The sequence below is a fragment of the Arachis stenosperma genome, chromosome 8 (genome assembly GCF_014773155.1).
Source record: "Arachis stenosperma cultivar V10309 chromosome 8, arast.V10309.gnm1.PFL2, whole genome shotgun sequence".
Taxonomy (NCBI): Eukaryota; Viridiplantae; Streptophyta; class Magnoliopsida; order Fabales; family Fabaceae; genus Arachis; species Arachis stenosperma.
The window spans coordinates 15,886,078-15,958,166 of NC_080384.1; the positions used below are offsets into that span (position 1 = coordinate 15,886,078).

A 72,089-nucleotide genomic window follows, 5' to 3' on the forward strand; every position below is an offset into this window, starting at 1 on the left:
TACTTTTACACATTTGTTCCATAGGATTAAAAATCAGTTTTCTAACCTCTTTTTAACCCTTTTACACGTGAATTTCATGATCATTTAGTGGCTGAATTTTTGGGGGTGTAACTTTTTATTTTTATCCACTTTTAGTAACTTTTAAGGCTTGAAACTTAAACCCTAAATATTCCAAATAATTTTAGTAGTTTCATACAATTTTCAGCAAAGGTAAATAAGCCTCATATATTACTTAAATAACAGTCCAAAAATATAGAAGCATGACTGAATTTTCAGAATTAAGAATCAATCACAAAATCACCACAAAGTGGCTCATATGAACACAAAAAATAAGCACAACCATACTCTAACTAATCCTAACCCTTACCTCTTATATAATTCAGTTATTAAACCTTTCACACACTGCAAAATGTGCACACAAAGGCAGAAGCACAATTGATGATGGTGCAACTTCGCTTTTGGCCAAAAGTGTCGCAAAAACGTCGAAATTCAACCACTTTGAACTCGAATCTCTCTAATTTCTTAGGCGTGCTCCATGGGTACTTCAAGATGAGTTCTCTATAGATGGAGGAGAGTTAGAATTCATCATAGCTACTGTTTAAAATAGAAAAGGAAAAGAGGAAGAACAAGGATTTACCTAGCCAAAATTTTGGTATAAACGCAAGGATTAGAGAAAACAGACAACAGTTTATGCTTGTATGGTTTGAGTCCTTGAAGAACACATGAAGAACAATGGAAGAAGAGTTGAAATAGTAGCTGGGGTGCAGAAAACAAGTTTAAGAATTTTTTATCTTTCTCTCTCAAGAATTTGGTCAAAAGAGTGTAAAAATGTGTAAAGTGTTTTGTGAATTTTGTGGCAAATGCTTCCTTAAATAAAAAATCAAAGTCTTAGTAAATTTATGATGGTAAAAAGAGCTGGAATTTTCGTGGTCATGGGCTGGGCTTCAATGAATAAAGAGCGTGAAAACGAGGAAGCTTAGTCAGCGCTTGCATGTCGAACTTATCCGTAATTAACCGCAGTTAGTTACTCGAGGTTAAATGCACAACAAAGAGGGGATAAAAGGCTGAGATAGTCTCGACTTAGAGGTTGAGAAGGAGATACAAGTTACCTGGATACCAAGTAAGAAGATTTGGGGTTTTTTAGGAGTCATTTGCAGAATACTAGTCAAAAATTCGGTTCGTGTAACTTTTATCGTGCGCTAAAATAATTAATGGCTAATATTTATTTTTAAAAGAGAAAATCATGGATGGATGACTAATATAAATCTTGAGGCACATTTAGTTGGGTAGAAATTATTTTGACCACTGATTTCGAGGGTTTCTGTTACTAGAGTTTTTCTCGACGCACGCAAAACCATAATTAAAAGTGAATTCCCGACTCAAAAAGTTTCTAGTGAGAAAAATAAACTAATGGTAAGCTAATATTTATTATTTACTAGTCAAACTTGACTTAAGGAAATTAATTACTATATTAATGGCCTTTTTCTTTTTAATTTTTAATTTTTTCTTTCTTTCTTTTTTTAATTTTCGTTTTTTTACCATTGGGTCAGCCTCACTATTTCTTATTGGGTGTGATTCGAGATTTTGTGAAATAAATTTTAAAATAGTCAAAAAAATCTGTTTACCGAAAATCGGATTCTTACAATGGTTCTAAGAAAAGCTTCTCTGGAATAGAATAAAATTTCAATATTAGAAGAGTGAAGTAAACATAGTGCTTCATGATCTCATTAAACCTGAAAAACACATTATTTAATTTCTAGATCATCCTATATATATATGTTAATTTATTTAATATTAATTTTAATTAGTGTTAGTGTTGACTGTATTAGTTAATATTATTTAGAGATTGTTAATGTATTATAATTTGTTAGTGTAGTTTAAAAATTTAATTTAGTTAAAATATTGGTAAAATAATCAGTGCTCTAATTTTTAAATGTTAGAATATATAAAGTAAATTATTTTAAAAAATATTTTGAGTTAATATAAAATTGATATAATTAGTTAAAATTTTAGATTCTGTACTTAAATGTATTTTGTAATATATTTAGGTATAACTAACAAAAATAATACGTGATTAATAAGAGTGGAATATCAAAAAGTTGTAATTAATATTAAAAAAAAAGAATACTAACGATAATAATATGTGTAGAATGAACATATTAAAAGCTATTATTAATATTTTTTTTAAAAGTAAGTTTAAAAGCGTTTGCTAGTATATTTACTAATATTCGTTAAAATATGTTTATTAAAAAGTTATAATTCTATTATAAATGATAATAATACTAAAAGATAGATGGTATGATTTTTATTGTTATGTTGCCTTGTTAAATTTTAATAACAAGCATCAATGTTTTTTTTATTATCTTAATATTTTAATATATTTTATTACGTTAGTATATTTGTATAGGAACACTGTCATTTTAAAAAGGAAACAAATTGTTATTGAGAAAAAAAACGATAATTAAAATAGAAAATTTTTTATAAGGTTAGTTTTTTAATAAGTTTAATTACATGAATTATTAAATTTATTTAGGAATAGTATTTTTTACCTATGTAGTTACTGTATTTAAATATTAACAAACACAAATCATTCAAAGTCCAAAGGTGAGAGTTATAATTCGTTTGTTTTAAATTATATTTCTATTCCAATTATGAAAAAAATTAAGATATATACTTTAAATTTAGTTCTTATCATATTTTTTTTTTATTTGTTGATCAGGGTTCAAGATTATTGAAACTCAAATATTTGAATGTGCTAGAATCATGTGATCCAATTGCTACTGAATTTTTAAACGAGACTGAGTTTGAACACATATTTCGTATTAGAAGAGTACAATAGTACTCGACAATGTTGACAGCATTGGTTAAAAGATGGTATCCAGATACACATACTTTTCACCTTTTGATTGGTGAATGTACGATAATTTTGAAAAATGTAGTAATGATTCTTGGCCTTGGAAGCAATGGCATGTCAGTTTCAGGGTTAACTAAGTAGTCACAGCCTCCTAGTGGATGAGTGCATGGATCAGTTTGGAAATGTACCCATAGGGAAGAATTATCGCGGAAGTTTCATTAAGTTGACCTGGCTTAGGCGATATAAAAATAATGTAGACTTGACTGATATTGTTGCTATATAAAAGTATGTAAAAGCTCACATTATGATGTTATTTAGTACAACCTTGTTTTGTGATAATTCTGGCACCGGAGTCCATTGAAAATTTTTACTATTGCTCCATGAATTTCACCGGATAAGGGAATTTAGTTTCTCCTCCAGTTATGGGCTTAGGAGCGGATGCCTTTACTACCTCCAATTCCTCAAACTCCACGGTTTTCACTAGCTTGCCGGTACGTGTTACTTTGTATAATGTGCATGGTTTCTAAATTCATGCTTTTCCTTTGACTTAACTGTGTTTCGACAGGTGGGTTGATTGGACATCTCCGTCGAATGATTATAGAAATTGGACAACATGACGGTTTAGGGAGTTATTGGACACGATGGATGATGCTGTTAGGGTATAGATTCATATCTTAACTTAGTTGTCATTTAATGTTCATTTATAATGCTTAGCATCTGTTTTCGATAAAATGTGATTTTTTTCCATGTTGATGCAGTTTATGTGAGATTTATACAATCAAAACAGGCTTTCTCTCCACCTAGAGCCGGTAGATATCTGTCATGATAGATTATGTTGGGATGCGATGGTCCCTTTGATCTCATTTGAGTGCGTGGAGTGGCATTCAATGAATAGGATGACGAGATAGTTCGGTATGCAACAAGGCATTCCGGGAGCCACCGCAAGGGATCTTGGCGGTGCGCATAACAATGTGTTGACTGGACCAAAAAATTGAATTGGATTGTAGCGTAAAATAACTGGATATCAATATGGCAGGACCGATTTGATCGCCGACTTACTAATCTTAATCCGGTCATTACTTATGACGCGGATGAGTTTTATATGAGTTGGTACAGATGTCAATTTTCAAATCACTTGTTGTTGGCCACAGTCAATAATCTTGGTGAACAATCAGTACCACCACATCCATAGTCACAAACACATCCACAACAAGAAGTTTGATAGGGTCCTGAGATGTTGTCTTTTAACCAAGGTTGTGAGAATCGGACCGGTCATCGAACCGGTCAAGTAACTGGTTCAATAGTTCAATGGTTCAACTGTAGTTAAACTGTGGTTGAACCGATTTAATTAAATATAGAGTGAAATTATAAAAAATTGAATACATAATTTTAAAAAGTTAAATTCAATAATTTTAAACTAATAAGATTCAAAATTTAACAATTTCACAAAATGAACAATACATAATTTATCATTAAAAGGCCATAAACAACTTCAAATGACAATATTCAAAATGCACATAAATGACAAATGACAAACACAATGTTTTGCAACCAAAAGAAACAATGTTCAACAAACAATACTTCAACTAAACAAAGACACTACTCATCAGAAGTCATAATCATCATTAAGTGTTTCGATGTCTCTATCATAAACAGGTAATCCAAAACCAGCATCTTCAGAAATACCACCAAAAGAAGTATTTGAGGATTCAATTACAACATCAAGCATATCCACTTCAATTTCCATGTCTCCACCATCTAATAAAATAGAAAGAAAACTCAATAAGAAATCAATGTTAATGACATGTATCTTTATGGAAGGAAACAAAATTTGCTATGTCACTCACCATTAGGATACGAAGGCATAGCATTATCAGTGTATATTAAACTTTCAATGCCTTCAACATCTCCATTAGTAAATTCAGGATCATCCTCATCTGCCATTACCCAAAAATCTACTGTGTCAATGCTTTGAATGTCAATTGGGTCATAATTCCTCTTCTTTCGATGCAACCTAGATTGAAGGCGTAGGTTATAGGTGACATAAACAATGTCGCTTAACCTTTGATGCTCTAATCGGTTCCTCCTCTTTGAATGGATTTGTTCAAAAAGGCTCCAGTTCCTCTCACATCCAGATGAAGAAGAGGTTTGATGAAGAAGACGAACTGCCATTTTTTGCAAATTAGGAGCACTCCCACCGTGTAGCCTCCACCATTCACCTACGTAGATATAAAAATCAAATACTTTTTAATGTTTTCCAATTATCACCCAACATAATAAACTTTGAAACTAAACTGAACTTGGATATGAAATAAGTCAAATAACTTACCAGGTTCGAGTCTTGATGCCGCTCTCTTAGCACTTTCCCTCCCAAAACTTTCTTTACAATCTCGATACAGCTGTATCTCTTGCATTGCAGCAACTGAGTCATCACAAAGTGTTTCAACATCAAGCAAATCAAGTAAAGATCTCAAAACATTTGCCTTCTCAACAAAACCCTCACTGTAGAAAATGCCCAGATTTAAAAAATACACTGCCGCATGGAGATCACGCTTCAAATGCTTATCCCAACTCATTTTCAAGATACTCGTGTATGGCGTATAAGCAGCTTTCCGATTTCTGAACATGGTCTTGATAGCCTTTTTTGCTCTTTGCATGCCTTCATACATGATTCCCAAAGAGGTTTTTTCATCAGCATCAACAAGCCTCAACAACTTAATAAGAGGACCAACAATTTTTACAGTGGTAAGACAGTCTTGCCAAAACTTACTGTTCAAGACAATTGAGCTAACCATCTTTCCATTAGCACTTTTGGATAACTTATGAGAAGTAAAATATTGGTCTACCATCAATGTCTGCAAATCTACCTTGTGATCATATATACTTTTCAAAGTAATGAAAACAGTGGTAAAACGTGTGACTCCTGGTCGAACAATTTCTGTCCAACTTTTTCTTTTTCTAAGCCAAGACAATAAGATCATATGATTGTAGACAAACACAATCACTTTTGAAGCACGGGAAGCAAGGTCAAATATATGAGGAATACTTGCAATATCTTTCAATATAAAGATTAATACAATGGGCAACACAGGGAGACCAAAATATATTTGGGTATTTTTCATGAATAAGTTTTCCAGCAGATACATAATTAGCAGCATTATCAGTGACCACATGCACAATGTTACTAGGCCCAACCCACTCAATAACATTAGCAAACAAATTAAACAATGCATTGGCAGTTTTTATCACATCAGAAGCATCAACAGTCTTAACAAACGACATACCAGCAGGACAATAAACTAGAAAGTTAATTAAAGTTCGTTGCCTTTGATCAGTCCACCCATCTGCCATCAGTGTACAACCCGTGCTTTTCCATGAGCTCCTATACTTTTCAACCAGCAACTGACACTCTCTCTTAAGATCATCCAGCAAATGAACTCTCATTTCATCATATGACGGTCCCTTAAAAGCAGGTCCAATTGCAGCAACACCATCCAATGCAGGTTGAAAGTAAGGTGATTGAATTGCATTGAAAAGAATACGTGCATCAATAATCCATTTGGCAAGTCCCAACTTAGCCTTGTGCACAATTTCTTTGCTAGCCAAAACACTTCTCAAAGTCGGTTGAGATCCTGGAGTAGTTCTTTCTTTAAAGTAACTTCCAATTTGTGTAGCTACTACAGCTCTTCTCTTTCCTTTGTCTCCCGTTGTTGTAGGAACAACAGCTTGTATAGGGTTAGGCGATTCAGCCTCTTGTGCATGTGCTTCCCCACCATAAGCCTCCTCCTCAAATTTTCTTTTCTCCATCTTATTTTTCTTGTTTTCCATCAGAATCCTTTTGAATTGAAGTTTAACTTCTTCAGTTACTTTGCTACATACATTGATTTGTCCAGGAATTTTCGCAAGATGATATTTCATCCTATATATCCCCCCTCCATTATAAGTGTTCAAACAAAAAATACATGTATATTGTGCCTTATTATTTTTATCATATTTCACAGTGAAATATTCCCAAGTCGGGTCAGATTTTCCTCGAGAGGAAGCTGCCGAGATTCTTGTCCAGCATTATGTTATTGTTGTTGATCATTTTGTGACTGTTCCATCTAAATTCAGAATGCCAGCAACCCAGAATCCAGACCAATATATCAATTTATAGTTCATAGTTCATACAATTTATAATTTTATATGCATTCAATAGAGCAGAATTGATAAAATAAAAAACGAAACAAAGCAGACTTGAAAAGATTAAAAAAAATTGAAGAACAGAGCAGAACATAATTTTCAATTTCAACATGCATCAATTTTATTCTCAAATCCAACATACAAGTATACAACAAATCCATTCCACATTTGATTAATCATATAAAAAAATAGAAGAACAGAAGCCAAAAAAAAATTGAAACAGTATAAACTGAACAGACGCCAGAAACCCAGATCTTACCTCAAGAGAAGAACGAAGAAAAGCCAGAAAACAACACAGCACGAACAGAAGCCACAAATCTAGAAACCCAGAAACCAAAAAGCCAGAAACGGAGAAACCCAGAAACCTAGAAACCCAGAAGCCAGAAACGGAAAAACCCAGAAACCCAGGTGCGCGACGGTGCGCGAGCATGGGCGACGGTGCGCGAACGTCGGCGACGGTGTGCGAACGTGGGCGACGGTGCGCGAACATGGCCGAACATCAAGTGTTCTTCACGACGTCCTATGATCCGTTGTATGCAGAAGCTGCTTCAATTTTGGAGAGGGGAGAATAGATTGGGAGTGGAGCTGATGGTTGGGAGTGGCAGTGGAGGTTTCTTCAGTCTTCAGTCTTCAGTCTTCACTTCTTCGAATATTTTGGAGAATAGAGATTAGGGATTTTGGATTGTCAATTTTGGGAGTGGCAGTCTGCAAGTCACGCGTTCTTCATCTTTTTTTTAACAAACGACGCCGTTTTACTAGCAGCGGGAAAAACCGGCACCTATAAAAACCGGGCCAGTTCGCCGGTTAACCACCGGTTCAACTGGTTTTTTCACCGATTTTTTGCAGGGTAGTTTTAGAGGTGGACCGGACTGGTTAGGTGACCGGTTTCTGGTTAACCAGGTTGAACCGGCCAATCCGGTCCGATTTTCAAATCATTGCTTTTAACCAAGTGGACCAACTATAGTTGTTTATCTTTGAAGAGGATCAAGCCACCATGAATCAAATTTGGAGGTTTCTTAATGACACAGATCAATCACATTGGGGCAATTATCCAGATGAAAGTCAAGTCTTCCAACCTCAAGACAATAGGCCATTTGAAATGGTGCCTGGCCATATGTCTTTAGATTCTAGACTTCACATGCCGTCGATGTCCGGGCATTCTGGGGATCCATCTACTAAGGCATTTACACACAATGAAAAAGATTCAAAATTCTATAATTTTATTTACCTATGTTGACAATAAGATTTTGCAAGTACGGTGCCTTGAACTTTCTCAAAAAGTTCGCTGTTATGTGCCTAATACAATGCATGTGGATAGCTCTCGGAGGATCCCATGCTCCATTGCTACGTGCTATGGCTGAAGTAATGGACTCATGACAATCAGAAATAAGACTCACACCATCCCGAGTCACGACATATCTTCTCAAATTAGAAAGGAAAAAGTACAATGCATCAGCAGTCTCCCATTCGACAATGGCAAATGCAATAGGCACAATATTTTTGTTGCCATCCTGTGATACTGCAACCATCAAAACTCCCTTGTATTTTTCATATAAGTGTATGCCATCTACCTGCACAACTGGTTTGCAATGTCTGAATGCTCTAATACAAGGGTAAAAACTCCAGAACACACGCTGTAATACCTATGTATCCTGAGCCAACTCATCTCCTCGATAATCAAGCAATGTTTCAAACTGCACAGCTGCTTATGGTTCTTTATTACACATAGCTTCAAACCATGTTGGAAGAGCCTCATATAAGGCCTCCCAACCGCCAAAAATCTTCTCCACTACTTTTTGTTTTTCCAACCATGCTTTGCGATAGCTCACGATGTAATTGAACTTTGCTTGCACATCTACAATCTCATATCAAACTTTTAGAGATGGGTCAGCTTTAATTAATGGCTTTATCGCTTCTGCGATTATCAAGGTTGCGAGAATCGGACCGGTCATTGAACCGATCAAGTGACAGGTTTAGTAGTTTAATGGTCCAACTGGAGTCAAACCGTGGTTAAACCGGTATAATTAAATATACATTAAAATTAATTAAATTATATAAAAATTTAATATATAATTTTAAATATACGAAATTGCTCCCCCTAGCTCTATTCCTCCAAAGGCTTCCTTTTTACTAAATTAATTGATTAGGCTACATGCATAACTAATGTTTTTTTTATTTTAATTAAAGTTTCAAAACCAGATCAACAAATACTATAGGAAAAAGAAAACTGCATATCTAATTGAAACAAAGTTCTCACATTTCTACAGTGACTTGAAATCCAAAAAGAACTAGAATATATAACTAATAATACCTCGGATCCAAATCTGACATGCTTAATCAGAACTAGTTAAAATATCAACACTATAACAGCATGAGTTTGAGAAGTTTGAAAAAGTTGCTAACTAAACTAATATAGCAGCCTCATTTATGATGTTTAAGTACTATGTTAATTTTTCAAAGTCTAATTCTAAACCTTGGCAAGCTTGCTTATCTCCTCAGGGTAATCAATGTAGTACTGCAAATGCTCCTGCAATTTCAGCTTGCACCATCCAAACAAAACAAAACAACACAATTTACACAAATTTAAACAAATCACCCTCCATAATCAATTAGTCTCAATTCTCACAACAGTACACAACACAAAATTACCCAAACTTAGAAAATAATAAACATATATTAACAAAATTGATCACTAGACAAAATCAAAATGCATAAAAATAACAAACATAATGTTCTACAAAAAAATCCAACATTAACATATATTTGTATTGTATGAAATGATTTTCTGTAAAATCATTTTGTAATTGCATCTTTCAAATCAGAAAATCAGAAACTAACAAAATTAACCATAAACAAAATTAACTCAAACAAGCAGCAGTAATTCAGGATATTAATCCCAGCAATCACAAAATCAGTATTATTCTAACTCAATAACTCAAAATAGTAAACCTAACCACTCAGAATCACAGAATCAGTATTATTAAAAAATTGAAAACAAGCGAAAATAAATTGAAGTACCAGCAGCAAGGGAGAAAGGAAGTGATGGCGACGACGGAATCGAAAGTGACAGCGACAAGAAGGGAAGTGAGCTCAAACAGAGAGAGCTAGAGGGAGAGCTCGAATAAGGAAGTGAGCTCAGACAAAGAGACAGTGAGCTCCGAAAAACAATGACCGACGGACCTTGCAATCCTTCGCGACGTCGACGCCAAGAGAGGAGGAACGTCGAGAAGATGGCCGAGCAGACTTTTCCACCAGTGACGATGGCACCCACAGCGAGGAGAAGGGTTAGGCGACGAGTGTGAGTGATGGGTTCCAAATGGTGGGTAGTGGGTGGTGGGCTGGTGGCTGTTGAAACTTTGAAGAGAATAGAGGGAGTGAGGGTTGAGGGGATCAGGGGACAAATTAGGGTTTTTTGAGTGAGAGAATGAAGAAACGGAAGAGGAGGGTTTTGGGTTTCACGTTTCAGCTTCAGGCCTTCAGCCATTTAATTTTTTTTAAAGCATTAAAGCAATGTCGTTTTGGTGGATTTTGAAAACCGATACTTTCAAAAACCCGGCCGATTCGGACGGTTCAGTCGTTAACTGTCAGTTTGATCGATTTTTTTACCGGTTTTTTGCAGCACGATTTTAGAGGTGGACCGGACCGACCAGATGACCAGTTTCAGCTAACCCAGTTGAAATGGCCGGTCCGATTTTCAGAACCTTGGCGATTATGTCTGAGTTCAACTTGTAGTGGTCTTGAGAAATGGTAGATCTGGTACAAGTGTGGCTACCGTTATAACGTCTTATTTCCCAACAATATTTCTTTCGGATCAAACTTACCCTGATAAGCCAATCACAATTGTTGCCATATTGTACATATTTGGCATAAAATGTCATTGGTTCAGACGTGTATACCCGGTAGTCAACTTCTCTACAAAATGTATAGTCTTTGATAGCTGCAACCACAACTTCTCTAGAACTGAATTCCATCCCAATAACAAATTTGTCGTCTGCAACAATAGGTGGTTTCTGCAACAATACCACAAAAAGCAATTAAACAATATGATTTACCAACCACGGTAGAATCATCATCTTATAGTACAGAAAATATATCTATTCTCTTAATATCATATTCACATACCAGCAGTCACATACTTAAGAAACTCTGGTGCATTCAACGCTGCAAGGTCCAAAGGGCGCATAAAAGACAGCTCCCCAAATGGATGTTGGCTTGCTAGGACATTTGCCACTTTTTTTACATCTGGCTCATTAATGCAATTAACACCGTCTCCATCTATGTTTAGATCATCTATTTCATAGTTGCCTTCAAATTCATCTTCGCTTTCACTATTGTAGTCTTCCCAATCCATGTCTCCATCGTCTTCTTCAACACCATAAGTCAAGTGTTCGAACTCAACGTATTGCTCGATGACAAAGTCTTGTGGTCGACTTTCGTGATATATTGAAAACATTTCTTGTATCGTTGCTTCATCAATGACATACTTCATCTCGAACTGTATGAATCCTCCAAATACTATTACAGGATATTTGTACACAATACTAATCACTCTTTTCAATATCTGAGGATCTATCCTTTCACAAATTATACATTTTAGTTCTTCAAATAATATGGTGAAAGGAACAACAATATCACATGGATTCTCACATATAAATTTTACACCTTCAGATGAATGAAAAAAAACAGAGACGTAGAGTAGGAAGAAGAAGAACAAGACGAGGAAGATGAATGTGAAGCCTGGCTGAGACCTTATTTGTAGCCACTGCAATTCTTTTTTTTTTTTGGACAAATCACTCCTTCATACGTCAAGTCACCCCACTATCTATCAATTCGCCCCCTCCATTTTGTTTTATTAAAAAAAAAACTCTCTACAACTGTGCAGTAATCGCTCCTTTCATTTTCTAGCTTTTCTTTGTTATTTTTCATTCCTCCACAAATTACTAACAGCGATTTCTGCCTCTAACCAATATTCAAGTAAAATACGAATTCACATCATAACGAGGAATAACACTAAAGGGACTCCAATATTAAAAAAAATGAGCCTCCTTATATCCATTTGTTTTGGAAGATTTTCAATTTGATATGTTTTGTTGTGCAAGTGTGGATCACCCATTTATTTCTAGTGAAATAAAATAAATACCTATCTTTATCTAAAAAAGTAAATAAATAATTGTACAAGTAAAGTTGTCAAATAAACCTGTAAATAGTGAATTCAATCCAACTTGTCATAAGCGACGAAGCAAATTAGCCTACTTTATGAGCCAAAAAATGATTGAGCTAACGAATTAAACAAATACTAACTCATATTTTATTTATTTATTTATTAAAAATATTAAAAAAAAACTAGTTTCTTAAGTGGAAAAAGAATTTAAACAACTTTGTCTAGACATTTATACAAATTTTTATTACACATTCATATATTTTCATATGAACTTTAAAAGTAAAATTGTTATATTTATATTATTTTCTTAAAATAAAATATAAAAAAACTAAAAACGATCTATTAAAACTCCGAGACTCAAATTCGCATAATTCGCGAGTTATTTAAAACAAGCTAAATTGATTTGCTTCAAAAAGAGCCATATTTTTAAGAACTTAATTCGCCTTTTTAGGATTCCCCGCAGCCAACTTGCAAATTTCAATTATTTTTGCTTAAGATAAATATACTCCACAAAACTTGAAAAGTATTACCCGCACAAGCCTCCAATAATTATAACCGTCGCATTCTTGTTTCATAATCGCCCAATCTTATTAGATATATATGCAATGCAATATGCAATTATGCATGCGTCCGTGGTGACGTCAGCTTTTAACTAATTGCTACCAATTGGCCAATTGGATTCGTTGAAGCTTACGAGTTAGTCACTCACTACTGCATCTATGACACACTTACACACTTCAAAGAACAATAGTGGATGTTATTTGTTAGAAACAAGATATTAAACTGAAGAAATAATTTGTGTGTATTTAAATTATTCATTTATGTTGTCTGGAATGATATAATATAAAAGAGTATTTATAGGTACTAAGAGAATTGTAACTCCTATAATAAATATTCAGGTATATTAAATAATACTAATTGATTCGAATTGATCCTAATTATATTCTAACATTATTAATTTAATTAAGGTTGTTAATTAGCGATTAAAACAATAATAATGGCAACGATGACTAGCTAGAGAGTGGTGAATTGACGATAGTTGTAGCCGCCGGCGACTCAACTACACTGACGGTGGCACGGTGAAGAGTCAATAAGCTCAGTTAACTTTAATTTGCTTATTGTGACTTTCTTGGTCGTATTCACTGCAGCAGTGTCACACACACACACATCAACTAATGTGAACATAAATTGTTGGTTAGTTGAACATCAATTCTATCGTCACTTAGTTCCCAAATTATTGCTACTATAATAATGTCTCATTTAAGATTAATTAATCGTTTGGGCTTTGAATGATGAACTATTCAAAACAAAAATCCGTTTTTAATGTTACGTTAAGACTTTAATAATAATAATAATAATAATATCATCTATTAGTGAGTTATGTAATACACTAAGCTAGTAAAATATTATGCATATGGTGTAGTGATGTAGTCCCTAACACAAACTCATGATCTGTTTTAGAGACGCTCAAACGTAAAATTGTGAAAGTGTCATACACCAGTCACAAGTTCTTGGTTTATGAATTAACAAGAGATTTTTTTTTTTTTTTGACGTTTGTTATTATCAACAAACAACAAATGAAGCATTGAATCTACCTTATCTTGTAATAAGGATTAAGGTTGTCTCGTGCAAATCAATACTTCTTTATCTCTATACCGTATTGAAGTGGCCATCACCTGCTGATGATATTCACACCGCCCACAGCCCCACCTTTGTGTCGTGTCCTTGGATTGTACGTCTAATAATCTCTTATTCATTTTTTTTTCGTCAACCTTTACCTCTCTTGATGACCTAAATGGCTAATCACATAATTATACACTCTTCAATTAGGAGGAAAGGAAGGCGACAGTGGGGGAAATGACATAGAAGAGGGTTATGTTTGGGATAGATTAAGGTTTGAAAAGGCGGGGCTTAGAATAAATTAAGGTTTGGAAAAGAGAGGATTTGGATAAAATTGGATTAAACTTAATTAACTGAGTCCCAATTCATTTAAACTTACTTCAAATTCTTACTAACTTAAGTATCAGAATCCCTTGTAGATATCATTCACTACTGACTTATTAATACCAATGAACAAGTCAGAATTTATACTCAAAAGAATCTGAATTTTACATTTAGGCCTATATCACCTTGATTTTAAGTATTGTCTCGAAACATTGGCGTCATTGTTGGAGATTCGGAGATTAACTTTCAACCATAGTAGATGCACATCTTAAATATGGACGTACTGCATTTGACTCAGGATCACAAAGTAGAGATCATCGTAATAATGATCGAGCACTCTCTGTATTTTAGCATTCTGAAAGAAACAAAGGAGAGTAAAGAGGACGAAGAATGAGCTCCCAAGTTCACATCCCAGAAGGATCAGGAACTAGAAACGCAACAAATATTATGGGCTCGTCCATGGTCACCAAGGACGACTCGAACAACTAAAAATTGAGTTGGAAAAACAAAGAGAGTCTGAGCAACCGTTGCGGAGAAAATTATACAACCGCAAAGAGTTGGAAGACAAATTGAAGAAGTTGGAGACTGACTTCAAGAACAGAAAAAATTGAGAAGAAAAGGACACAACTCCTTCAGGAAGTGATTCCTACTCGGAAGATATTATGCGAGCTAAAGTTTTCAAAAATTTTAAGAGTCTAAAGATAGATATCTATGATGGTACCACCGACCCATGACATCACTTTAGCAACTTCAAGAGTCATATGTATCTAGCAGATGCTTTCGATGTGATTCGACATAAAGCATTTTCAACCACACTTACTAAAGTAGCAATAAAGTGGTTTGACAACCTACCCCAAGGTCGATGACATGTTTTGATGATTTGGAAAAGAATGTTCTCATCCATTTTTTCATCTAAAAGGACAAGAATAAGGAGAGTTTCTTAGAGTATATAGGAAAAGATTCAATAAAGCCTGCTTAAAAATTCAAATCCTACCAATAGAGGCGACCATAAGGGGAGTAGTGAATGACCTCAAATTACAGATCATTCTCACATCAATTTCAAAGAGACACCTGAGCTCTCTCTATGAGGTCCAGAAAAAACCAAAAAAAAAATACATAAGCATGGAAAAATCTGCGCAACTCAAAAAGTCTCACCAAAGCAAAGAAGTCGGATAGAATAGCAAAAAGGAGGAACAAAGAAAGAATGAAGACTATATTGGTCTAACAAAGAGGTATCACTCCTAGAGTCCCTTAAGAGTATTCCTAGTTGAAGTTTTTAGAGGTATTTGTCAAGTTGAAAAGTTACCACTTCCACAACCTATCTAAAGCAAGAAAGGAGAAAACAGGTCATCTATGGCCACCCCACCAATGATTGCTACGACCTCAAAAATATTATTTAAAAGCTTGCACGAGAAGGCAAGCTCGATAAATATCTGGAGATCGACAAGTCGGATAGGAAATACAGGGCATCCAGAGAAGACCACAAGAGGAAAGAAAGAGAGGGGACTAATGAACCTAAGAGAACTCCAGAGTGTCATATCCATATGATCGCAGGAGGATTCGCAGGGAGAATTTCAAAAATCTCCCAAAAAGGCACCTAAAAGAGGTATATCAGGTGGGAGCCGAAAAACAAGACATTCATCTACCCAAGATCACCTTTACAAAAGAGAATGCTCGAAATGTGTTACCAGACATGATAACCCAGTAGTAATCACGACGATTTTAGCAAATACTAACTTGCACAGAACTTTAGTTGACCAAGAAAGCTCAACCAATATTCTTTTCAAGGAGACATTCGACAAGCTCAGACTAGACGCAAAATATCTAAGGGCATACCCGAATACTTTGTTTAGGTTAGGAAAACATCCATCCACCCTCTCGGTTTCATCAATTTATATATGACCTTTGGAAAGAGTCTAAGAAGTAGCACCATAAAGATCGACTGCATAATAGTCATATCCCTTCAGCTTATATTGCACTCATTAAAAGAGGTACATTGAAGCGGTTAGCAGCGATGGTCTCTACACCATATTTATGCATGAAGTTCCCAACAAAGGAAGGAATTACAACAGTTCACAGAGACCAAGCCCTTGGAAGACGATGCTACAACAAAAGTTTAAGCCTCAAAGGGACAAAAGCAGGAGAACTTATTTCTGTGCTAAAAATCAGTAGTCCAAGGGAACGGAATTCTCTTCGACCTCATCTGGAAGGAAAGTTAGAAGAAGTTTAAATTGGAAAGAGATCTTAGCAGACTTTAAGTGTAGGATTAGAACTCCGTCAAAAACTCAAGCAGGAGTTGATTCAACTCTTGCAAGAGAACTCATATTTGTTTGCATGAAAAGCGTCTGACATGCTAGGCATCTCACCCGAGTTAATGTCACATAAGCTGTTGATATATCCTGGCTCAAGGCCAATTCAACAAAAAAAAAAAAAGTTCAGTGAGGAGAGAGCCCGTGTAATAGAAGAACAAGTGGATGCACTCTTGGAAGCCGGGTTCATTAGGGAAGTGGAATACCCGCTTTGGTTGGCTAATTTACTCTTGGTCAAGAAACAAAACGGAAAATAAAGTATGTGTGTTGATTACATCAACCTAAACAAAGCATGTCCCAAAGACCCCTATCTCTACCTAACATTGACGCTCTGGTAAATGTAACATCAGGATACAGATTTTTATCATTCATGGATGCTTACTTGGGGTACAACTAAATACCCATGCATGTCCAGACTAGAAAAAGACCTCATTCATCATCTCAAAGGTGAATTATTGCTATATAGTAATGCTATTTGGATTAAAAAATACAGGGACTACATACCAAATACTAATGAACAAAGTATTCCATGAACATCTCAAGTCCCTGATGGAAGTATATGTGGACGACATGCTTGTTAAAAGTAGGGAGGAGGCAACTTTAGTGCCCGACCTACAGAAGATATTTGGTATGATCAGAAAGCATAACATCAGGTTCAACCTTGCCAAATGTGCGTTTGCAATAGGAACAAAAAAGTTTCTAGGGTTTATGCTCACCCAAAGAGGGATAGAAGCTAACTTGAACAAATGTTCTGCCATCTTAAACATGTCGAGTCCGAATTGTCTCAAAGAGGTATAGTAATTGAATGGGAGATTGACGGGTCTTTTCCGATTTATTGCAGGAACAACTCTCAAGTCCTTGCTCTTGTTCTCCCTGTTAAAAAAAACGTCGACTTCAAATGGACCGACGAGTGCAAAAATACATTCTAATAATTCAAAGAATACCTAGCTCAACCTCTAAGTTTAACAAAGCCAAAACTCAGGGACGAGCTTATAAGCTACCTAGAAGTAGCTATGAAGGCTGTGGCAACAGCTCTTGTCCAATAAGAAAAATGAAAGCAACAACCTATATACTTTATAAGTAAAGCACTACAATGAGCTAAACTCAATTACTAGAAGATTGAAAAGGTAGTCTACGCATTTGTATTGACATCCAGAAGGTTGCAATCCTACTTTCAAGCCCATATGGTCAGAGTTCGAACCAACCAACCCTTGAAGAATAGCTTATAAAAAAACGACAAAGCGGGTCCAATGTTGCAATGGATAATGGAGTATTAGAAGAAATCCATGCAAGAATTTTTACACCACTGCTCAAGTGCATCCTGACATCCAAAGCTAAAGAAGTATTGGAAGAAGTCCATGTAGGAATCTGCAGAATTCATCTCAGAGCTCGGCCATTAGCCAAAAAAATAATCCGAGTTGGGTTATACTAGCCTACTTACAAAAAGATGCCACCAATTATGTTCAGCAATGTCCTACTTGTGTCCATGCCAACTTTCTTCTCAGCCTCCTACTTGGTCTTTTCTTTTTCAAACCCAACGACTTTAGTACGAAGCTCCTCCACCTAGACCTGGAGAGGGCCAAGGGGAGTTTGTCAAAGCTTTTTTATAATAGCAATACAAACCCTAGCAGTTCAGATTCCTCCCTTCACCAAAATCTCCAATTTCTTCTCCAGGTTTGCATCATTCAAGGATATTTGACTGTTCGACATGATGTAATATTCGCTAAAACCCATCGCGTCAAAACTAGGGTTGAACACACTGCCGTACCTATTGTAAAGGGTTTTGCGTTTGCGAGAAGCCCCAGATTCTGAGTCTTTTGAGGGCTCAACGAATTTAGGGATATGAGGAACTTGAGGAGAAATCTGCAGTTGAGATTGAGGATGAGATGGAAGAAGTGTCGCCGTCTAAGAAGAAATCGGACTCGAATTTGACGATAAAGTCGAGTTGCCTCCGATTTCACTGCCTTAAGCTTCTTGGCTTGACGTGCATCTATATTCTTCTTGGCTAATTTGAACTTCTTGTATGTGTCTAAGTTGTTCACCATCCCCTTTATGAAGGAAGAAATATATTAGCAAGAGACTTAGATACAGCCTTATATTATCTATTATAAGAAATAAATCCATCTACCTACTCAGTTTGAAATAACTCATCTTGGCTATAAGAAATTTCTCGATATTGAGATTAGGAGCTCAACCCTAGAATTCTTGAAAGAGAGTCGCGATCATTTGCTCCTCCTCGTGAAGATCCTCAAAATTATACTTTATAATTGTTGATTCTTCCTCCCAATACAAACAAAATATATACTTGAATTTCTCATTAAAGTAAAAAGGTCGATAACCCTCTCTAGCCTGAATCTTAAAGTAATAGTTTTCGAAGTCGTGAAAAGACTCTTCAAAAATAGAAAACACCATTCTATCCTAAATTGCTTGGAAAGAAGCTTACTTTTATTTTTAGAGCTTAAATATTTTGTCAAATGAAAGAAATAGAAAAAAATCCTAAGAAAAACGGGGAGATCAAGTGTATGATTAAAAAGATGATAAATCTTCATAAAATCCTAAGAATTCGGGTAAAATTGGGTAGGAGTAACTCAGCAAGTCAAAAAAATGTCTTGCCCGAAGTCAGTAAATAGAATTTTTACACCAAGTTTGAGAAAAATGCACTCATACATAAAAATAAAATATGGGTCCGATTTGCTAAGTTGAGAATAACAAATTCTCTCCTCAAAATCAAGGGCAACTGAAACATAATTTTCCTAAAGTTTTTCTATCTATCACAGAAACAACTCCTAACACAGTACTATCTACCCAGTCTAAATCCTTAAAAATTTTATAAGGCATTATATTTACTACAGAAGGAGACATAGAAATAAATATACCTATAAAAGAAAAATAACTACACGTGTGAAGTAAAAGAAGTCGGTCACAACATAAAACAAATCGGTATTATCTCCATCAAAAGAATCAAACAATCTTCACTATTTTTTTATGATAGCAGAGGCCAAGAAAGTAGTAAGAAACACAAAATTACTAGTGGCACTCTCATTAGAAGTAATAACACCAGCACTCAAAGGTAAGAAACATCCAAGGCACATAATAACCAAGATTCAAGCAAAAATACCATTCCTCAAAAATCAAATTATCAACAATAAATTTTCTTAGAAAACAACCCTCTCAAGAGCATCTCTCAGATATCGAAAACAAACCAAAAAAATAATCTTTCAAAGTAACAGTTTGCAACTATTATTAGCATGTAAGAAAATCATAAAACCAAGAACAAATAAATGTTCAGAAAAAGAAAAGAAAGAAGAAACAACCAACCTTAAAACAGAAATAGCAAAGAAACAATGAGTACGCCTGGAAAACTTCAGAAGCACCAATGAAGGTAACGAAAGAAGATATTTTGAGACGAAAATGACATGGTGTGATTGGCACAATGTGATGAAGAATAAGAGCTTTTTCTTTATTAGGAAGAAGAGAAGTTTTTCGTAACAAAGAAAAAGAAGTTGGAAAGAGAAAAGAAAAAGTCAAATATATATGTAAGCAAGGAAAAAAGGTAATTTTATCATGTTTTATTTGTAGTGAACAGTTATAAAAAAATGAAAAGGCGTGCGAATAGTTATAGAAAGACAAAGTGATAGTTTAAAAATCACATCGAGTTGACCGACTACATTCTCTTGAATGATATCGAAAGTACCGACCTCCTCAACATAAAAGAATTCTATTCTATGCATCTTCTCCAGAAAAGTGAAGGCTACAAGCTATAGCCTGGCAAAATCCTTTGCTCGAGGCCCAAGTTCACTAAACTTGGCCATGAGCATGATCATTGTTCATATAATAGCCCAATAATCTAAGCCATAACCCAAGAAGGCTGGCCCACCCTCAATGGGCCTCAAGGTTGTCTAGATCCAATTAGATCTGTCCCAAAACTATATGGGTTGAATCACCTGACCTACTTGGGGCACGAGTATCACGACTCGTGTTTGACTCAATTTGCATGGCAAGTATGGGCTTGCCATCCACTACCTCAAATTTCGTTAACAGTTTGACCATTATCTTAATGTAGGATAACTTCCGAAATACTAAGGAAGAAACCACCAATTATGGCTAGTGGAGAAACTTCAAAGTGATGGCCAAATCATCACCTCCTTCTATAAATACTCCATCAAATTTAGGTATTTCTCAATCTCAGTTCACTTAAACCTGTCTCAAACTCTTACTAACTTAAATATCAAAATCCCTTGCAGGTATCTCCCATCATCATTCTAACGAAGACGTCGGACCGATTTGTCACACCAGTAAACAAGTCAGAATTTACACTCAAAATAGTCTGGACCTTACGTCTAAGCCTATATCACCTTGATTTCAAGTATTGTCTCAGAATAGAACTCAAATTCGCAACGAACTAATCATGTACCTACTATATTAGAAATACCATGAAAGTGAAAAAAAAATTTTAGGAGCTTCAACTTCCATAGTCCAAATTCACATGATCTAAGTGATGATTTTAAATAAAGAGAAATGATATTTGAATCACACTTTGATCTTAGTAAATTTTTATTAATTAAAGATCTTTAAAAATTATTTTCGCTAGACATATTAATTATTTTATTGCTTTCAATAAAATTTTTTGTATGCGTGTTTGATAAACAAATTCTTAAAAATAATTATTATAAAACAATTAGGTTTTAAAATTTATTTTTATAAGATAAATTAATCTTTTTCGTAACGATGACATAATTAATGTCTGGTAAGAGTATTATTAAAAACTTATAAAAAATAAAAATTTATTAGAATCTAAAGTATTCAATTTAAAAATTGTTGAGAATTAATTTGATTATTAATTTTTTTGGTATTAATTTGGTTACTAATTTTAATTATTACATATTTGATTTAGAGAACTTTTATGATAACCAAAAAAAGGAAGAAAAAGAAATGAGGTCTTTCATAATAAGAAACAATTTAATGATCTCCCCAAACCAACAGCCCGCCTCCCCTAAAAAAACCAAAAAAAGAAAACCATCTAGTCGTGATTGTGATTGGCTAAATTATTGAGTGACAGAGCAACATGAAGGGGCCACACCTGAATCACAAGCTTCAGAGAGCATCACATGGCACAACCAGCTACACTAATATAGTAATATAAATACAAATACTTAGCAATTAGCAATTAGCAATTAGCATAATAGCATGCTACTAACCAGTAACTACTAAACTCATAACCGAACACGTCGTGTTGCTTGCGCGTACGTCTTTCATGGTCTCTTTCACAATCACAACAATTTCTACTAACCACACTCCAATTATATTCCACCATCATCGCCAACACACAACCTCAAAAACTTCAACCTACCCCAAGACTGTTTCACGTTCTTCCTCATAAAGCCACGACACAATTATTATCTTAATCTTCCTTCGAGGATTCAGAATCAATCCCCACTTCTGTGTGTTTCACTTACTCTGTAAACCTGGCGAAATTACGCTCCATCAGGTTTGCTCTTTTTACCAAAATGTCCCCCTCTTCATGCTTATAGTTTTGTTCTTTCTTGTCTTTCTCTTTTGACTCTTATAACTTATAACCATTGTGCCTGACGTTCTTCTTGTTTATTTATTTATTTTCTTCCCTCATGACTATGCAAGAGAATTTCAAAGCCTATTTGATCGTGCAATGTATGTGAATTATGTGAAGCTTTTAGAAATATCTAGATGTATATAAAATATAAAATTCCAAAAGAGAATTTATTCCTTCACCGCAAGTTTTGTTTCCTTTTGGTATTCGATGCTGGGTTGCGGAATTTTCTAAACCAATGTTTCGCATATATTTTATTTATCCAAGTGTTTGGTCTTTAACTGGGTAAGGTGTCTATTTCCAGGGACAAATATTCTTGGAGCTTTGGTTTTGAAGGGGCGAACCATATTCAACTCTGGCCAACTCTTCAGCTATATCATCGTCGCCAATCGTAGCAGGACTTGGCCCTTGGTTTTCTTGTTCTTGGTTTTGTTTCTGTTTCGACACACTTCTGTCTCTGCTCCTGCGTCTCCCCACTGATTATGGCTAATCACTGCTACAATCCTTCTTCTTCGATGTGATCTTACATAGAATTAAGCGTTCTCTATCATTGTTTAGCTTTTCAATAGGGCAGAGATGTGAGCTGCAATAGAATTTGTGTACGTGCAAAGGATTTTGAAGCGTAAAACAAGATCAAATAACAGCAATATTAACAAGCTTGAAGCTTCATCTAAATAATTAACATGGCCATGTGTAGGTGTGTCGATGTTGTTGATGTTTTGGTTGGGAAGAAGAAGAAGAAAGACAAGGTAAGAACTAGTTGCATAGTGTGTCTAGTTTTGCTTTTGCTAAGGTTCTTGTAAACCATGTGAATTTACCTTGCTTGTGTCTTTTTGTTTTGCTTGATTTTCAGGGTGCTGAACGGTCTTCAAAGAAAGGACACGTTAAAACTCTACTTGTTAAAGTAGAAGAGGCTAAGACGTCCTCGGGTTCACCAGCTTGCGATGTGAAGCCACTCACCGGAGACGTTGTAGTTCCTTGTGATATCCCGAAGAATTCAAGGTGCAACATGAGGGTCATGAATCTTGAGAGTCCTCTAAAGACTGAGACTGAGGAAGCTTATGAAGGGGAAGACGAGCGTGAAGATTCGCATTCCCTCAAAAGGGATCTATCTGATATTGATCTCCAAGCTCATGAAGCTGCTGTGTCAAGGGAAGTAAGGTCTGATCGAAGTCCAGCAACGGATAAAGAGACAAAATACAGCGAAAAGAGCGGCGAACTAGTGCAAAGTGGGCATGTCAGTGATCCTGGGATTATTGGGAGGGAAGACTTCTGGGATTCTCCCAAGCTCACTCGATCATGCTCAAACCTGGAAAGAAGGGATGTTCTTGGTAATACAATTCATCAATTCCCAGATTCAAAGTCGCAATCTTTCGAGAATTTACAGGAACTTACAGCAGGTAAAGTGGCTGCTAATCTTGAAAGCCCCAGGTCTGTGATGACTCACTGCAGTGCTGATAGAGTTATGTTGAGAAGGCATTCCTCAAGCCAAGTTCTTCCTTCTGGAAGTAAGAGACTCTGGTGGAAGATGTTCCTCTGGAGCCATAGGAACATACATAGACCTATTCCAAGCAAATCAACACAGGTGAATCCTGGTGTGGCTGCAACGCACAATCCATACGGGTACTCTTCCGACACCCTTGAACCGAAGCACAAGCAATCACCAAGAAATGTGGAATCACCCTCACCAAGGTCATCAAATGGTGAATACTTTCGCAAAAGCTATAGTGATAAAAACATTGATCACCAAAGGAGGAGCAGATTCCAGGAGGAGAGTTTCGGTTTTTGGCCACAGAATCAATGGGTAGCCTTCTCAGGAGGATCATCATCCTTCAATAGAGTGGAGGAGTGGGTGCATGATCTTGAAATTCAGCAGGTGCCTCCAGAGGATAATTTTGATAATGACAATGTGGGAAACATTGAGTTCCCACCTTCTCCTAATGCTGGTAGATCAATGTCAAGAACCGTATCTCAGTTAAGTCACCATACAGATGCAAATCTTTCAAAGGAGATTCTGCATGCCAATAGTTTGGTCCAATCCCTAAATCCAGCCTCAACTGTGGCTCATATATCTGGTGTTGGTATAAAAGCGATTCCTGGTATTTCACACTTCTCCAGCCTCCGCTCTGTCAATTTGTCCAACAATTTCATAGGTATACACTTAGATTGAAGAAAGTAGCCTCTACTATGAAACCATTTACTGATAACTATATAACTGGCTCCACTGATTGTCTCTTCTCTTCAATTTATTTGCAGTTCAAATTGTGCCTGGACTTCTCCCAAAGGGTATTCATACACTTAATTTGTCAAGAAATAAGATCAGCACCATTGAGGGGCTTAGAGATTTAACCCGGTTACGAGTACTTGACTTGAGTTACAATCGCATCTCAAGAATTGGACAAGGTTAGTTTTTGTATTAAGTTGATGCTCAATGGTGATTTTTCACATCTCAGATTTCATAGTCTTCGTCAAGTATTGTCTAAAATAAAACTCTGCAATGTGTCTTTGTCAGGTTTATCAAATTGCACACTTATCAAAGAGCTATATCTTGCTGGGAATAAGATAAGTGATGTTCAGGGACTACACAGATTACTGAAGCTAACAGTTCTGGATTTGAGCTTCAACAAGATCACAACAACAAAAGCATTAGGGGAACTTGTAGCTAACTACAACTCACTTCAGGCCTTGAATCTGCTTGGAAATCCAGTTCAAAACAACATCAGTGACGAGCAGTTGCGGAAATCAGTTTGCAGTCTTCTTCCGAAGCTTGGATACCTGAACAAGCAAGCCATCAAGCCTCAGAGGGCACGAGAAGTACTCACTGACAGTGTTGCCAAAGCTGCACTTGGTGACAGCAGCCGGAACTACAACCGAAAATCACCGAAGAGAGGCAACCATGGAGGTCCCAGTTCCTCAAATGCGCATAGAAGCAGTACTAGTGTTGTCCAGAAAAGTAAGAGCATGCCAAAGCTCCGAACAAGAAAGCATTAGTTGCCTTTAGAAGGAGCAACTCACGAGTCTCACTGTCTCAGTTTTCACGACTCAATAAAGTGGATATCAGTATTTCCAAATGCTTGTATTCTGTAATGGCCTGCTTCAACCTGTAATGGTTGTGTTTGCTTAAACATGTTATCATGAGTGTGTGATTCTCAGTTTCTACCATAAATGAGACTGTACTTGGTATCAACAGCCTCTCCATTTAGAAGCCTTGATATAATGCATTCTTCATTGTGTTTCACGTGCAACTAAACATCATCACTAGGGTCAGGTTTCATCTGTTATATGAACACTGAATACCAAGGCAAGTGATTAGTAATTAAAAGGAGACATTATCTAGCTTGGTCCATGATTAGTAGATAAAAATGGAATATAACACAATGTTTGTGGCATATATTTAAAGGTTAACATCAAACTCGATGCAAAAAGCAGCTATGCAAAGTCAGGAGCAGTTATAATTATTTTGTCGGATATTTAACTGAGCCTAAATTCACATAAAACTGTGTTGGAAAAGACAATTTAGATAAAGCATATGGTGATGGAAACTAGAAAGGATATTTGAAAATTAGTATTTACTCCCCAATCAGAGGAGAGCTTTGTAATGCCAATAATTATGAAAGTCTTGAAACAAATGAAACCATGATATTATATTACACGTTAGTAGACAGAATCTTATAGTGTGGTTAGATGAGAGGATGTGGTCGACAAACTAAAATGGTTGCCACCTATGTAATGTTCATGTGTGCAAGCCAAACCATCTAAGACAAGACATTATCAACTTTAATTTCTCCCCAACCTCTTCTTTCATCCTGGGAACTAGTGAATACATGTCAAGCCAATCACCAGAACAGAATGAATTATCCAAGGAAACATCGTGTTCATCTATAGTATCAGAAAGCCATTTCATTCTAATCTTTGAGCTTTCATCTTAGAGCACCCATCATTCCAACTTCCAAGCAGGAAGATCCTTTCTCAAGCGTGAGTTGAACTTGACTACCATTTATGCCCACATTTTGCCGAACCAATTTATATTTATTGAAGTTCCAATGCGATGCTGTTATACAAAATTACAATTTATAGTTAAATCACCTGCCAGTTGCAACTAGTTCCATAAACATTCACTCATAAATCCGCAAGCTCATTTTTCAGGTTCATTTCCAATCCCGGCAAATACAATAATAAACCCAACACGGACTCGCCATTCAGAAAACTCAAGTAAATCATTGCATTTCTATCTCAGCCTCAGAACCAGTTTCCATTTCTTGCATCTGAGCGTACTTAAACAACTTCTCATTGAACATCACCTGTGGATCCTTATCAACCAAATTACCACTCTCATCATAAGCATCCTTCAGGAACACAACCCAGTTCATCTCAGTCCCCGCCAAATAAAATGCCCTTGGCTGCTTCAACAGCATATGGTAAGTATGCTTTGTCAAACAAAACTCTTCCTTGAACTCCACAAGGTGGTGAATTGATGCCTTCTTCTCCAATGTCAAGCTCAAAAATTCATGAACCACACCAACCCTAAACTTCTCCGCTTCAATGGTCCACACATCCAACTTCGACCCATCCGAATAAGGCGAAACCAAAGGCAAAGTGTTCAACAAGTTCAGCTTCCTAGTATCCTCCAATTCCAAACCCAAATCCCTACCATACTTCACCGGAAACCTAAACTTCCTCTTAGCACCATCCTCATCAACCACGAATTCCCTCTCAATTGCACTCACCGCTAACAGAGGATCCCAATTAACCAACTCAAGGACCCTCTTTCCGCCACCACCATCCACGACCCGAAAGTAATTCGGGTATTTCTTCACCCGATCCCTGAAATCGTCAGGTATGCCGAACAAGGTTCTACAGTGGTGAATTTTGCTTAAAGGAACACGCTTTTGTGACGTCATCATGAGCAATTTTCGTACCTTTGCAACGCGGTCTTGCTCCATGGAATCCATGATTGCCTGCTCCTCCATGAGAAGGTTTTCCATGAGATCAGTGAACCCTAACCACATCTTGCCGTCGGTGTGGCGGTAGGTCTGGAGGAGGAGCGGGTGGCGGAGTATGAAGCGCGTAACATTGCGGCCGCGAGGGAACCCTAGCTCGCGATGGAGTTTCCCGGCGTCGTCGAGGCGTAGCACGTGCTCCGGTTGCGCGGAGAGGAATTGCTTGGTTTTGTTGATGAATCTGAAGAGCGCGTCGCGTTCGACAATGCGCTCAAGGTGAGGAATGAGGTTGGGTTGGGTCTGAACGAGCTTGGTTCTTGGACTGTCCTTTTTCTTGCGCTTCTTTCGGAGCTTCTTTGGGGTTTTGGTGACGAGGAAGGAGGTGGACAATTGCGAACTGAAAATGGAGAAAATAGGGTTTTGAAGGATTGGGATTAGGGCTTTGGAGGGTTTATTGATGGCGTTGGTACGGAGGAGGAAGAAAAAGCGCGAAGCCATTGAAGCTCTCACGGTTGATGATGAATGGACGGTTATCAGGCAATGTTCTGAAAATCGTACCGGACCGTACCGTCGAACCGGTTTAACCGGAAACCGATGTCTAGTCCGATTCGGTTTATAAACAAAATCGTCTAATGTTCAAACCGCCAAAAAAATGTAAAACAATCCGGAAATCAGTGACCGAACCGGAATCCGGAAGGTTTTGATCAAACGGCGTCATTTATGGCCAAAAAAGGGAAAAAGATGGTACCCAAAAGTCGTTTATGGCAGAGAAGAAAAAAACACTGAGAAACAGATCTGATAATCAAATGCAAGAGGAAGGAGGTAGGACAACAACATTGAGCGTGATGAAGAGAAGAGATAGAGCAAGTAAAAACAAAAGGCGAGGGAGCGAGGGAGTCAAGTTGCTGCTGGAGCAGAAGATAGGTTAAGGCTTTGAGGGAGTCACGTTGATGTTGTTGGCCTGCTTCGGCTGTTGTTCTATTTTCATGGGAAGAGAGAATCAAGAGATGCACTGCCACTAGGGTTACAACAATAGTTATACATGCAGTAAGCTAGTAATGCTCTTTTCTTTACTTTTTCTTTATTCATGAGTTGTTCTTTTTTTTCTTTTTCCTTTGTTAATATTTGTGTTGCTACTGAAGTTGAGACTTCTTTTCCTTTGTTAATATTTCTTTTTCTTTATATATATATATATAATCAAAGGATATAAAATATACCATTTTGTAAATTACTAATCTGCAGCAAGTTTTTGTCAATAAACTAATAACTAAAACAATTTGATTGTCGGTTCGGTTTATAGAAGAATCTTGCGGTTATGATTTATGAGGGTAGTAGTGCAAGGGTAAAAAGTGGAATTTCGAATTGGAAAAAAAGGAGGGGGAAAAATATCCGACCTGCCGGATTCGAACCAGCGACCTAAGGATGGCTGAAGTTATAATTCCCACTACAGTCCTCCGCTCTACCAACTGAGCTAAGGTCGGAATTGGAAATCAAGACACTATAATTTTAATTCATCATATAACATTCACATAAGTTTCAAAAGTTTTAGAATTAGCTGATTAGCTCCATTAACTATGTACCGGGGGAATAAAAGTGTGACTAGAAATATGATGAAGTCTCTCTACAGTGTTCGAGTTATAAATAATGACATCTCTCTTAAGAAAATCTTTTTAATACTTGATGAAATTTAAAAATGAAAATTTTAGTCTTTTAATAATCCTCTTATTTTTAATTAGTAAATAATGAAACACTTGACTAATTTTAAAAAATGGGTTGAATCTACTTTTTATATTACAATCTATAAATCATGAACACAATGAAATGTTGCCAGACTCATATATATAAGTTTTCCAGCAACTGAAAGAAGATAAAAGAAAAAAAAAGACCAAAATCACAAAAGACTAATTATGTAAGAACACCGAATCAGTATATGCTTGAACAAGCTTTACCAATTGATCTGGTTATAAACATACCATCTATATCAAATCTATGAAAATCACATGCAATTTCCTTGATAACTGACCTATGATTCTTACTAGACTAATATACATGTAATCCAAACCAACTTGGGTTGGTCGAGTGGTCAGCTCACTAACCCTTAAATAGATCTCAGATCCGCAGCGAATTAGTCATTTGACCTGTTGTGTTGGGGGATATTATGGGCAATATATATATATATACCTGTAATCCGTTTACCATTTGCAGATTTTCATTTTAGACCACCTCTTTTAAGGCTTAATTTCTTTAATTTACTTTCCTGTCAAATATCACGGATGTGCCTCTCTTCATTCACATGTAACTTGTTTCTGTTTAATCCAATCTACCATTGCTGACAAACCAACCAGGAGTTGGGGTAAATCTTGGACTAATGGAGAATATGATTTTATCATTACAAGAAGAAGAAGAAGAAAGAACCTATAGAATGAGAGTAGGAAAATAATAATTCTATAATAGTAATAACAGAGAATTAACCACTGAGCACTTTTATACACCAAAGCAGACAAAATAAACTTATTCTATGAATTAACTTTCCCAATCTTAATGAACAACATTCATGTGTCTATGTAACTGTGATAAGACATGGAATGAAAAATTAAAATCTACCAAGTATACTGCCTCATCTGCTCTTGCTCCTCTTTTTGGTAATTACATGGCCCTATGCATACACCTTGCGGCTACACAGGAGTTGTGGTTGTATCAGTATCACTGACAAGAATCCACTGTATTTTCCGTCTTCTACCGTCTTTTCCGGCTTCTTTCTGTCCAAAATTTTTCAATCCCCACTTCTGTATGTATGGCGGAGCATTATGAATATAAATGAACATTATGAAAATGAATTTATATGAATATTATGGGTCTGGTTTTTCCATCTCTTCAATGAATCAATTTGCTCGTCTCTTAAAGAACGGTTTCTGGCAGATCAGGAGTCTTTGATGGCTGTCGCTTTCGATTTCTACAACTCGTGCATCCCACTTCAACCGCGCTATTAGAGCTCTCGCCGAATCTACTATAGGAATTGTGTCGCGAATTATAACCCATCCCTGCATGCATGGACCATTGTCAATGCCATATCAAAAGGCTTGATCAAGTTTTTTAAAACAAGAAATTTGTCCTTCACCATTCAAAAAGGGTAACAAATAAGTCTTTCTATACAAAAAAATACAGGTAAAGGAATGGTGATGGACAAAGTTGTCTAGTAAAATATGAATTTGTAATTTTCAAATCCCTTAGAACTCTTTTGTCCCCTGTACTACTTTTATTAGGGATGACATTGGTGGATTCCTCTCATTTTATGGTAGTCATGACTCCTTGTTCTATATATTTATACCTCAACACCAAATAATTTGAATAGAAAATAAATAAATAACTTAATGAAGTGAAGGAAAAGGACCATTAAGAAGGAGTTAAGACCATAGAGTTAAGCTTACATACCTCAGGGCGAAGTATCCTGTCAATTTCAATAAACATATCAAGCATAGTGCATCTGCGCTGCTGAGAAGTCTCGAGGGATAGAAGTCCGTCTGCATGCACCAAATCGTAGGTTCTAGGGTACGTTGGAAAAGCCTCACACCTAGGAGCCACAAAAGATCATACATGTAAGAAAACAGTAACACTTATTCACAAAATCATAATAGTAGTTGATAATTTAATATATCCTTGCACCCAGCCTACCACCAATAATAATTAAGTAGAATTTCTGAATATAACAACTTCTATATGCTTATGCCTATATCCCCCAAGAATTCTTGACTTGCACAGCACCATTAACTATTAAGCTTTTACACCTTTATTAACATATATTTTTTTAACCAATGTCGTCGATCTCAATTATGTAAGTCTTTAAGAATACTTTAACCTTAGTGTGAATGTTATGGTGACCACAAAAAGAAAAAGGGGAAATTGAATAGGCATGTATATCAAAGCATCAATGCTTTTTTCACAGAAAAATCAGAAAATACATTGACATTAAAAAACAGAAGGAAAAAGCAGAGAAAAATACCAATCATGCAAGACACCAACATAACCCCTATCGTGAATCAACGGGAGATAGTTTGGCCCAGATATTGGTATGACATTCATGACCCACACAGATTTCCCAGCACGCAGCAATGCAGAATTAAAACCACCAAAATGGGCATTCATGTCTAGAATGTTTCTTAGCATGTTGTAAGGTGGTGGAGGGTCCTCTTCCCCAGGCCTCTTAGGATGATCAGAAAATATTAATGGAGACAAAAGAGACCAATAGTTCTGGACTGTTGTTCTCCAGCTTTCATTGTCCTCCATAATTTCATCGGATTGCAAACCTGAACACAAGTGAATAGGGGCAATAGTAAGATAACCTAGTGAGAAATTTCATTCAGTACATTGTGATAATTAAGAGTGCTATGCCACTATACACAAATGTTCAGGAATGTAACATTAACCATGGATTGCAAGCTCTTCTTTGTTCAAGTTATCCCGAGAAGGCCAGGTTGCCCTCTTATCAATAGAAATCCATCGGCTGCTGTGTGTTCCTGCTATGCAGTTTTTCAGGTCCCGATAATATGGAGATTCCACATCATAACCTCTACCACATAAAGGAGGGGGAGAACCATTCTTTCTGAAAATATGAACAAATTGGGAATGCTAGGAATCAGGAATACTTGTTAATCTTTTATGAAGTAAATTAAAAAGTAAAATACTTATGCATATATGCATGGCACAGCAGCATTACCTTGAGCTGTAGCAATTTCTTTTACTGGTTTTCTTCCATACAACAGTTTCATCTTGCTGTGAAAGCATTTCCCAGCAAAGATTTTCGGTAAAATCATGTATAACCTTCCACCTTTCTTGATTATCTTTGTTTCGGGCGTTTACAAGCGGTGATGTCCAGACAAAGTAACCATCCGGTTTTAACAGTCTATCAGCTTCAATCAAGAGAAGGCCATCTAAATGCAATATGAACATTCATAAGACCCATCAGAATCCAATAATTCATTGACCTTAAAGTGCCACAAAATTAGTGAACTAGAAAAACTCAAACTACAGTTTGAAGCTCAGAAAAAGTAAAAGAATCCAGATTCTACACGTTAAAAAAGGGGGATAGTAAAAGCAAATAAAGGAGGCTTGATGAATGAAATCCACAATTATGGGGGAGGAAGAATATGAGATGATAACTTCATTTTGTTGGATAATCACCGATTATGGAAATAAACATAATAAGATGTCTCTACATATGACCAGATGCTTAAACTATGTTTAGTTTCACATTGGCAGCAACATACTTAATAAGCTGATTGAACTAGGGTGGTCAAAGATGGAAAAAGATGAATATATTTAACTTTGGGTAACTCCCTGTGTATATTCTTTCTTCCTTAAAGCATATAGTGTTTCTTAATTTTGCATTTCAAAAGAAAAGTTACACCAACTTAAAAGTTCAATGCCTGAGAGCATATGAAAATACAAAGCCAAAGTTTTAAGAGACAGGATGATAGTTATTGTAATAATGGGTTTTATTTCTTGTTTTGTCATTTTTACTGTACTGCCAATGATATCTGTAATCTAACATCTTAATTTAGAAGGGCTTACAAATCCGGAAAATAAAAGCTTCATTCAAACAAATGCTTAAAACATAATTTACAAAACATAGCATAATGTTGGTTTTCAAAAAATACCTTTTTGGTCCCAATCAATGCCACATCTAGCACAATGCAACATATCAAACGAAAGAGATGGAAATGGCAATTGTTTTGAAGTGATAGAAGCAATCATAGCAGGCAGGCCTCTCTCAAGTGTGAGTTGAACTTGACTGCCTGAAGGCTCATAGTCAGCCACGCACATTGTTAAGAGCTGACTTTGAAAGAGGTGTGCTCCAAAACTACCATAGCCACAGCCAATGTCCAGAATGGTTCTAACCTGTAAATTACAGAATGTTATTAGGAAAGGGATATCTTTGTCAAACATTGAGAGCTAGTTTTTATTTACTACAACCATAATTAATCAGAAAATTCGATCACAAATTTGTCCAAATGCAAGGTACAATCCTACAATATGTTCAATAATCGAGTGTGATTCAATGGCACTTAAGAAAAATCTATTATAGAATAAGGTACATGCTTAGAACAGCCCATAGTATCGTATCTATAGTTATCAGGCATGCAGATGATTTTTTCGAGAACATACCCCCAAGACACTTAACAACCTACCATAGTTATATTTTCAATATTTAACATGTACCAACTAAGTGAAACAATAGATGACAGCCACTGCAAAATATAAGGATAGGCATACTCAATTACGCCATTTTCAATAGATAAAAAATAATTATTTACCCCAGCTTGAATGAAGTTAGATTCATTTCTGAGTCCAATCATCTCTGCAATTTGATGTGAGTAATCTTCAACACCATCAAACATAAGAGATGCTGAACGAAAGGAAATTTGCTCTTCATCGAGCATCATCATCCTGTAACCAAAGAAAATACATAATTTTTAACATCAAATGATAGCTGAAAGTATAACAGCTTCAAGGAGAGATGTATTTCGCTTACCTCTTGGTCAAGCTTCCAGAAGAAAGAACCTCCTGTGCAGTGATCTTAACATTAGCAACCCATATAACATCCCTTCCGGTAGGCCACCGAAGAGGAATTTTGTAATTTGTTGGTGAGAGAATCAAACAATTTTGCCTGAGCTCCGGGCCACATTGCCGATCAAGCTGATCACCATCAGAATTACCCAAACCCATATTATCACTAATATTATAGCAAGGAACATAGTTTTCAAGCTCCGGCGAGCAAAATTCCAACTCTTTCATCTTTGAGGGAGCACTAGATAGTTCCCCAATATCCAACAGGTCTGACACAAGTTTCTCTTGGAGTCTTCTATAACCATGGTAAATTTGACCTCTTGATGTGGTCGAAATAGACACCGTCCACAAAAACGAACCAGCAAGTGCAAGAATAACTAGAAATACTAAACTACACTTCAACAAATGCAGAACCAATTTATGCCGGCTTCTCGCAGTTCCAATGAGTGGATCGGATGAGTAACCATTCTCATTGGTGCCGAATTTAGAATGAGAATTATCTGAAAATAGCAACTTTAAGGGAGACTTCAGAGGTAAAGAGCTGTGATTTGAGGAACCCTTTTTATCCAAATCTTCCTTATCTAATTTATCTTTGTTATGAGACTCCCAAGAATCATGATTGTGTTCAGGTGTCCGAACCCCTGATACACCTCTATACAGAGGCCTGGACATTCTCTCTGAACAAGAAATTGATGGTTAACTGCAAATGCCTTATGAACACAGCCCAGAATCCAACACAGAGGTGCTATTCTAACATCATTTTGATTTGTGTACACAAAATCATTGGGAGAATCCACATCCAGTTGAGCATATACAAACCTAACATAAAAAGAAAAGGAAAAGAAAATAGGTACCTTGTCAGCTTGATGTTGATGGTGTTAGCACAAAGCAAGTAACTATAAACAAGTTGGAGTGAACAAATTCAGTGAGCAAACAAAACAAACTTCATTTTCAGAGAATCAAAAGAGCATTGGAGTGGCGACAAGGTTAGCCATTAATTAATTAATTAATTCACCGCTACCAGATCCATCACGGACCAAACATTGAAATGTATATGTACTAACAAAATATTATATAAATAAAAATCAGAACCCAAAAAAAAAGGTTAAAATCTGGGTGATAATTACAAGTCTGAACTTAGAAAGAATAATAAAGTTGGGGAAAAAAAATAAAGTTGGTAGTAAAAGCAGATAGGTTGGTGAGTAACTAACATAACTCACTGCAGCTAGTTCCATAACCATTACTCATAAAACCACAAGCTCATTTTTGTTCCAAAAAAAAAAAATCTATTTTGGAAAAGCAACCTTCATTGTGGTTCCTAATCTAAAACCCAGAAGCCAATCTGAACAATGGAAAGTAATTTCCCGAAAGAGTATATATCCTTTATTTTCAAAAAAGCAAAATAACAATAGTAATAATAAATAATAATTCACCTTCACTAAATGCAGAAAGTGCCATTATAAAAGGGCTACCTCATTTTCGGTACCAAAAATGAGATTTTGACGTATCCCAATTGAAATTCAGAGTGGAAAAAACATAAAAAAGTAAAAGAAACCCAGTTATATCAATGCTGCAGCTGGAAACAACCCCAGATCAAACTCACTGAAACCAAGCACCAAAGCACAAAACCCCCAAAAAAAAAAAAGAGCTTTTGAACCAGCAACAAGTACCTAATCCTCGTTGAGGAAGAAAAGGAAGAAGAGAAGAAGAAAGGGAGAAAAAAAAAGTAAAATAGTGAATGAAATTGTGATGGGGTTGTAGGTTGCTCCCAAACGAATCAAAACGACAAGCTTCAATCTCTTTCGTTTCTGTTTTGTATGTAAATTCTGATTCTAACACTGAGTGTGTTAGTGGATGATTACTAAAACAAAACAGTGCTTACGAAACAAAAACGATAGACTGAAAAGAAGAAGCACGTTTTGTACTGATCCGATCGCGATTCATAACTCTTAGCTCTCAGTCCAAATAATAATATATTTTGGCAAAATAAATAAACAAATGAAATAGATAGAGTAAGAGTTATAATAAATAAATAAATAAATAAATATTAAATAGGACGCGCCTTTAGATATTAATTACTGTTTGACGGGTTTAGTTTAATACCGTAATATTAGAGAGATAAAAAAATAATTAATTTAAATTTATTTTATTTAGTATTTATTTATTATAAGATATATTATACAAAATTAAAAATAATAAATTTTAATAGTTTATTATTAATATTTTTTAATATTAAGTAGAATATTTTTAAAGTATTAATTTTTCATATTTTTAAAAAATAAATTAATTTAAAATTATTAAAATTATTTTTTTATTTTAAAGAGATAATATTATTTTAATAAAAAATTAATAAAATTTTATTATTTGTATAATTATCTTAATAAAATTATTCATATAAAATTTTAATGAAATTTTTTTTAATTTTAAATAATTATTTGTGATTTATGATTCTATAAATACTAATATATTATTTAATGCGACTCAAAATAAAATTAAACTTAAATCTAGTATTAGAAAATACTAAAGTAATAAACTTAAGGAGTGTCTTGAGAGTATAGAAAACTTATTAAGGTACTAAATGGAAAATACTACTTTTGTAAAAGGAATAAAAATTTTAGTAAAGTTTTATAGTATTTGTCACGTGAAAAAATTATAAAATTTGTTAAGGGTGTCGGTTAAGATATTTAATATAGTATAACTTTTATTAAGAAACATTAAAGTTAAGTTTTTAAAATACATTTATTAAAAGATATGTATATAATTTTCTACTAGGATAACTTTAATAAGTATCTTAAACATAAACTCAAGAATATATTAAAAAAATAAAACTTTTCATCACTAGTAAACTTAACAAATATATTTAATAAGTATCTTTAGACCGTATTTGTATTGTTTTTTAGAAAAGAATATATAAAGATAATAAATACAAAAATCCATTTAATTATTGAAACAAAAAACAAAAACATAAATTAAAATTATCCAAAAATAACTATGTATACATTTTTTTATTTCTGAAATTAAAGACAAAATATTTGTCTTTACCTATTTATCTCTATATTTTTGTTCTATATTTTTAAATTAAAATATAATTAATTAATAGCAAAAAACATAAAACTATTACTAAACCCTATGCCTAACTGGAATTTTTTCGTTTTATTATATTCACCGATACTAGAGTATTTCTTTTATATGTATATATTTAATTGATTCGTCAGCCAATAGAAAAAATATTTAATTAATTAACAATACTAGATAAATAAAAAATAATTAACTCAAATAATTTAAATTTATCTTATTTAATATTTATTTATTATAAAATATATTAAATAAAGCTAAAAATAATAAATTTTGATAATTTTTATTATTAAATATTTTTGTTAATTAATTCTGTGCGCATCGAGTGGCGAAACAGAAGAGAAAAATGGACTAAGAAAATGAAAGATAACAACTTAGGAAGCTGCCTAAAAAAGCGCCTCCAATTAATCATCCAGAGCAAAAAAAATTTACTATTATATTCTACCCCACAATTTGAAGAAAAAATGATGAAATCTACGACCCATTTAGTAATTACGCGTGTTTCCTCTAAATGAAGTATAAAGCCAGCTTGGCTTGTAAACAATAAATGAACGAAGTGGAAAGTGTGGATTTTTTGGCTTCTATAAACAATAAAAACCAACTTGGATTGATCGAGTGGTGTTCATTTAAACAAATATCGAGAATTTGAAATTCGCCTTGTGCATGCAGTAACTCATTAACCTGCAGCAAACTCTTAAATAAAATTTGGATCTGCGATGGATTAGTCATTGGCTTATCGGATTAGGATATAACGTAGGGTACCGTGGATAATAAAAAAAAAAAAAGAGGGTTTCTAGCTGTAAGAGAGAAAGGGTTGCGAAAGGGGTAGATCTAAGTGAAGAAGGTGAAATATATGGTAAAGATGTTGTTTTAAAGATGTGATATGTGGTAAAATCTGAACCACTCATTCTAAAACCACACTTTTAATTTAAAACCGTTGCCCTTTTCAAAGAAAAGCGTCACCTTATGGAAAAAACTAGTAAATTAGAAGATTTAAGAGAAGAAATAATTAATCTATCAAAATTAATAGATCAAAAACTAATGATTTTAACTAATGTCAATTGTAATGACACCGAATTTTTAAAATCAATACAAAATGATTTTTCTCAAAATCTTTATTTTACTATAAGTTTTATTGAAGGACTTCAAAAGCCCGAAAAAACTTATATTTCACATGGAGTTTCTAAAAAATGTTATCAGGGAGATAATTATCCCCACCTTCATCATACTTTTAATCCACAATTAAATTCTATAATAGATATGCTTGAAGAAATATTAGTTTCTCTAAAATTTCAGAAAAATAAAGAAAAGGAAGAACCTAATATGATAAATAAAATTGAACAAATACTTGATAAACATTTCCAAAAAGAAATTCCTAAAAAAGAAGAAGTCCAAAATAAAATCGATACAACAAATTTAAAGATTAGACCACCTCTAAAATTATGAATATTGATGAAAAATTAGAAGAAGTTACAATGCTTTTTAAACAATTAAAAATGGCTCAAGAAGATAATCTTATGGAACAAGGTTTTCAGATTAAAGAAGAACCAGTTTTTTCTGAAAGAGAAGAATATGTTTTAGACTATTCTAGTGATGAAGAACCAGTACATCCAGTACAAGTAAAGGATGAAGCTGGAACATCTGGGAATAATAATCAAACCCAATTTAAATGGGAAACAGGTTTTGAAAATTATGCTTTCAAAAAAGGTTTTATAAGCAAAAATTCGAAATATACTAAAATACCATCAAAATACATTCCTAAAATTCAAGAGCTAGAAGGAGAAAAAATGCTTGACCTAGATTGCAAAAAGAACGAAAAAGAAATTTTCGAAGATTGGATGAACTCTTTTCTGTTAGAAGCTTATACAAACCCAAAATTAAATGAATTATCTGAAATGGATATTTGGAACTTCATAGGTTTCCACACTAAAGGAACCATAAGAAATTATATGTTATCAATAGATAATAAAATAATAGAAGAATTAGCTGAAAAAACAACAGCTTATGATAGAATAGCACACATAATGAGGGTTCTATACAAAGAATTTTTGGAAAAAATGTCATAAATTATAGAACCGAAATTTCTGAAAAAGAGTATTTAGAAGCAAAAAATTACTTGGCCAATATTCAAATATTCGATCTATGCTATATAGAATCCTATATTTGTGAATATAGAATATATTATTATAAATTAAAAGAAGAAGATAAAAATCATTATCTTAACATGTATATCACAAAACTTCCATATCCTGCTAATGAAATTATTATGGGAAGATTTATAAGAGAAATAAATAATAAAACAATTGAAAATAATTTCGGTGGAGCAACATCTGCAATAAGAGAGGAAATAAAAGAACGCTGTATGCAGGAAGCTACTCAGAAAAGATTTAATAATATAATTAGAATTTGTTGTCAAGATAACGAAGAAATTCCTCAAAAATATGGTTCTAATAAAAATATTCGGAAATACCATCCTTATAAAAATATCCAAAGAAAAAGAAAATATCATTTTAAAAAAAGAAAATATTATCCAAATTGGAGAAAAAAGAGATATTTTAGGGAAAGAAGTATCAATAAAAAACAAAAGAACTATTGCCCAAATAAAAAAGAAAATTGTAAATGTTGGTATTGTCAAGAAGAAGGACATTATGCAAATGAATGTCCAAAAAAGAAGGATAAAAAAGACCTAACTAAACAACTAGAAGTCGCAAAAACTTGTTTTATGGAACCTTTAGAAGAATCTGATGATGAACTAAAATATATTTTTGAATATGTCTCAGAAACAGACTCAGAGACAAACTCAGGAACTGAGTAATAGCGCTACATTTATTACTGTAAATATTACAGAAAAATTTATTAATGCCTTCATAGACACAGGGGCAACGAAATGTTTTGCAAGTTCAAATATAAAACTTAACTGGAAAAAATTAAAAAATCCACTAAGAATTAGAATAGCCGATAAATCTATACACAAAATTAATTTTAAAGCAGAAATGATTGAAGTCTTCATTCAAAATTACAGATTCATCATTCCAGCTATATATAAATTAGAATCTGGAATAGATTTAATTATAGGAAATAATTTCCTTAAACTTTATCACCCTTTTATCCAAGAATTAACATATATAGTTCTAAAAGCCCCATATGATTCCTCTCTAAATCAAAGGGCAAAATTAATAAAAATCCCAACTACTACTATAAACGAAATTCTAAAATTCAAAATATTGTCTATTCTAGAAGAATGTTATTTGAACCTATATTTTCAGATAAAAACTCCAAAAAATGACCTTGAAATTAAAATAGAAGAACTTTTAAATGAAGTTTGTGCTGAAAATCCTTTAGATATTAAAAATACAAACAAAGAATTAATAAGTATTAAGCTAAAAGTTCCTACAAGGGAAATAAATGTTCCAAATAGAATCCCCTATTCAGCTCGAGATAAGGAAGAATTTTCATCCGAATGTAAGGATCTTTTGGATAAAGGAATTATAAGACTAAGTAAAAGCCCTCATGCGGCCCCAGCCTTCTATGTTGAAAACAATAACGAAATTAAAAGAGGAAAACGAAGAATGGTTATTAATTATAAAAAAATAAATGAAGCAACCATAGGAGATGCTCATAAGCTCCCAAGAAAGGATTCCATTCTAGAAAAAATCAAAGGAGCAACTTGGTTTTCATCGCTCGATGCAAAATCAGGATATTGGCAACTTCGTTTAGACGAAGAAACAAAGAAATTAACTGCCTTTACTTGTCCAACAAAAGAATCAACAGGAGTTTTACTCTACGAATGGAATGTCCTACCATTTGGACTAAAACAAGCTCCAGGTATTTATCAGAGATTTATGGAAGAAAATTTAAAAGATTTAAATGATTTTGTTCTAGTTTACATTGATGATATACTAATCTTTACAAAACAAGATAAAGAAGATCATCTTCAAAAATTACTAATTGTCTTAGAAAGATGTAAGGAAAAAGGTTTAGTCCTCAGTAAAAAGAAAGCTAAGATAGCAAAACAAGAAATAGAATTTCTTGGATTAATTCTATCTACTGAAGGGAAGTTAAAACTTCAACCAAATGTATTAGAAAAAGTAGATTTATTTCCTGATAAAATGGAAGATAGAAAACAATTACAAAGATTTTTAGGATGCATAAATTATATTTCTGATCAAGGATTTTTAAAGAATATAACAGATTATACTAAAAACTTATTTTCAAAAATAAGTATAAAAAAGAGTTGGAAATGGGAAGAAAAGGATAGCCTGCAGATTCAAAAAATTAAAGAACTTTGTAAAAATCTTCCAGAACTTTATATTCCGGAAGAAGATGACTATTTAATAGTAGAAACAGATGCTTCAGACAAGACCTGGTCAGGCTGTCTAAAAGCTAAAAAAGCTGAAAAAAGCTTGAACAAAGAAAAAGAATCACTAGATTCTAAACATTCCTCAAAGGAATTACTATGCAGATATATTTCTGGAACATTTACACCAACAGAATAGAGGTATACTACCCATGAAAAAGAAACTCTAGCAGCAATAAAAACTATTAAGAAATGGAGGATTGATCTACTTCCAAGGGAATTTACATTACGAACAGACTCAAGTTATTTAACAGGTTTTATTAGATATAATTTACAATCTGACTATAATCAGGGTCGTCTGGTAAGATGGCAAATGTTTCTATTACAATATCCGATAAAAATCGAGTACATTAAAGGAAATAAAAATATTATTGCAGATACATTGACAAGAGAATGGAGTTCATTGTCAACACAATGAATCAAGAAATCCAGAAGCTTGAACAAGAGCTTGAAAGGTGCAATCACTGTCATCAGCTAAGAGCTCAAATTCAATCCATCAAGAAGGCCATGGAAGCCATGAGAGTAACCCAGCAGGCAACATTACCTGCTTCAATACCAATATTGGCAACACCATCAGAGTTCAGCCAGCTAAGCGTGGTGGACCAACCAAAATTGAAAAAATTTCTGAAAATAAAACTTTGGCAGAAATAATTAAAAAATCAACTCAGGAAAAAAAATATTATGTCATCTATAATGGCCCAATGAAAGGAGTCTACGACGATTGGGCTAAAGCAGCACCATTCACCCATCAGCCCAAAACTATTCATAAAGGAGGTTTCTTGACAATAGAAGACGCAAAAGAATCCCTCAGAGAATATGAAGTGCTCCATCCAGAGCAAATTCTAAAAAGAGCAGAAAAAGCTCCAGTACAAATCCAAAGAACAGCCCAAGCCCAAAGGACTGGACTAATGAAAAATATTCCCACAAGGGCCGAAATAAATGACAAGAAAAGGGTCTGCAGATCAAACTGTAGAGAAACCTTAAATCTGGTTCTAAATTGGACTCTAGACAAAAGAGCAATATTGGGATATTATCCCATTAACAAAGAACAGCTAACAAAGCTGGTAATCTTCCCAGAGGCTTCACCCTCTGATACATATCAGTTTTTCCAATACGGATTAATTGATACAATCCTAATTTTTGACAATTTAAATATCATTAAAGAATTTCCTGCAGGTTTTATAGATGCAGTGAAAAAATTCAAAAATATGATTGATGCAAGAGAACCAAGGGATATATCTCTAAAATTTACAAGTAGTCAGCCAATCTTCAATGAAGAAGGAGAATGTTTGATCCCAGCATTTCAAGTAATTTTCATGTCAGTCTTCCCAGGAGATTTTCAACCAATAGAACAAGTTCAAGATCTATCAATTTATAGCGACGAAGGAAGATTGGCCAGTACATTGGCAAGAGTCTTCGAGAGAGCCCAAAAAATAAACAAAGAATCCAGAACAAGAATAAACTACAAAAGCAGAAACACTCTAATTGTTTCTAGTAAGAAAAACCAAATTGAATCAAGAGAGATGAGACTTCTAGTGGATTTTGAATCAGCATTTTACAACTTTTCTGGATTACTGGAAAAACTTCCTGACGGGATAAGGAGGAATCTATGCCATTTACTAAAAGACAAAGAAGACCATAGGTGCCAGCTGTGCGCCTCAGAAATGTCTGAAGAAAGCAACAATGCTGAAGACCCCACCCACGTGGGAAAAGAAGAGGATGAGACATCTGAGTCATCCATCAACATTATTGTTGAATGATGTAAGAGCTTTCGTCACAAGGCACCAATAATGTAGTTGGTGCGAATTATTGCTCAATGACGTAAGCAATGACGTCATAAGAAGGGTAAGGATGGGATTTGTCCATCAAACCCAACCATTATAAATAGAGTGCTAAGTCATTTGATAGATAATCAGAAATCAGAAATCAGAAATCAGAAAGCAGGAAGCTTAGAGTACTCACAGGCCAGGAGGGCGAAGAGGAAGTAGCTGAGGCGATTCTGGAGTCTGATCCATTAGAAAAATAATTCTAAGATATTCCCCTCTGGAATTAATTTGTAAAATCTCCCCTCTGGAGAACAAAACACATATTGTAAAATAGCAATAAATAAAGAAGTTTATTCTCCAGAAAGGTACATCTTTATCCCAATCTTTTTAAGTTATGAATTATTTAGAAGATATAGAAATAACTGAAGAATCTGATTACTATAAGCTAACTGCTTTACTTGATAATGAAAAACAAGCTATTTTAAAAACGGAATTAGATCTTAAACCTAACGATAATTTTAATAAACAAAATCCTCTAAAAGAAATCTTTAATAGAAAAAATATAATATATTATGGAAAAATTCAGATTGAAACTCCAATAAAAATACAATCCGCAAATGGAGAACTTGAAATAGCTCTGATAAATGAACAAGATGTAAATAAACAAATTGGAAAAATTAAAGATCAACAAAAAAGATCTAAAATTGGATGGATTCATATTAGTACCATTCAAGTTTTAGTTAAATCCACATACATGAAAGGAATTAATTCTCCAATAAGTCTGGCAATCTGTGATAAAAGAATCACTAATCCTAGAGATCAAATAATTGGAATAATCCATGGTAACTTGGCAAATGTAAATGTTAAATTCAATGCTCATATTGGATACGCTATTCCTCTATCAACCGAAAATCTCGGCAGATCCTTAAGTCTGGCTTATAAATTCCATAAGATAGATTTAATGGAACAAAATGATGAACCATTTTCTATCACATATGCAATTAATTATGCGCTGACAAATAGTCATCATAGTATAGACTTCAAAGATAAAGAAAGAATTTATGTTGATGAACTATTTCAAAAGTTTGTAAAAACAGAAATTCCAAGAAATAAGGCTATTGAAAGCCCAGTTTTGTTATTAAAACAACCGTCTAGAAATTCATTTTCATCATCTAGTTTTAGAATAAGAGAATCTAAAATTAACAGCCCTCTAAGTCTATCTCATTTAAAAATTGAAGAAAAAGATTCTGAAATAAAGGAATTAACAAAAAGAATTGAAAAGTTGAATGAAACTTTAAATAATAAATTATGACGATAAATAAAGAAGAAATATACGTGTCTTATCAAGATAAGAAACAAGAACTCTTTGAAAGAGAAAATCATTTGAAATATTTAAAGTTTTCTGAAATAAACCAAAGAGCTTTCAAAACTTTAGTATTATCTTATAACAATCTGAAAAAAGAAGTCGAAGAATTAGAAAAAATAATGGAATCTTTAGAAAATAACAATGAAGCTATGGCAGAAGATGCAGAAATTCTAATATGAAAGATTTTCAAAAAAGTCTTATTTCTTTAAAAACAATTAAAAGGAATATGAAAACAAGAATAATGGCTATATCTATAAAAATAAGAAATTTGACAACTGAATCTTCAGATTTAGAAACAGAAATCAAGAAGGTAAACAAAAGATATTTAGAACAAGAAAATTAATACAACGTTTTAAAACTAAAAAATCAGTCAAAAATTTAAAAGAAAATATTAAGAATAAACAAATTTATCGTGCTCGAAGATTGCATTATCTTCACATACAAAATATGATTGCATTACAAGCTTTTGAATCAAGAATACATGTTCAAAATATTCAAGTAATACAACCTCTACAGGTTGAACCCCTAGAACAAGTACAAATTGAATCTGAACAAGAATTACAAGTATAAAATGCCTGGTTTAGCAAATCAAACGATACAAGAATTAAAAAATGATTTAGATTTTCAGAAAAGTCAAAAAAGATATTATGAAGTAAGATTACAGAATAGTAACATTTACACAAGAAATAGAGAAGAAGTGGAACAATTCTGTAAAAATTGTATAAAAAGCATATCAAGAGAAATAGAAAATTTGTTAAAAGAAATAGAAAATTTTAATAATGCAAATCCAACCCAAGAAAAATATTTCAAAAATCTGCATTGATAAAAATTGGTATCAGAGCCAAGTTAACGATTAAGGATAACACTTTTCTCTTTAAAGCAACGCTTTTTAGTGACACGCTTTTTTGCCATAAAAGACAAAAATCTGTAAAGATGCATCTTTACAGTAGTAGGCACCAGTGAAGAATGATGGAGAGAGAATTATATGACTATAGAGAGAAAACTATCAGATTCAACGCATTGTTTGTAACTTTGTGGTATGTGTGATGTGAAATTTTGGCTTAGAGCATGAAAATGTGAGATAATGCACTTAGACCCACACCTTAGTGTGTTATCGCTTATCATTTCAAAAATCGTTACTCAATAAATGCAAACAATTTGGGCGCTCTCACGCTTGCATGAGGTCACACGTTGCGTCTCATAAATATTTTTCTAATTACATTTAAGCAGTGGAGTGGGCTAAGGTAGCTATGGTCCCCAAAGAGTTTGATCTTTAAATAATATTAATTTAATTATATGTTAATATTTAGAATAAAGTATTAAATTAATCTTTTATATTTGAGTATAATTTTATTTTGATTTTTAAAGTTTAGAATGTTTTATTTAAATTTAAAAAAATTTTATTTAGTTTTAATGTAATCCCAATGTAAGATCGAAGTTAAATAAATAACGAAATATTGATAATTTAGAGAACAAGTACAAGTTCTGGAAGTATAAAATAAACTATAGATACATTAATATATTTATTTATCTTTTTTTTATAATTTAAATACAATATTTTCTATATAACTAAAGAAAATGATAAATAAATATATCGATATATCTACGATTAATTTTGTACCTCTATCTTATTCTTGTACTGCTATTATGTAAGACATTACATTAATTATTTAATTTTTAGGACTATATTAAAATTAAATATTTTTTTTAAATTCAAATAAACTATTTTAAATTTTAAAAACTAAAATAAAATTACGTCCAAATACAAAACCAATTTAATACTTTATCCTAACAACTAATATTAATATGTATATGTATATGTATATGTATGTTAGTGTATAGTGTGTTACGAAATTTGTTGTCAAATTCTATTATAAAATATTACATGAATTGATATATAATTTTATATGTATACTGTATCATGATATTATTTAAAAAAAAAGTTTAAATTAGTGAAAAAGAATATATAAATAATTATATCTCTTTTTATTTTATCTCAGGTTAAAACATTGTTTTGTTCAATAAAAATTAAATTCTAATTTTTTTAACCATAAAGATTCTAACATTTCTGTAAAGTTTAGCCACTATCTGTGAAAGGCTAAGACCCAATAATTTCGTTTAATAACGTGTTTTAATTTCGTTGGCAAAATAAACACTTTGTAGCTACACTGCTAGGTTGCTTTGACATCTCATCACTTTATTGAGATCTCGTTGTCTATGAAATGATTGCACTTTTGAGGATTAACATACAGGAGAATGTCATCATTTTCACTATATAATCACGAGACAGATTTTCAAACTTTAAAGCATACAAATTACGGTATATATACTAATACATAATAATTAGCATATTCATTTTGATGACCTGAGCCGTCACACCTAAGGCATACTAGGTAAGAGAATTATTTGGTATATCTAAATTAAAGTTTACATAAAGGATAAGTTATTTGAATATAGAATAATAAGTTAAAGAAAAGTGGTGTAGAAATTTATTCGAAAAAATTGATAATTATACATAAAAAATGACTTTTTTCTATTACACGCAATATTAAATAATATTATTATACTACAAAAATAATAAATCGAATCAACTAAATTCAATTTATATATATTTAGTGTATTATTAATATATTAGTAATAAGTCAAATCAAATTAATTCGATTTATATATATTTAACATAATAAATTTGATTTATATAAAATTAATGTAAATCGAACTTAATAACTTTCATTTACATAGAATTAATATAAAAACACAGACATATATATAAGTTTTTTCATTTTAAGATATTGATATAATATTATTCACTATTTGATTTGTTTGCGTGAATTATCCGCACAATGTTAAATGATATTTGAAGAAGTAGCAGCAAGTTATAAATTTTAATCATAAAATTAGAGAGCTTTAATTCGTTACGTTGTTACATTTTTCTTGATCTCCACTCACTCTGATCTGTTATACTTGACATATATACATATCGAGTTAATGTTCAACTACTTTGGTTTCTTTCTTAATAAATTGATACCCCGAAATTGTGTTAAAAAATAAAGTTGTTTAGCAGTTTTAAGAAAGACTACTGCATATATCCTTTTATATAGAATTTTCTCTTATTTTTGAAAAGTAAAATGATAACATAGGATTAAAAGTAGGTGGACCAAAACAGTGACATGTCGGTCAGCATATAGGGATAAACCAAAATGTGTTTGGAATAGTACACACTTTAAATAGCTTTATTATTATGATCTTAGATAAATATTTAATAAAATTATGAAAGAATAAAAAAAGAAAAAATGAAGAACATTGCACTTTGTATTTTTTAATTGATTGAATTGATTGAATTAAATTGTAAATTATAAAAAAAATTAAATATATATAGAGTATTGACCTATGAAAGATAAAATAAATAAAGATAAGATAAGAATAAATAAAGATAAGATAAGATAATAAAAGCTAAAATTGTAACTGAATTTATGTATATCTGTTGAGCTGAATCCACAGTTTGGATAAGTTCCGATAAAATAGTTGAGAAAGACGCGTGTGGCGCGGTGATGCAGAAACATAGAAAGAGACGCCGTGTTTAAGGGAGAAAGAGTAAGCAGCGATCTTCAGAAGAGCGCGATAAGATTGATGTTCAGAGAGCGCATACAGCGCGATAAGAGTGATCTTCAGAGGGCGCGTACAGCGCGAGAATAGAGGGCGCATAGAGCGCAATAAAAGAGGGCGCGTAGAACGAGGTTAGAAAGAGGACGTGTAGAGCGCGATAAGAAAGGGCGCGTAGAATGCAATAAGAGATGACGCGTAGAGCGCAGTTAGAAAGAGGGCGCATAGAGCGCGATAAGAAAGAGGGGATGCTGAAACAGAGTGTAGACAGGACTGCTGAAACAGAATGCAGACAGAACTGCCAAAAGAAGGCATAGACAGAGCTGCAGACGGAGTTGCTAGAAGAAGGCCCAGATGGAAGTGCGGGAAGGAACTGCCGGAAAGAAGCTGATAAAGACCAGGGGTAACCAAGATTGAGGTAGGATTTTCATTTGGATGGATGTAACAACGATTGGTTGGATCTTGAGCTAAATTGTAAAATTGATTATTCATTGTGGGAGGAGGTTGAAAAAGAAGTATGGTAATTTCTCATCGGAAAGATGATAACTTATATATTCTACTCAATAAAGATACCATAGCTCTGATACTATAATCTGTTTCTCTCATTCTTTTGGAAATTGTTTCTTATTTGAAATTGAGAGACAAAGAAACTTTGAAATAGTTATTGAAGATGAACATGAAAAACTTAGATTTCTCTAGGGCCCTTAACGTCTTTGTGTCAAGAGAAATTCCGCAGCTTTACAGCGAAGAGAACCTGACCAAGATTAACATGTTCTTGGAATGGTTTTCGTTGCACTCCAACTTTCCATGTCGTGTGCCCAAAAAACCAAGGTCCCCATCAAAAACAAAGATGAGACGAATTTTGTCATTTGATGTACTTTATATAAAAGATAATGACAACAAACAAGAAATAAAGAACGCGACTCGAGAAGTGTCTCATTATCAGAGTAAGACTAGCAATGATGATAAAATCAAGAAATCAAACAAGAATGTTAAAAATGACCAAAAAAATTAAATAAATAAAGATAAGATAAGATAAGATAAAACTATAAAAGTAAAATTAAATATATATAAAGTATTAACTTATGAAAGATAAAATAAATAAAGATAAGATAAAAATAAATAAAGATAAGATAAGATAAGATAATAAAATTAAAATTATAACTAAATTTATATATTCTGTTGGATTGAATTTGTGAGTTTTAAGATTTTTTATTATTGTTATAGACTAAAGTAGAAGAATGATTTAGTATATTTATTTATTCAAATAGTGTTTGGTTTCAATTGAATTTTGAGAGGGATGCATATATATATATATATAGCGACGGGTGTTTGTGGGGTTGTGGCTTTTTGTGAGCGGTCAGTGGCGTAAACGCGGAATTAAACATTATTTCTTGTTTTTCTTGTGGAATTTGTTTTGTATGCCTTGTACTTTTTCAGTTTTTCTACTACGTCTAAATGAAATTAGTTATTGATTTAATTTATTAATGATCTAAATTAATTATTCTTCAACTAACCTCCACTATTTTGCTTCTAAGAGGCAATTTGATTTGAAAGTCTCTTAGGCAATCACCATGACCATGGGTTAGGGATGGAACAATGCCAAAGAAAGTATATAATGAGTAATCTAGTGGCTCAGATCTCAATATAAATAATCTTGTGCAATCTCTTATCAACCACTGAGATTTATGGCGTATTGTACACTCTGTGAGGTAAAGTTTACAACCTTCACCCACATTCCACCAAACACCAATAACCGAGGGAGTGTAAGATTTTATTGGGAGTATAAATTTTACTAATTAACAGATACTCCCTAATTTGAAATTTGTCTTCATCTTCCCATAAAGTTCTGTATCTCAGGAGCCTTATAGTATTTAGCACACTAGCATCAATAGTGGACCTATCTCACAATACAAATTTGCGTGCTCCTCCGAATTAACATGCAAATTTCAGCATTTGCTAATTCCTTTTACTATTGCATTTGTCCCAAATAAATGTCTAGAATCAATTACACATATAAATTAAGAAAATTATTATAAGCTATAAGTATTATAATGTAAGTTTTTGTAGCAAAGTTGAGTTGGTTTAGTAATTTACTAATTCGTTTAAGTAAGTATTAAGTGCATGCAGTCAGTGACTAGTGATAAATCTTAAATAGAATTCTCAAGTTTATTTTGACCTGATCCTGAAGTGATTCGAAAATAAACGGATTAAATAGAGTCGACTTGAAATAAAATTAGTATATACAAATTTGTAAATTTTATATATTAAAATAATAAAATTTTATTTTTTAAAAATTAAATTTAACAAATATTATATCATATTTATATCAAAATAAATTATTTTAAAATAAAATAATATCGTATAATATAAAAAATATTAGGTAAAATATAAAAGTATATAACATTACTAATTTCACTCTAAAATATATATTTTTATTGTAAAAGACAATTTCAAACTAGGTCAAATAACATAAAATATAAATCGAACCCGACCCAAAAAATAACAACGAACAAAAAATGACAAATCCAAATTCCGAAAAAAATATGTTTTGGGTTCGATTCGGATTTTAGATCAAACCGAACCTTGAACACTCCTAAACCAAATAATGCAAGTTTTCATCGGATACACTTTTATTTTCCAAAATTAGAAAACAATCCATTTGAAAAATTAACATTTTTAAACTAATAATCAGTTAACAAAAAATATTTAAACATTTTTTTTTATCAATTTTGACAAGAGAGATTAAAAAAAACGATAAAATTAACTAAATTTTTAATGAAAAAAATTGTTTTTAAACTTTTTGGTAATTAAGAGGAGGAATATTCGAAAATATTTCTTGTAACCACACTTTAAAATATTGTGCTCCGAGTATTGCCTATATTGCCATTTGGCAATCCATCTGAAATTCCTTTTAGATATAAAAGATAAACAAATTATTTTTATAATTTAATTTTTTATCTTTTTATACATTTTCTTCTCTTTTTTTAACTAATTTATATTATGTCAATAAATAATTATTGAACTAACTAAATTAAATTTAATTATCAAAATCATTTAATCATATACCACCATCTCTGATATAAAATATATATACATTCTTCTCAGATCTTGTCTAAGATACAGTGCACTTTCACCGTTGTCCCCACCATCAAATTAAACACTGTAGTGCAGAGTTGCAACAATCTGTACCCTCCATTGATTGTATTTCCATTTTGCATGTTGATTTACTTTGAAAAAGAATTAGAAAATGAAAAAAAAAATCCTAAACTATACTTTCAAAATATGTTCTTGATTGTGGGACACTTTCTTTGCTGACATTACAATTGATTCCTCTCCCGCTTTCATTTTTTTTTTTTTATCTTTTTGCTTTATATATATAATAATGGTAAGATTTTTTAAATCCCTGGACCCGAATATTGCCTTGTCACCTGAGAGTTTATTTATTGATATCATTGTAGGAGCATCAAGTTGCTGTCTGGTTTACTTTTAAGAGAATAAATACCATTCATCATTATTGTTGAACCTGAAATCTTGAGACCCTTACACATTATTGCATCATAGCAATCTTTGAGGCTTGAACAAGCTCAGCCAAATAATCAAACCTTCTCTAATACTAAATGAAAATCTAAAGTAATTAAGAAACTAATCTCACATTCTATCTAATTGTTAGAAAGAAGAGACTAAATTGGAGAAAGCATTTGTGTATTATTAAGTATATTCAAGTTATATAGAATGATACAACATAGAACAGTATTTATAGATGCTAAAAGAATCAAAATAATAAAGATATAATACCTTATAATAAATAATCAGATATGTTAAATAATACTAATTGATCCTAATTGATTATAATTATATTCTAACATTTCCCCTTAAAACTTATTAAAAACAACGAATAGAATGGATGCAGACAGAACTGTCAGACAAAATCGTTAAAACATTATTATTTTTATGAAAAGGGTGATTTTAAAATATTTAATAACGTTGAAAATAATTTTAATAATAAAAAAAGATCATAGACGAATTTAATTTTCACCCCAAACTTTTAAGACGAAAAAAAGTATTTAATCCTAATAAGAATAAATACATATCTACTTAATTTCTTGCTTTCGACCTAATTTTAATTTGGATGTAACCTCACCATAGATATCATAATTAATCAATATGACTAGTTGAATAATATGATTGGATATAAGTCCACCTGTTACGGTAATTAGTTATAATTTCGAACCTTTGTAATGCTAATAATTGTAAAACTTCTAGAGATCTGCGATTAATAATTGCAGGTATTTAATTAAAAGCACTAACACACACACAAGTGGGGTGTATTAGTATTTGGAAATAGGAGCATTGACACAAACACACGGCCTAATGCAATTTCCACAAACTCGGTGGATCTTGGTCCTTAATTTGACCACACTAGTGTGTGCCTATGAATTCATAATTTTGCTGAAATCGATAAAATAATATATAGTTGCGAGAAAAGAATTAATTGGAGAATGGAGTGCAATTAATATATATAAAATTGGAAATAGTAGAAGGTCAAATTAAAACATTTCATGTGATGTGAGGTCGGCGCATCTAGAACTCTATCTTGGTTTTTCTTCAATATATAATAATGTTTGACTAATGTCTATAGCCTTTATTTTGTAGATCTATAGTGTATACGATTCGCATTCATACTTCAAACATTTATAACTACAAAATTATATTATATATCAGTGGGATAGATCCAAAAACAATATATAACGAAGTGCGCGGTTCAAATCTCAATATATACGATCCAAGAAGGGCACGTATTTAATGTATATCACTATGTGTTGAATAGAATTATTGTATTATAAGTGGGTAACTTCTTGATATGGCTATTATAACCCAATTAAAATGCTATAAATTGATTTTATGTGTTATAACTTGTTTAAATGTTATAACTTGATCCCGCATATCAAATCGCATATCATAATATCTTGATATGATATTATTTTCTTTTAATGTAAATAATTTTTAAAGTGTAACTTTTAATATTTTGCCTTACATATAAAAAAAGTAAGACACTTTATCAAAGGTATACTATACTTTTATATATTGACTGATTTAAGCACGGAAAGTTCTTTACAGATATCCTTTTATTTTTTGTTTTTTCTGCACTAAGAAGCGTCCCTTCCCTGACAAGAAGTTTGGAATTGAGACAGAAAGTTCGGAGTTAACTGTCAAGAGGACGAGCTATACCTAATCAATTCACGCAAGAATAATTGGCGCCTACCGTGGAGCCTAAGAAATAAAACCCTCTTTTTCCTTTTCTAGACCCCAAAATTTTCTTATCCACCCATGGCTGATTAATCTCCTTCAACACCCTACGAACTTCTTCGGATGGTAACTGAGTTACAATAAGCTAATCAACGTATAGCGGAAGAAAATCAAAAAATGGCATACCAAATCGCCGAATTGACCAATGCTCGGATTGAAAATAATGACAATCATAATGAACGGCCAGAAGATGAGGAACGCGAGTCTGATCTAACACATGTTTCTAAAACTCAACAGCATGAAGAAGGTCGACAAGCCGATGAAGATGATGAATTGGACAATGTTGTTGGTCCATTCACTGTTGATGTCATGAACTTTCAAATGCCCAAAAAGTTCATAGTGCCAACAACCTTCACTCCCTATGATAGGTTGAGCGACCCGAAGAAGCACATCAAGAATTTCGATCTATCATGATAGTAAACGGTGCTTCTGACCCTGTTTTATGTCATTGTTTTCCTACTTTTTTTGGACATTCCTGCACTTTATTGATTTTGTTCTTTGCTTGCAGATTCTATTTCTCGTTTTCAGGAATTGGCGAAACTTTTTGAAGATCAATTCGCTGCGTCTTCTATTTATTTACATGATTCTGATTATCCGAACACAATCAAACAAGACCAAAATGAAAGCCTGAAAGACTATATTACTCATTTTACTAAGGTAGTAATTACTATACCAAATCTTCATCCTGAGGTGCATTTACATGCCATCAAAAGCGGACTTCGGCCAAAAAAATTCCAAGAAGCAATCACGGTAGCAAAGCCAAAAACACTCGTCGAGTTCTATGAGAAAGCTAAAGGTCAAATGGAGATTGAGGAGCTCCGTCAAGCTCGGAAATCAGAAAAAATCTACAGTAACAAGGACAAGGATAAAACTCGGGAAAGCAAAAAGACATTTAAGTTAACTCCCCGTTATGATTCATATACACAGTTCAGCATAAAGAGAGACGACATAATTAAAGAGATCCTATATGCAAATCTCATCAAGCTTCCCCGGAAGGCCGGTAATTATCAGGACATGAAGAATGTGGATAAATTCAAATATTGCACCTTCCACCAAAAGCATAGATACACTATTGACGAGTGTGTGATCGCCAAAGATTTGTTAGAGCGATTAGCTCGGCAAGACCATTTGGACAAATACATAAGCGGCCATATTCAAAAGCGTACAACACACTCTGCAGATAATTCTTCTGCAAGACAATATTCCCAAGACAAGGAGAAGATGACTAATAATTATCCTGACCAACCACGAGGAGTCATTAACTGCATATCTGGTGGTTTCTCAGGTGGGGGACTTCGAATTCCGCCTAAAAACGAACCTACCAAGCTATGCTCTCGGTGGAGGGTAGTTTCAACGAGTCCCATCAACTACCTCATTTCCCATAAATAACGTTCCAGCCATCGGACTTCAACACCATAACAACCAATCTAGATGATCTCGTTGTCATTTCTGTCCAATTGGGAGACCTATTAGTACAAAAAGTATTGCTTGATCCTAGAAGCAGTGTAGATGTCTTATTTTACTCCACATTCTAGAAAATGAAGCTGAGCAATAACATACTCCAACCATCCGCTAGAGATCTGGTAGGGTTCTCAGGTGAACGTGTCCCGGTATTGGGATTTGTGTGGTTACAAACCACACTGGGTGAGCATCCTTTAGCTAAAACTTCTAATGTTCAATATCTAGTTGCTGATTGTTTCAATCCTTATAATTTAATACTTGACTGACCTTTCTTAAATAAGTTTGGTGCTATAGTATCTACAATTTATCTCTGTGTCAAGTTCTCTGTGCAGGATGACCTAATAGCAACAATTCACAGCGACCATCGTGAAGCTCATCAGTGCTACAACATCAGCCTCAAGTCGCAAACTCCAAACTGAGCTATATGTGCACAAGTAAACACGGTCCAGAACTCTGGCGAGCATCTAGTACCAGTTGACCTAGATCCAAGAGCTGAGTTCCTCGAAAGGCCAACACCCATGGAGGAGTTACAAAAAGTTTACTTCACTAACGACTCAAACAAATTTACCTCTGTAAGTACCACTCTAAGCGCGGAAGAGAAGGACACACTTCTTACAGCAACATGCCAACCTATTTGCTTGGACTCCCGCTGATATGCCTGGGATTGATCCCTCAATAATTTCTCATAAGCTAGCACTCAATCCATCTGTCTGACCTATAGTTCAGACGAAACACAACCTTGGCGTTGAGAAGAAACAAGCTTCCTTGGAGGAAACTAAAAAGCTCATCAATGCCAGCTTCATACAGGAAATAAGGTTCACGACTTGGTTAGCCAACATCGTAGTGGTAAAAAAAAACAATGATAAATGGCGCATGTGTGTTGATTTCACTGATCTTAACAAAGCATGATCAAAAGATGCTTATCTTTTACCATCTATTGATTCTTTAGTTTGATAATATTTCAGGTTATGCAACATTAAGCTTTATGGACGCATATTCTGGTTATAACCAGATTCTAATGCATCCTTCTGATAAAAATAAAACTGCCTTTATTACTAAATATGGTAATTATTTCTACAAGGTTATGCCTTTTGGACTTAATAATGCAGGAGCAACCTATCAGCGTCTCATGGATAAGGTCTTTGCAAACCAAATTAGATGGAACATGAAAGTTTACATTGATGATATGGTGGCAAAGACAAAGCTTGACAACCAGCATGTTGATGATCTCACTGAAAATTTTTAACCAAATTAGACGCTATAACATGCGACTCAATCCAGAAAAATGTGCTTTCGGTGTACAGAAAGACAAATTTTTAGGATTCTTACTTACAAGACGAGGTATAGAAGCCAATCCTGACAAGTGCTGCGTTATACTGGACATGAAAAGCCCACAGAAAATCAAAGAAGTCCAACATTTAACAGGGAGACTTGTTGCCTTATCTAAATTCTTGCCATGCTTAGCATCTAAATCTTCCTGTTTTTTTCCAAATATTGAAAAAGAAAAACAATTTTAACTGGACCGATGAGTGTGAAAAAGCTTTTTTAAATCTCAAGGATATTCTTTCAAAGCCTCCAATTTTACAAAAACCTTTTTAGGGAGAAGAACTTTATCTCTACCTATCCGTTACTGACTGGGCTTTAAGCTCAATTCTTGTTATAGAAAGAGAAAAAGTGCAATGGCCTATTTATTTCGTAAGCAAGTCATTATAGCATCCGAGCTTCGCTATCCGAAGATAGAGAAGCTAGCTTTTGCTTTGGTATTCTCAGCTAGATGTTTCTGACCATATTTTCAAAGCCTTGTCATCAATATCTGAATTGACTAACCACTACGACAAGCCCTTAATAAACCGGAACTAGCTGACCGACTTATAAAATGCTCGGTTGAGCTTTCCGAATTTAACATTAGATATCAAAGCAGAGGGTCAACCAAATCACACTACTTAGCAGATTTTGTTGCCAAATTCACTTTTCCAAATTTGGAAGCACATTCCACGGTGTGGACCCTTTATGTGGATGGAGCATCCAATCCTCAATGATGTAGTTCTGGAGTCCTCCTTGAAGATGGTAACGGATTTGTCTTTGAACACTCTTTACATCTTTCTTTCACAACAAGTAACAACCAGACAGAGTACAAAGCTCTGATTGCAGGCTTAAGGTTAGCAACTGACCTACATATCTCAAAACTAAAGGTATATTGCGACTCTCTACTAGTCGTACAATAGGTAAACAATCTCTTTCAAGTCAAAAATCCTGTATTAGCAAAATACTTGGCTATTGTAAAATCCCTCGTCACCAATTTTTCTAAGTTTGAAATCCATCATATACCTAGGAAAAATAATCACTGAGCTGATATTTTATCCAAGCTCGCAAGCACACAATCACATACTTCTTCTCTTGATCAATCTACGTTGCTCACACCAAGCATCAATCTACCAGAAGTTTTAAGTGTAACACAGGAGGAAGATTGGCGGTGGCCCTATGTCCAATATCTCAGAACTGGAAACATCACACACAGTGTTAATAATGCTCAAAAATTTCGACGTTAAGCGTCTTTCTTTACATTATTCAATAATTGTCTATATAGACGAGATTTTTCTCGACCTTTGTTAAAATCTCTTTCCAGTCCTGAGGCCGACCTAGCTATAGCAGAAGCTCATGAAGGTATTTGTGGAACACACATCGGAGCGCGAAGCTTATCTTCTATAATACTTAGTGTCAGATTCTTCTGCCCAACCTTACAACAAGCTGCAATGCTAAAGTGAAAGCTTGCCCTAATTGTCAAAAACACTCTCCGATTACATATATTCCAACCGAGATATTGCACTTTTACGAAGTAAGTTGACCATTCTATCAATGGGGGTTTGATATCCTCGGCCGTTTCCCTTTAGCACTAGGCCAGGTAAAATTTTTAATAGTTGCTATCGATTATTTTTAAAAATGGATTGAGGCTCAACCCTTAGCTAAGATAACATCTCAACAAATGATCTCTTTTGTTTGGAAGCATATCATATGTAGATGTGGTATACTTCGACACATTATCATTGACAATGGCTGTCAGTTTGCCGATAAAAAATTTACCTCTTTTTTGCAGAACTTAAAAATAACACAACACTTTTCTTTAGTGGAACACCCACAAACAAATGGCTTAACAGAAACAACGAACAAGGTTATTCTACATGCTTTATGCAAAAAGCTAGATGATGCTAAAGGATTGTGGACCGAGCTAATACCAGAAATTATATGGGGCTACAACACAACTATTCACTCAACAACTAAGGAAACACCTTTGCGACTGGTGTGTGGGTCTGAAGTCATGATCCCTCTGGAGATCTCTCAGTCATCCTTTCGAACTCAATTCATTGATCATCAATTACAAGATATGGCTCGGCAAATTGATTTGGACACCATTGAAGAAATCCGAGGTATAGCAACCCTACGTCACTGAGCTATGCAACAACATATAACTCGGCGATACAACTAAAAGGTCAAACACCGATCTTTTCAAGTAAACGATTTGGTGCTAAGAAAAACTGAACAAGCAAGGCGACCTCCAGGAGATGAAAAGTTAGCCGCAACTTAGGAAGGTCCTTTCCGAGTTATTGAAATCTTAAGAAATAGTGCATACCGTTTGCAATCTTTAAATGGTATAACTCTACCTAATACATAGAATATATCCCTTTTAAAGATTTATTACAGTTAAAAATCAGGGACATGTTGGTACTCTTTTTCCTACTCACAAGATTTTTTCCAAAAAAGATTTTGCTTGGAAAAGTTTTAATGAGGCTAGCCTGCCTGTACTTTTGTACGCAAAGGTCAATAATATTATCATCATATTTGCTTTATCAATTTATATTTTTCCTCTCTATATCGATTTATATCTCTCTGAGATATAACAATAAAAAAACAAATAATGACTTACGTCATACAAATTTTATCACAAATCCATGCTTAACGCACATTTCAATCTAATCCATTAATGCCAAATATTCTTGGAATTAAACTTCTTCTATCATCAATGATAGTTATCAATCAATCAATCAATCCTATACCTACTAATCTATCAGGAACACTCAGATACCCGTGCAATGTTCCTCGTACAACCAACATTACCAATCCATTCCAAATTCTCGAAAAGCAAACATTCCAAACATACAATATGTACAAAAAGTTCATATCACCAAAATAGTTAGAAAAAGGCCAATCAAACGTGGCACAATATAAATAGTTCTTATCATCCTAAAACTGATGATAAACAAGATCAATCCAAACCACTAATTCAAAATACAAAATAAGAAAAGTCATACATATTGTCCCAAATTTTCGTCTCCTTCCTCATCATCGACCAAAGCTCTTTCACGAACTATTTTACCAGGCTCCATTTGAGAAAAATCTCGACTTGGTACTAAAAACTTGGTTTGCATCACAGCATGCTCAAAACCTTCTACGAAAGTATCCAAAATATCAGCTTGCTTACCTTTTTCCATATCCTTCAATTTTACAGTAACCTCGATAACCTCATCTTTCATAGTACACAAATCATCATCTTTCTTATTCAGCAACTCAGACTCGTTCTTATAATTACTCTTTACAACATTTAACTCTTTTTATTTTTCTGCAAGTTTAGCCTCTAACTCCACAATTAGATTCTTCTTCAGATCTAACTCTTCCTTCAGCTTGTTTGGCTCTTCGGCTAGGCCCAATAGTTTCTTATGTTTCACTTCTTAACTCTGACCTAAGCTGGCTAAGCGCAAATCGAGCACCTAATTGCTAAAAAAAAAAACACCAATTAGGCACCACCATATTACTAATATACAAACATCACAAATCCATACCTGCATATACTGATCAATGGCTATATCCCCAACTTCATTAGACAAGGCCACATCGGCCGATGCTTGGCATACCTCATCCGTAACGACTATAAACGGGAAATCCTTATCCCAAATCGAAGAACCATCAGTATCTTCGGCAAACCCGTGGAGCCTCTTTTGATTATTCGCAAAAGCAATAAGTTTCTTCAATGGTATATCTTTACCTTTCTCAGACAAATCATCGAATACACCAACATAGATGAAATCCAACTTTCTTTTCTTAAAAATAACCTTTTTTCGTCTTTAGTGAGGTTGGTTCACCTTGTCTTCTACACCTCTTTTATTGGGGTTTGATTATGAATCCTCCTTTTTCAAATTCTTACTCTTAAACCGAGCTCTCAGGCATGCAGGTGAGACTCCTGGATACTTTTCACCTGACAAAACAAACAAAATAAAATCAACAAAATTATCCAAAATACATGATCCCTAGCTATTTCTTATATATCTATAAATTCTTACCCAAATAATCTATTACAGATTGCTTATTGTCTTCCTAGGGAAGCAAATCAAACACCGATATCAAGTTCTTCCTATCCACAACTTCTACCAAATATTCAATTACACACTCATTTTTCATACTAATTTTTTCAATGCCCAGAATGTGCTGGAGTGGGGAGCACCAAAACAAGGAAAACTTTTCAGTCAGATTTTCATCCAAATAAAATGGAAACATATCCTCAGCGTTCTTCACCTTTAAAAATATTTTTTTGAATGAAGATTTGTACAATTTAAGGACAAAAAATCCAAGAGTACTGTTTAAAATTATCCAACCTCCCTTCCAAATCCCTTTCGCCTGAAACAGGGAAAAGAACAACTCCAGTGAAGGTTTTACATCCAAAAAATCCAACAAAATTTCAAAATACTACAAGAATGCCCAACTATTTGGGTGCAGTTGTGATGACACACAGTTTAATTGCGTCAATATATTACATTCAAAAACAGTAAACGGAAGCTTAACGCACAGTTATTCAAGAACACAGCTATGCATGTAGAAAAACTCAAAATCACTTCTCCTATGGAACACACGATCCACCCTAGAACATGACAACAACTCGACACACACTTCAGAACCTACCCTCACAATCTTCGTCACATCTATCTCACTAACACTCTCTTTATCTACAAACAGTGACCCCGTATCTTCACATGCTCACTAACCCACTCATATGTACAATCTTCTACCACTAACTATACCATTTCCCCCTTCTCATTATCCATCTCTATCTCAAACAGAAAAGAAAAGTAGAAGAAGCAAACAAAATCAAGAAAACAAACGCAAGTACTTACCCCTTTTACTCATGTCTTTATCAGTATTATTTCCAACACGTTTTGATGAAAGGGAAGTGAAATTTATGAAAACTATTTGGATTTTAAAATAGAATTAGATGCCAGTTAAAAAATTGCTCCAATTCTATTTTAGAAATCACCACCATTATATCCTTTCACAACAAACAGTCCAAATACCATAGGTAAGTGTGAAAGGTAAAACACCCTCTTTAATGATGTCATCAATTTTCTCTCACTATTTATGAATTTTTCTATTTAATTGATTAATTATTTATTGAATTCTTTTATATTCAATTTTAATAAAGTATGTTGAACTGGGGATTCTATATCTATAACACTCACCGAATTATAACTCATCTCTTAAAAAGCTCAACTTGCTTTATCAAAATATCAACATGCCAAGCTTGGGAGCTATAATATAGCTATTATAATCCAATCAAAATGCCATAAATCGGTCTCGTGTGTTATAACTCGTTCAAACGTTATAACTAAGCCCCGCATACCAAAACGTATATCATAACATCCTAATATGATATTACTCTTCTTTAATGCAAATAATTTCTAAAGTGTAACTGTTAAAGAGGTAAGACAGTAAGACACCTTATCAAAAACATATTATACTTTTATACATACATTGACTGATTTAAGTATTGGAATGCATTTTGCAGGTATCTTCTTCTTTGTTCTTTCTACACCAAGACGCATCCCTTTTCGGATAAGAAGCTCGGAATAGAGACAGAAAACTCAGAGTTAACTGTCAAGAGAATGAGCTATACCTAATCATGACAGTCAAATAATTAGCGATACTAAAAAAAATAAAGGATGAAAAAATGAAAAAGAATCAATAACGATCAAAATTCACCGAACTCTTTTAAACTGCAAGCCTAATTATTTTCACGTTACAATTAATCTTGGTTGTACAATATTAATAATGGAAGAACCTTTAATATATTGTTAACTTTAATTAACTGTAGAACAAAATATAAATTGTAATGTGAAAATAAAATTCATGGCGCTCTTCAAACCTGCGAGCGCAACTTGTGCGTGTGTGGGGAACTTACCCACTATATGCAGCTATGCAAACATAATAATTTTACGTGATTTGAAACGTGAAATTGAAATAAAAAAATTAAAAATATTATAATAAATTATGAGCAATATATATTTTGCTTAAATTGATACTGGCCTCATTTGTGAAAGCTTTTTCTCTTAATTTAATGAATGACAAGTAACTAGAAACTCTCCCAAGGAAGAAAGAAAAAGAATGAACAAGGACTAAATAGAAAAGATGGAGAAGCTAGAAAAACAGATAACTTGTAGTGAAAGTAAAAGTTTAATTACTCTGTTGGTCCTTATAGTTTTACGAAATTTTCAATTAGGTCCTTATATTTTTTTTCTTTTAATTGGGTCCCTATACGTTAATTTTTTTTTCAATTAAGTCCCTGCCATGAGTATAACGTTTAAGATAACGGAATATTCTATTTAAAAAATGAATATTCTTATGAATTAGTTAGAATAGCTAGTTGAAAATACATCTATTTTTTTAAAATACCAAAAGAACCCCTGATATTTTATCCGAAAGAAAAAAAACCCTATCCAGCCCTAACTTGCTCTCTAAAGGTCGTGTGCACTGCACTTCTTCTCCATCGGTTCGTAATCTTCATCCATAGTCGTCATCGTCCGTGGCGAAGGCTTGGTGGTCGTCCGTCTGTCGCATCCTTTTCCCTGTGCTGCTCTGTTTTGCGTTGCTCTGTTTTGTGGTCTTCTGCGTTGTTTGCCCGTCGAAGCCCTTACCGTGCCTCACCTTGCGTCACCTCGCTGCGCCGCGCCTCGCCTCATCGTGCCACGCCTCACCGCGCTGTGCCTCGATCTGCCTGTACTCGATTTGTCAAAATAGGTGACATTAAAATTGATTTTTTTTCATTTTTTCGATGTTGATGAAATGTGTTTATGCATATGTCAATTTTTTCGAAGATGATTAAAATTGGTTTGCTCTAATTTTAGTGTTTAGTATTCATATAGATATTGTTTTGAAGTAACACTTTTTGGGATAATTCTTGCTTAGATACTATCGTTCGTTTTTTACTTAAAGTGATGGATCAAACCTAGTTGCTGTAGTTGTGAACAAAATTGTGGTTAGCCATTGATTTGAAGTCCTATTTCTAGTCTTATGCTTTTGTTTGGGAGATTGATAAACTTAGAAAGGTATTGATTTCAAGCTTTGCTCTGTCTCTGACATAATCTGTAGTTGTGAACGTGCAAATTACCTTAAAAATTTAATACTAGAGTATGTTTGGTTGGAGGATAAAAATGAGTTGAAAATTTTCAGGATGATCTGAAAAATTATAATTACTCTGATCCTAAATGTGGCATGAATACACTGTTTTCAATTAAAATTTAAATGTTTCTTGTTTAATTCAAAAATCTGTTCTCTGCCTTTGTTTCAGAATGCTTTGGTATTGCTTTGTGATTGTAGGTGGTCCAAAAGCAGCATGTGCTGGTTGTGCTGGCTTTGTGGCATTCTCAGTCGTTATAGAGAAGTTCTTAGACAGCCATGAGTAGTTACCTATTGAATTGAAGTCACCCAATTTTGCATTCATTAGGCATAGCATGGATTTTTATAGTGATAATCTTTTGCCCATTTGCTAAAGGGCGCACACAAAATCATAGTATTTTATTTTACATCGATTATTGCTTATTTGTATACAATATCAATTGGTGGATACATTCCTCCAATTCCAAACTAGATGTAAGTATGCTCTTAAGTATTAATGTAAAGTTTATTATACTGTCATTACTCATTAGATCATATTATATCAAATGTGTGTGTGATTTCTGAGACATGAATTCCAACAGTAAAACCTTCTTGATGAGTTGATATATAATTTGGTTATACTTAATTTACTTGGATAGTAACTACATTAAAATATTTTCATAATCAACTGAAAAATATATCATTGATATGCTATGTGTATTCTGCAATTATTTCTTAATTTAGTTCTTCTAGTATATTTTTACATGCAGTAATGTGGATTTGGTTGTATTTAATGTTAATTTTAGGTTTGTTTTTTGTGGATAGTGAAAATACTTTTCATTCGGCTTATGAAAATGTACATAGGTATGTTGATCTACTCTATGCTAGTTCAGAGAGTGGGAAGGCTGCAACACAAGAATTGATGTTCAGATTTTAAATTTCAATAACATAAATTACATAGTCTTGTAGTTTTTTATTGTGTACCATGATATGATAAAGACACAAATTATATTCTATGAATCCACACAAATGTAAAATGTTACATTATCATAATGAATACTTAAAGGATGAAAGCTGAATTTTATATATGCTTATTACTATTATTTCTATTTCATTTTATCCATTTTTTTTAGGTTCTTAAGATAAGGTATTTTGAAAGTAAAAAAAAAAAAAGAGAAGGTATTTTTGGTACAATTTGTATATAAATAAGCAAAAGAATGATACTGACAAAATGAAAGGGATTATAGGAATATTTTTCATGTCTTAGAATCATTGAATGAGATTATAGGAATATCTTTCATTGAATATTTATAGTTTCACCGAATTTTCAATTAAGTCCCTATATTTTTTTTCAATTAGGTCTCTAAGGGTATAAAAGTAATTTCACAATTCACTAACATTTTTTGACGTTTAACGTTAATAGGGACTAAATTAAAAAAATTAACGTATAGGAACCTAATTAAAAGGAAAAAAAGTATAGAGACCTAATTGAAAATTTCGCAAAACTATAAGGACCAATAGAGTAATTAAACCGAAAGTAAACTAAACTATTATTAAAAAAATGATAGCAACTACACCTCAATTACATAGAGAGAGTTATTTATAGCCTAGTGCACAAAATAAAAGTCAGAGACTCCCACAACTGCTATAAGAAAACTAACTATTTTAACACTTGAGTCTTGATTTTCTTGTTCTGTTTTGCTACTTAACTTAACTAAGTTGGTACTGTCCCTTACAACTTGATTCTAACTCTTATATAATTTACCTAAAGAGCAATACTATATTGCTAGTAAATATTATTATTTTGACCAGCAATAATTTATATTTGTATTTATAAATATTTTGTACACAATAAGTATTTAGTTTGTACCTATATTTATTAGAATTTTACACATATAAATCAATATAGTTTATACTTATATTTTTTAGAATTTACATACATAAATTAAAAAAATTTATTTATTAAAGACAATTTAATATTTATATTATCTAAATCATGATAAAAAAAATACTAAAAATTGATGACCCCAAAAATTTTTTACTAAGCACAATTTTGAAACTAACAGCACATACATTTAACTACGTTTCAGTCTTAATCTGGAACATAGAACATTTAATCTTATGTGGAATTGTGGATGAGATTCAATATATGTAAGAGATGTAAGTAAGCAAAGTTGTAAGCAAAGAAAGTAGGTTTAGATTGGTTTTAAAATCTATGGAAGTAACAAAATTTAGGTATCATAGTCATGAATGTCCCAAAATATTTATCTACTCGTATTAATAAGAGAAACAACAAAATATAAAAATATATTAAAAAACAATGTATACATCTAAAACTTCTATCTATTAACTAGTTTGTTATAGATTAAGTCCAAGCTAAAAAGAAAATGAGATCTAAAAAGGTCATTACAAAAAAGGATCCATAGAAAAGAAAGAATTAAGACCTGAAAAAACTCAAAATTTTCGAATTGATGCCTTAAAATCGGCATGAGAAAATGATTATGAGCCGATAAATAATATTAAAATGCTTATAATGGATGTAACAAACAGAATCATGATACCTTGTTAAAAAGAAAAGTCGTTATTTCAGTAAACGGAGGGGAAAATGCTATAAGAAAAAAGAAAGAATTGAAAAGAATAAATCTAACTTTCATAATCACAAAAGACAAAACATACAAAGCTAACTTAAGCATGACATTGTCATTGTAGGTACCTTCTTCAACGTAATTAATCTTGTTGGTGCATGATTCTACGAGTTGTCAAGTTTCATCAACATTGAATTAGCAAAAAAATACTATGAATATATAATTATTACTTTTTGTTGTTTTTTTTATTTATCCGTTAAACATTCAATCAATCTATTTGTTCAGAAGTATTTTTGCTTTTTTGAATTTAAAAATTACATGAACAAAATTGTAAAGAATAAGTTGGAGACATGATGTTGCTGTCATCCTCCTATTCCAAATTTCTAATGTCTCGATGGTGGGGGTGTTGCTACAAGGATTTCGACGCTCAAATTAGCATGAATCACAAGAGAAACTAAATAAAAGATCATACTTTAGTGTACATATTTTTTATGAGCTATTCTAATCATAAGATATTTGATATTTTATTGTGATCTTTTATATAATATTTTTAGGCCTTTATATAGTCAATATCATAACATTTTTCTCTAATAGTAGAATGATAGTTACAATGTAATAATTAACCTCATAAAATTGAGTTATAAGGCATTAAAATGAGTTATGAGAAGTTGGTGTCCTTTTTATAACATATCTTTTAGAATTCAAAAGAATACTTAATTATCAAACCAGCTCCTTAAAATTTCTTATACTCTCTTAAACCCAACTTTTAGTATTAGGCCTACAAAAATATTTCAAAACACTATTTACCCTACAAACTAAGATATAATTAAATGCAAATAGTATTATTATATTATCAATTATGTTAGGTATATATAAAAAGATTAGTTACTAAATTAATTACTCGTATAAATTATACGTTAAAATATAAAATATATATTAAAAATAAGTTAAATATCATATATATATTTATATACATATACATAATAATTAGGACAATTTACATAAATAAATTGTTTGCCCCTCCAATTTAGAGGCAATTGCATTGTTTTAAATATGAAGACGTAAATACATTGTTTTATATATCTATAGAAACCGCTACTACCAGTACCGATTTATCGAAATACATAATCCACTATAGCCAGCAGCGGATTACATGTGAATGGGGGAACACAGAATCCGCTAGAGGCTGTCGCGGTTTCTGTTTGTTGATGCTTGGCCATAAACCGCTGGTGACAGCTTACGTTGAATGGTAAAAACTTAGGTGAAGTCGACTTCATGTGAAGTTGATATCTGAGAGCCGTTAGATGGACATTTAGTCAAATCAGTCAAATCATCTAACAGCTCTCAAGTATCAACTTCACGTAAAGTCGACTGGACTTGAGTTTCCATCTTTTTACAATCATATGATTTATATGGATAAAAAATGAAGTAATTTTTAAAGAAAAAATGTATGCTTTAGTGAATTTTTTACTAAAAATAAATTATTTTATCATTCATGAGTTTTAGAAGGGATGAAGATAAAAAAATAGTCTTAGTTTATATATTTTAGTATTCTGTAAGTACTCACTCTTTGATTTGCTATTTAGTCTTATTTTAATAATAAATACAAATAAAAAAATATTACATGCATATATATATTTTTTACTTTATTCATCAAAATTATGATGCTATCACTATTATTTATCCAATCAATCAACTATAAAATACAAATAGTTTTTATTTTTTGGCATAAGATAACAAAGTTGCACAAATAAAAAAAATTCATTTAGCTAGAACCTCAAATGCAAATCAATAACAAAGAACACAACCCATGTTCCAAGCTCTCGGAATTTCCTTTGTATGGTTAATATAAATAAAAGAGAATGAAGTGATTTTTAAAAAGAAAAATATATGCTTTAGTGAACTTTTGGCTAAAAATAAATTATTTTATTATTTATAAATTTTAAAAGATATGAGAATAAAAAAAATTAGTCTTGATTTATATAATTTAATACTTTGAGTACTATATTTTTTTATTTGTAATTTGGTCTCACTTTTAATAATAATACAAATAAAAAATTTATTACATACATATTCATATTTTTTAAATTATATTGTGAAATGATAAATTAAATTTTTTTATTTAAATAGTATATACCATTAATTATTTGTTTTGTAATTATTTTTTTTAGATAAAAATTAGTTTTACTATTTGTTTTCATACTCCACGTAAACTGCTGCACACGTGTCCCATTACACATAAACCGCTACTGCAGTAACGGTTTATGGTCAAGCATCAACAAACAGAAACCGTTATAACCTCTAGTGATTTTTGTGTTCTCCATTTGCATGTAATACGCTGCTGTCTATAGCGGATTATGTGTTTCGATAAACCGCTACTAACAGTAGCGATTTATATAGATATATGAAACAATGTATTTGTATCTTCATATTTAAAACAATGCAATTGCATAAATTTGAGGGGCAAATAATTTATTTATGTAAATTGTCCTAATAACTAATTTCATAATTAAATATTTGTGCAACTATACTTAATGTATATTAAAATTAGTCACTAATATAAAATATTTAATAAAAATAAGTTAAATAATATATATTTATATACAAAATACATAATAATTAATTTTAATTAATAATTAATTTTAATGCACAAATAAAATTTTCGATTTCAGTGTAAATTTGTAGATTTTTGTTATAGTATTTACCTGTATGTGGTAACAACTTTTGCTTATAAATTTACCGGTGCACATGCGGATCATAATCCATTTAATTGTATAGCCAATAAAGAAGTAGACATTTAGGCCTACCTCCTCATGTCCAAGATTGGAACGTACTTTAATTTGATCCACTCCTACCCATTTATTGTTTACGGGAATTCCTTTCAACAAATGTCATCCACTAAGGGGGGGATATCGGAGTTGCGTTTTGCATGTCTCTTCTTTCAACAAATTCAATCATTGCTCCATCAATAACCAATATGGCATGTCAACTTAGTAAGCCTACCTAATAGCATTAGACCCCGCACTGCATGTGACTATACATCAAGAAATAAAGAATTCTGTTATTATTTTTTTAATATAACATTAGTACATTATATGAGTTTAATTTGAGCTTATTAATAGTGAAAGAATTATTCTACATGATAATTTAATCATATTTATATATCTAAATAATTTCTTAAATAATAAGTTTAAAAATTACTAATATAACAATATACAATTAGATATCTATATAATTTTTTTTTTTACATTATCATTACTTTAAAATTAAATTCATACTATATATCTTACTTCTATGTAAATTATATGTGATTCTCAAATTACATGTACATGTAACAATTAATATGGCATGACGATCACATACAACACCAATGGGTATTAGTAGAAGCCATATCAAGATAACATTATTGAAGAATGGGCATGTATGAATAATTTAGGGTTTCATCAGGCAGCATGGGAGAGCGACATTCACATGCATGCGTACACAAGTTCAATAAAAAGTAGTATTATCATAGCCTGTCTTTGGTCCACAACGAACGTGAAAAAACAAAAAGCAGCATAATCTAATTAGTGATTATAATCACTTGTCGTGTTGTATGGGTTGAATATTTTTCACTAATTACCATTGAGTTTGTTGACCAAAAAGACCGAAAACAAGGTACTTAGAACAAAAAAAATGGGGTGAGAGAGACTCGAACTCTCGACCTCAGGATAACTCTTAAGCTATGAGACCTACGCGCTAACCAACTGCGCCACCACCCCTTTGATGCTTTTTTACCAGTAAGTTTATTTTTAACAAAAACTGCACTGCAATCCAACATAGAATCAAAGTAGAAGAAATACTCATGAAAGGTCTTGTTTTAGCCCAAGGACAACATGCCACCCAATAAAGCTTGAACCAAAGGCCTCCTAACCAAGAAAGTAAAGGCCCAAAAAAGATCTGCATAATTGTTTAATTTTCACTTTCTCTGGTTTTGAAGGTTTTTTTTTTTTGTCAGACTGGTTTTGAAGTTTATTAATGTTTTTGGTAAGAGTGGTCAATGTTATTTGGGTTTTTTGGTATTTTATTATTTTATAAGCGTTGCTCCTTTACAGGCCCTTTACCAATAGTGGCCTTTAATGTAAATGGCTGTTTTTATTTTCAACAAACAAGAGTTTCTTATTTATTTTTTGTTACAACAAAAGAAAAAAAAGGTTTTCTTTAACACCCCAAAGAAAATAATGCTGATACATGTTCTAAACTCCAGAGTATAGACCAGAGAGAAAAAGAAAAATAGTATTCGGGCCGAGTTACACTATTGTTCATAAAATCATCACTTTTCCGATACATTATTATGGATGACTTTTGCGTGTAAATTATCAACCATGTAAACCATGTGCTAATAATTTGATACCTTAATAATTAATGATTTCATTGATTTTATTTTATTTTCCATCTATTATTGTTCTCTTTTTTTAAGTATGCACAAGCCAGTAAGAGATAAAAACATTGTAAATTATAAGAAATGCATTCTCATTTCTCAATAATTATCCCTATAGCTACTTTTATGCCTGTTCTCTTCTCGTGATGAAATAATTAAGCAAATTAAATTCTAAGTTCCAACCATGGCCAAATGTGCTTCCCATGTTGAAAAGGATCATGATCATCCTCATATGGAACCATTTTCAGGTGATCACAATAACATAATTTAAGAACAAAGTTCCTTAGCTAACACGTATCCATAACTAATAAACCCCATTTCCAAGTTCCCTTCTGCCGCTATGGTATCATCCTCTTCATCCCACATGATGCTAACTTTTTATATGAAACAGAAATGGTTAGTTAAAATATGAGTCATATAAATTTGCGGTTGGATTGACTTACTAAGAGAGACAAACAAAACTTTTTTTATTAGATTCTAAGCGTCTTTGGATGCGGCTTTCAAATTTTTCTTTTTTTTTTTTAAAAAAAAGGAGTAAAAAAGCTGCTTTATTTTATTTACACTAGTAACATTTATTTTTGAAAAAGTAGAATATTTAGAAAGTTTTTTTTGTGGCTTAAACGAAAACAAATAACAACAAAGAAAGAAATAAAAATAAATAAAAAACTGCTTAAGAAAGGCAATCTTACTTAATACTATTTTCAAACTCCAACCGAAACTCCACTTGAGGAGAAATGATCTTTATTATAGTCTTTGTCATGATGTCTGCTGTTGTGTTTGCATCTCTCAAGATCAATCAGAGATGAGCACGCCATTTTCAAGACAAGATATCTCGGATTTTTAACACCAAATTAAAGGATTAATAAAATCAGAGCAATCCTGTAAATTATTGACAATAGTAAAAGCCTCTACATAGTCTGTCTCATATATAATGTCTTTTTGATCCGAATCTCATGAGAAAAGAAAGCCTCTCCAAATAACAAACAACTCTCCTTGTAAAATACTACAACTCTAAATTGTTTCTAGACAGCTTTGTTGCCACTTTCCCTTTCAATCTCTGCTAACACAAGCAAAATCAACCTGAACACCATTGTCAGGATAGCTAGAATATTTAGAAAGTTTTAATGAGCTGTCTATAAGAAAAAGATAAATTTAAAAACTAATACTCTAATAAAGATAAAAAAAACATTAAGATCATACACATTTGTCTTCTATGGTTTGGGTGCTAGTTTGCTAGAAGCCAGAAAGGTTTTTGTACCTGTACAAGGGCCTGTTTTGAGAACCAAGATGATGGGTTTATGAGCTGGTGAAGAAGAAATTGTCTACAATGGTTTTATGTATTGTCTAGTATAATTCGACAGCTTCATGTTAGGTCTTTGACAATAATCATCTTATACAGGGTAATTTTTTTATTTTTTATTTTATAGAGCTGGATTTTTTGTATTTTTTACCCTCCTAGACAGAACAGGATTTTGATGTGATTGAGAATGATATAGAGAAAATAAAATTGTATGTAGACCCCTACAAAAGTAATGATGAGTTCCTGAATCATAAAATTTATGTCTCCGATGAAAACAGAATAGAGAGTGGATCCGTTCTTAGTCTTATCAATTGACTGTTAATGGGTAAAATTTGAGGCTCGGTTGTGCACGTTCAATTACATTGGATTTCTTATTCTTTTTCATTTTTTGTTTTTTGAGGTACCACTATTGAAGTCAAAATAAGAATGAAGATGCTTATGACAATAGTGTAAGATTAAGATTGCACACCAAACTTCTTTGCAATAATAATTTCCTTCTCTAATTTTGTCAGCTGCATTTGTAATCACGGGAAAAACACCTTAAAGTGCTTACCAAAGGAGCATTAATTTTTCACCTTAATGGCTAATGCCACTTCTGATCCCAATCAGATTAGCTGTCTGCTCTGTCTAGCTCAATGTATGCCATCTTTATTACTTAAAACCATTGTTTTAAATTTGGATGCTGTAGTTATAATATATTAATATTACCAATGGCAACAAAACCATTAGTTCCCTCACGAAATTACTTTTTTTCGAAAATTTAAAAGGATAAAATGAGTTATATTTCTAATACGTCTCTCAAATATATTTTTTTAATTTAACCAACTTGAGTTGGTCGAGTGGTCAACTCACTCATCCGTTTAATTAACCAAGTGTCAGGGGCTCAGATATTTATTTAATTTATTTAAATTTTT

The 72,089-nt window shown here is 33.1% G+C and overlaps 5 protein-coding genes and 2 non-coding genes across 9 annotated transcripts; 2 read left to right on the forward strand and 5 right to left on the reverse strand.

Moving 5' to 3' along the window:
• Positions 1-4,460: 4,460 nt before the first annotated feature.
• On the reverse strand, positions 4,461-6,661 carry LOC130945459 (uncharacterized). Its single transcript, XM_057874171.1, has 4 exons — positions 5,901-6,661; positions 5,184-5,812; positions 4,702-5,073; positions 4,461-4,612 (listed from the first exon to the last, which is right to left on the reverse strand). Exons 1-4 carry the CDS (start codon positions 6,659-6,661, stop codon positions 4,461-4,463), a joined length of 1,914 nt encoding a protein of 637 aa, XP_057730154.1.
• A 14,958-nt stretch (positions 6,662-21,619) lies between these two features.
• Positions 21,620-25,203, forward strand: LOC130946358 (uncharacterized). Of its 2 annotated transcripts, XM_057875085.1 has the most exons (6): positions 21,621-21,938; positions 22,321-22,615; positions 22,714-22,765; positions 22,870-24,169; positions 24,273-24,419; positions 24,529-25,203. In XM_057875085.1, exons 4-6 carry the CDS (start codon positions 23,026-23,028, stop codon positions 25,005-25,007), a joined length of 1,770 nt encoding a protein of 589 aa, XP_057731068.1. In that variant the 5' UTR covers positions 21,621-21,938; positions 22,321-22,615; positions 22,714-22,765; positions 22,870-23,025; the 3' UTR covers positions 25,008-25,203. The 2 variants fall into 2 exon arrangements, with proteins under 2 accessions (XP_057731067.1, XP_057731068.1); XM_057875084.1 differs by having other exon boundaries at positions 21,620-21,938; positions 22,321-22,765.
• A 119-nt stretch (positions 25,204-25,322) lies between these two features.
• On the reverse strand, positions 25,323-28,074 carry LOC130946359 (protein WHAT'S THIS FACTOR 1 homolog, chloroplastic). Its single transcript, XM_057875086.1, has one exon. The coding sequence runs from the start codon at positions 27,452-27,454 to the stop codon at positions 26,234-26,236; it is 1,221 nt and encodes a 406-aa protein (XP_057731069.1). The 5' UTR covers positions 27,455-28,074; the 3' UTR covers positions 25,323-26,233.
• A 270-nt stretch (positions 28,075-28,344) lies between these two features.
• TRNAY-GUA (transfer RNA tyrosine (anticodon GUA)) lies at positions 28,345-28,437 on the reverse strand. Its single transcript has 2 exons — positions 28,401-28,437; positions 28,345-28,380 (listed from the first exon to the last, which is right to left on the reverse strand). It is a non-coding gene; the product is annotated as a tRNA-Tyr (tRNA).
• Positions 28,438-29,069: 632 nt separating this feature from the next.
• Positions 29,070-35,467, reverse strand: LOC130945092 (probable pectin methyltransferase QUA2). 2 transcript variants are annotated; one of them, XM_057873760.1, is made up of 9 exons: positions 35,191-35,467; positions 33,486-34,339; positions 33,268-33,400; positions 32,611-32,851; positions 31,671-31,884; positions 31,381-31,556; positions 30,957-31,260; positions 30,389-30,527; positions 29,070-29,997 (listed from the first exon to the last, which is right to left on the reverse strand). In XM_057873760.1, the coding sequence occupies exons 2-9, from the start codon at positions 34,190-34,192 to the stop codon at positions 29,839-29,841; spliced, it is 2,073 nt and encodes a 690-aa protein (XP_057729743.1). In that variant the 5' UTR covers positions 34,193-34,339; positions 35,191-35,467; the 3' UTR covers positions 29,070-29,838. The 2 variants fall into 2 exon arrangements, with proteins under 2 accessions (XP_057729743.1, XP_057729742.1); XM_057873759.1 differs by having other exon boundaries at positions 34,954-35,467.
• A 6,186-nt stretch (positions 35,468-41,653) lies between these two features.
• Positions 41,654-42,712, forward strand: LOC130945460 (uncharacterized). Its single transcript, XM_057874172.1, has one exon. It carries the CDS (start codon positions 41,654-41,656, stop codon positions 42,710-42,712), a length of 1,059 nt encoding a protein of 352 aa, XP_057730155.1.
• A 26,419-nt stretch (positions 42,713-69,131) lies between these two features.
• Positions 69,132-69,216, reverse strand: TRNAM-CAU (transfer RNA methionine (anticodon CAU)). Its single transcript is given in 2 exon segments — positions 69,132-69,167; positions 69,179-69,216. It is a non-coding gene; the product is annotated as a tRNA-Met (tRNA).
• Between the last annotated feature and the right edge of the window lie 2,873 nt (positions 69,217-72,089).

Bases quoted from the DNA above. Each gene is read 5' to 3' on its own strand.
- LOC130945092 (XM_057873760.1), bottom strand. From the start codon at position 34,192: ATGTCCAGGCCTCTGTATAGAGGTGTATCAGGGGTTCGGACACCTGAA. The intron at 33,401-33,485 runs GTAAGCGAAATA...CTTTGGTTACAG, and splicing joins TCTGGAAGCTTGACCAAGAG to GATGATGATGCTCGATGAAG. The intron at 30,528-30,956 runs GTATTTTTCTCT...TGTGGCTCCTAG, and splicing joins GTTGGTGTCTTGCATGATTG to GTGTGAGGCTTTTCCAACGT.
- LOC130945459 (XM_057874171.1), bottom strand. From the start codon at position 6,661: ATGGAGAAAAGAAAATTTGAGGAGGAGGCTTATGGTGGGGAAGCACAT. The intron at 5,813-5,900 runs GTATTCCTCATA...GTCTTGGCTTAG, and splicing joins TATATTGAAAGATATTGCAA to AAAAAGAAAAAGTTGGACAG. The intron at 4,613-4,701 runs GTGAGTGACATA...CTATTTTATTAG, and splicing joins TATGCCTTCGTATCCTAATG to ATGGTGGAGACATGGAAATT.
- LOC130946358 (XM_057875084.1), top strand. From the start codon at position 22,700: ATGGCCATGTGTAGGTGTGTCGATGTTGTTGATGTTTTGGTTGGGAAG. The intron at 24,170-24,272 runs GTATACACTTAG...ATTTATTTGCAG, and splicing joins TTTGTCCAACAATTTCATAG to TTCAAATTGTGCCTGGACTT. The intron at 24,420-24,528 runs GTTAGTTTTTGT...TGTCTTTGTCAG, and splicing joins CATCTCAAGAATTGGACAAG to GTTTATCAAATTGCACACTT.
- LOC130946359 (XM_057875086.1), bottom strand. From the start codon at position 27,454: ATGGCTTCGCGCTTTTTCTTCCTCCTCCGTACCAACGCCATCAATAAA.
- LOC130945460 (XM_057874172.1), top strand. From the start codon at position 41,654: ATGAAAGGAGTCTACGACGATTGGGCTAAAGCAGCACCATTCACCCAT.